Raw genomic sequence first — 72,089 nt, 5'->3', positions numbered from 1 at the left:
TAACCGGCAACAGAGTCGGCATGGATTTCCCAATAGTATATTAACCTTGCTTAAGGCCAAGAAGTGTACTATTTACTTGTACTTGCATGAACCCTTTACAATTATAGCCTCACAGACGAATCAGTTTCTTATGCAAATTCTTTCCACAAACTGTTCACTCCAAGGCGAAATAACAGCTGCTAATAGAGGGTTTGTGGTAATCGCATCACAGTATTTTTTCATACCACAGGAACAATGTTGTACAAGATAAAACTACAGGACGAGCAACACTCAGGGCGATACACCCTGGGAAAGAAAACACCGTAACACTTGGTCCGTAAAATACACAGGAAATACAGATACGTTTTACGTCGGTGAAGTATGTTTTCTTATACCGAATGTCTTGTGAAATAGATAAGGAAAGCAAGGTATCGGTGCTGTCGCTTTGTTTACGTACAACTTCCTTGGTCGTGTCTACGAAAACTTGATTGTGGAAATATTGTTGCTTAAGTTGTAGTTGTCAATGACATGTACCACAGCAGAAATAGTTCGACTGAGACATCAATATGAGACATGTGTCTTTATTTACTTAAAAGCAGCGGAATCTCTGTACTTACAATGTCTTATGAAATTGATAAGGAAAGCAAGGTATCGGTGCTTTCGCTTTGTTTACGTAGTCGGTGACGGCCGGGTATCGAGGGTCTTCTGAATTGGTAACAGGACAGCGAGTGATGCAGTGCATTATTCGTGAGATGTACAACATCCCTTTGGTCAGTATTCGACAACTTCATCAAGTCTCAAAATATATTTTAAAGTTAGAAGAGTGGGTGACGTGGTGGGAGAAACCAGTATAGCCTCACATATCTTCCCATGTTAGAAATTGAGCGATGACCTTCATTGTGACAAGCGGAGGCGTTCAACGCTATGCCACTAATGTAAATTATAGTAATTTCAGAGCTAAACTTAAAATGCTCTATGATACAGTAAAATTGGATGATTTCTTTCCACTTATCAGGTAGTCCTCAGTTTCAAGGTTGTGACGTTTTCCTGTCTTTATCGCTAAATTACCTTGACAATCTCAAGTTGTATATGCGTTCCATATGTTTGCCTTGCTTTGTTGTGAACTTTTACAAAGTGAAGGCAACACTTACACTGAACTCCACAACATTTTATTTATGATTTGGTCGTATTGTGAGCTTATCATTTCCCAAGAGTTTATAGTCACAAGGAATGGTTTTGCCAGAGGGATAGATAACGCTGTCATTAAAATTTCACCTTACATGTAGTTGTCAGAAAGTAAGATATTTTTGATGGCATATGTTGCATGAGAGCGAATCGTCGCCATAAATCCACCTCACAATTTTATATTAATAACGAATATGACTGAATAATTATCAAAGCTTATTAAATCATTAAAACATTATACACTAAACTGCCTCCGTGTGAGAATTCACGCCATACTGTGCGTGAACTATGTCTAAATTATGTGGTGAATTGTTTTTAAGTGTTCTCGGAAGATAAAACCCCTTTTTCTCTTTTCAACGTCATACAATGCAACCCGATTCCTTCATAGTAATGCCTATATCTTTAGGTTTAGAGCCTAATATAAAACATAAGTATAAAACACAGTGTATAACACTCTGTCTCAAATCAATCCTTCCATCCACTTTTGAAAGAACACCTTCTGCCCTCACAATTCAAATGCTGTTATAACAGACGGGTGTGAGGTATTCTTTGCCAAATATTTAATACATATAGTTAGCTCTGTGGTCAAGAGACACGATATTTCATCCTCCTGCATTACAAATTATCGAGCATCCAAGAGAGACGTAATCATTTTTTAATGGATTTGTATGAATATGAAGACTATCCAAGTTGAAATTAAGTATCACTGAGATGGTCATGTTACAGTCGTGTATCGCTTTATGGATTCTGAGAAGCAGGAATGGTTCATGGAAATAGTCATTGAGTATACATGTCCACAAGGGCACTACAGGTCAGACAGGCCATTAGGATGTTGTCAAAGCAGAACGATGTGATAAAAAAAGTGGAAAAGGCACACCGAATTTTAACTTTGGTATGAAAAGGAAATAGTCTTAATGTAATGTGTAGATATTGATCTTTATTTCTGTGGTTCAACTTACTGCACTGAGCAACATCGTCAAAACAGGGCAAATGGATCCCACTGGGAATGAAGGGTAAACTTGTGGTGAATATTATATAACTGAACCTCCAAAACCAGTACTAACGAAATGAGTCTTCACTGCAAAAGACAACGGACAGGGCTTCACACATTCCTCATGATGGAAAAATCAAATCCTGGCCTTCCACTACCCTACTACTCTTGATGGCAGAAGAAATAGTAATTAACGAACATTGGTAAACTTGGCAGAAACGTGTACTTTCTCTTAAAAGAGTCACTGTTCCTTTCTCAGAATTATATATCCCCCATCAACAATGCCGATTGACAATACAAAATGTGTACATTTACACAGGTTCGCATTTTAGAAACATCATAAACTGTTATTGTCCACTTTCAAATATTAATTAAAATGAACAATTGCCCTATGCTGCACAATGTATAACATGGTATGACCTGTTCAATTCAATAATAGCCACTTTCCTAAGCCCTTCCTCATAAAACCCAACTTTATTAAATTGGCACCAATTCACAAGAGAGCTGTGTGGTTTAAAGTAGTTACTGAAACTGAACTTAATTTGCGTTTTTAATGGAGGGAAATTGGGTTATTCCTTTTCGCGTATTAAGAAGTCTTCAGTTCAAAGTGTTTCTGATACCGCCTTGTGTCGATTGCTTGTATAAAGTGTAATGGAATGACCTCGTCGTGGTTTTCCGATTACCTTCGACAATAATCGCCTGCTGTAACAGTGTCCCAAGTGTTTGCCTCGCTTTGATGTGAATTTATGCAGTGTTTTCAAAGTAAGGACAGCATTTTTACTAGTATCAGGAAACACCGAATGGTGTCATGCATTCCAATATTCTGGACGAATTGAGTGTTTATCACTTGGCATGTTCTTTATTTGTTATTTATCGATTTGAGAGACAATGTCAGTACGAGAGCTATGCCTGACTTATGAAACGTAGAAAAAGGTACAAAACATTTCAATTGCCCCAGAAGGTACCATGCAGTTAGCCAACTTACAATGAGTCATCAAGGCCCTAGTATGGTGATCTACTTTCAGTTGCTGGCGATCGCCATATACTTTTTTCTCAATAGAAACATATCCTCGAATATTAAATTCTAAATATCCTCTCTCGTACTAATCCTGTTCAAGTTGTAGGCAAGAGGTATTCCGGCCTAGAAATGAACGGGAAGACCTCTCGGTGCTAGGCGTTTAAGCCCATAACGTAGCCTCTGCAAGCTCGATGGATTAACCGTTGTACGTTTCAAAAATGTTGCTTCATCTAACCCTCTTTGTGCATTCCGTTACAGCACTGGCTCAACTGGAAGACATCAGCCGCTTATTCCACGGAGTGAGTGAGTGAGTTCAAATTTATAGTCACATCGGCAATATTTCAGCCATATTGTGACTTAAAAAGTTATAAATTAACAATTAACACAATTACATTAGAAAACACCTGTCGACGAAGGACAGTAAAACAACTAGATTATCACAGGGAAAAAATTTAAGACTAGTAATTAGATCTAAAATATGTTGCTTTTAAATGACAATACAATATAAAAACCGGCTACAGATTGCCAACAACTGAAGGTAGATCACCATTATTCCACGGAAGGGATAGAAGTTGGCAAATGCTGAAGACTCAACTATTTATGTGATTATACCATACATACACTTTCCTTCTGCTTGGATTAGGCATTCAAAGCAAATCAAAATTTCAAAACAAGAAGCTTTCACAATATCGTTCTCTTTTCCGCCGAAGTGATGTCCAAGCATACCTTTTTGATGAGCAAGTGTAAAAGGCAAACCAAATATAATCCTTGGTTTAAAATGAAAGGCAAGTAGCCTGGATCATAATAATAAATGGAAATTTAGATTCTCTATTATGGTCTCAACGTTTTATCTCGTTAACGTATTCTTCCGTGGAATTTCCTGAATATGTGCCCTCTGAGTGCACCTTCCTTCGTCGTGTCTACGAAAACCTGATTGTGGAAATATTGTCGCTTAAGTTGTAGTTGCCAATGACATGTACCACAGTAGTAGTCGACTGAGCCATCAATATGAGACATATGTCTTTATTTACTTAAAAGCAGCGGAATTTCTGTACTTATACCCTGAAGACATTATCAAAAGCGACGTATCATGTTTAGAAATTAAAAAAAATTCCCCAGTTTTCTTGCCCATCATTTAAGTGCTGGGTTTGTGTATGCACTGGGATCCTGGTCAACGCTAAGGGAAACAACGCATTATCATTTAATTCATATCTCCAGTACAGTCATAAACGTTCTAATGTAAAGGGATTGAGACAGTTCGTCATACCGTCACATTGATATAGCGTGCACATCGCACAGAATACTACGCAGGTGATATTACAGTTAATTTATTTTAAAGAGAAAAGGTTTGGATCCAATAAAGTATCATACGTGGGACTTTGAGCGTCATGTCAATGATGAACTCTTCCGATTCTTCCATCCATAGTACTCTTGTTAACAGTCTGACGCATGGCGATATCTATATCATTAAACCTTCTGCTGCTAAGATGGTGATATTTCTAACATCAACAAACGAGCAGAAAGCATAATCGATGTTGGTTCGTGAAAGCTGTACATGTGCCGACGCAATTGAGTGAAGCTCGTCAGTTGTAGGTCTGAAGACATATCCGATAATTAACGTAACAGCAGAAAGGTTGTCATAACTGCCAACAGAGATGACATTAACTCCCCAATAGTAGAATAACCTTCATACCCAGACATATACCGTGTGCTCAAGTTCATGGGTCAACACTCTACAGTCACCGATTTACTTGACAAAAAGTTATTACAAAAAGGTTTCAGCTGTATACTCAGGGGATGAATATCAGTCGCCTATGCCAAGGTTCAAATTGTGTTAATGTCAGAACTGAAAGATTGTCAAACGGGTTAATAGATCAGGGACACTGCTTTGATCTTTGAGTCTGTGCCATTGTGCCAAATTACATTTTAGACACTTTAGTGCATTCTTCGTTTCCACAAACGATGTATTTGTGACTCTACTTGACACTCTTATAATTCCATTAATATTCAAGAGTTGCCCCATTCAATGCGTATGCTCTTTTCTGCGTCTTTCGTGAAATTCCGTGGGTAGTCTGCATGCCTATAGTGTAAGGACCAAAGCTAGTCATCAACTATTCATGAAACTTGAAATTTCATCCTCCAAGGAATAGCTGCCAAACTTCATATTACCCTCACATTTTATCAACATTTCATTGTGGTAATTACACTTTGAAACATTGTAAGAGGAACCAAGTAAATTGATAATAGAAAAACTGCACTTGATTGGATTTGAAATATTCTGTGGATCTATAAGAAGGCTGTCTTGTTATATATAATGAAAACGGCTTCTCAGTCGTTATGCGATCGTCGCTTAACTCATACGATAGTTTCTTTCGTAAAATGTCTTAAAATTGAATCTTTCCGAACTAATTCCACTCTGACGCACATTAACGGACAATAGATATCATAGTTACCATCTGTTGTTCATAACTGATCTAAATATGTTAGCTGACACTCCACAATGATCAGACTCCTTGATATTATGAAAAACGATACATAACAAAAACGTACCAGACAATGTGCATTTTATGTTTTAAACGCTGAAAACCTTTGGAGTTTTGATGATTGCCTTCAACTTGGTGATAGCGTTCTAAATGGGGACAAATGTGGTCGTTCTGTTTGAGACATATCAACAACTGACTATGCATTTTACTTACACGAGAGTCTTCATTATGCATTGCAGAGTTCAAAGTTTAGCAATGTATGAGCTAATACAGATGTGCCAAACGCGTTAAACTTAAGGATTGTTGTTCATTATGAATATTGTAACCACATAAATCGATTAAGAAGTACACATCCACAAGAATTTACGGTATGTAAAATATGTTTCACTGTAATAGTCGAACCAAATCACTTGTCTTCAGCGTGTTATTCTGAAAACTATATCGATTATATCGATTACTTCAGATGTCTTCAAATAGGCACAAACATGTTGAATCCAGGTTTCAATTTAACAAAAATGTACTGTGATAGCAACTATAATATTTGAATATTTCCTTCTTAACAACAGGAGCCGCGGGGTAGCCAAGTGTTATAGCGTGCGCTCGTCACATCGAAGGCCCGGGTATGATTCCCTACATGGATACAATGTGTGAAGCCCATTTCTGGTGTCCCCCGCCGTGATATTGCTAAACGCGGCGTAAAAATAAACCCACTCACTCTTAACAGCATGTCTTTAAGGTCATATCAGACATCGAACAAATACACCAATGCAATGTCTACCTACTCCGTTAACAGTAAGTCTTTATGATAAATCAATTGCTGCCATTGGGATATAAGTTTCTCATTGGTAATACAAGAGAAACCCTGTCACGTGGTAGTCCACCATCATACACAATGATCTCATACACAATGATCAATGGCAAGAGGGATGATTGTGACAGATAAAAATGCCCACTATATTAGCGTCATTCTACGGAACAAGACGCATCAGAGGCACTACCACAGAAGGGTTTTGTATCTATGTCAGGCTTAACTGAAGGTCTTTGATCTGCTTTTAGCACTGGGAGAGATATAGATTGAATATGGTTGTCAGAAATGTGCCTCCGTAGTTGTAGAGAGAGACTGACACCACAGCGCCACCGACACTACATCACTGAGTTGGTCCATCTGGGGATCAATCATCAGTACATTTGTTCGTATACTTGAAAATATTTGGTTTGTTTATCCACTAACAAGTTGGCTCAAGCAGAACATTAACTCGCAACTGGTCAATTACGAAGAAAAACCTATAATTGCTTTGTTCAAAGCGACACATATGTAACGGACGTGTCATTATACCAGTGGCAGGATCTAAGTGATAGATGGTCAGAGTGTTGTATAATTAAGCTTTGGGGTATACAAGCGTAAACTATATAGTTTGGGTGTGAATTCGAGGTGTATTGGAAGATATGTAAAGGGTGTTTTGACAGTAGTAGGCACATGGGTGTATTACCAATGACATGTATTGAGAATACTAAACGATGTCCCGTGTAATACCATATTTATGAACGAGTGAATGGATTGGTATCTAAAGTATAATTCACGAGTTTCATATATATGGTATTACACGGGACATCGTTTAGTATGTTATATTACTCACCCAACATTAGCAAAATAATATCTCAGAACTGAATGTACAGAACGAATGCATTACGCCCTCATAAGAAGGGTCACGCGTATGTATATGTTTCATAGGTGATTGTCAACATTAGTCTATTTAATTTGACTTTTTAAAAATAAACAAGGGATATGAAACAGGGACCAAATGTCTTCAACAAGCATATTATTTTTTTACAAATGCTATTACACGCAATCTACTTTGGTGCAAATAATGCAAATAGTTCAGGCAATTCGCAATGTTATTACACAGTGTGTAATAATATTGTAGATGCATTAAACAGTGATATCTTCAAAGGGCGAGTAATAAATGTTCTTATACATGGTGCAGTGGGTACCTTATGTATTGCCAATGATACAAATCTTTGTACACAATGTGCAACAGGCACCAGATTGTATTGATCGGGTCATATAAGTTGTTTAAAACGTGCAGTCCGCTTCGAGGTGAACTGACAACATAGTGTATGCTGTTATGCAACACTGAGAATACTGACAGTGGCATGTATATTGTTAAACCTGTCGGCTTCTTGGCGCCTTGACTGTGACATACATAATAATAATATTGGTACATTTATTATAGCTGTAGTCCACTTCTGGGTGTTTTGACAATAGATTTTATAATGACCGCATTACAAATTATGTTATTAATACAAGTTACTCAGACAGTCGGGTATGTTGTCATATCAACAAAAGCTGACCTCTGAAGGTATTGACATAGACTTTACAACAACAAAAAACGCATGTCTACATACATGTGTTACTGGAGTCCGCTGGGTAGAGAGACCGCAGTACTAACGCATCAGCTATACGTTTCCTTCACACTATCATCAATCTGATTATCCCAGGCACAGCTACCCATTAATGGACACATTCAGCTGGTTATAGGATCTCTGTTTGCCAGCAATAGCACATAAACATCCTCCCATTCATAAATATTGGTAACCATCTTTTTTAAACACAAGGTGCATATCTCATTGCGTGTCTCGTTACACACCATACAGATGTTAGCATCGGTAACTTCACTCTATATACTGATAACATGGAACCCAACGTCGGAAAGTCAGAGTTGCATCGCTGTTTCCCGAGCCAATCCCGCAAAGTGTCGACCTTAATCACTTTTTGCCACTTTTAAGAGCAGTTTCATCATGTCTTTGCCACAAACGTTCGACACCATAGTTATTGTACGAGTAATCGGTCATACACGCAGCCATGGAGTGGTACAATATGCGTGTCAATTAACACTGATTAACATATCTGCTCTATAAAAAGAACACCACCAATAACGACATAGCTTCATCACCAGAAACGTAACCTTTTTTTAAATTTTGCCTGTGTAAAGTGCCTTTAGAACTAGGAACCTTGTTTACGTCTTCGTAAATAAGTAAATAACACAGTAAAACATACTCAAGCTCATTAATCGTGCCGTGAGTCAGCCCAGATATATGTACTTGCTATATTGAACAATGTCATTTTTGTTGTCCACAACAGGTTTTCCTTCAGGCTTGACATCACTCACTAATTTCATGAACGTTCGTGATAGTCACGAAATTTGAACCTTTCTATAATGTCTACTGTCGTATGTTTTCTTCAAATCAATACTAAAAGAAGCACTAATGATGACGAGTTTATGTGCTGCTAAAGGCCGTGAAGAGGTAATCAATGCCAGTGCTACATTTACCGTGTTCATTTCGTAAAAATCATTACGGTTTATTTTAAAGTTCGCGCCAGATGGATGTACAGGTCATAAAGCTGTCAGTATGTTTCAATGTGCAGCTGCTTAAAGAGGCTTTACACGCCCAATGGGACGCGGAGCTCTCAGACGCACCTCCCATTACTTTGACATTATGTATTGTTTATATGTATACCCAGCTAAGGACAAAACCTATTTTTGGTGAATGCCGTATTATTTCCGTGACAACAGGGACATTAGATAACACACGATTCAAGACAAAGGGCAGCTGCTTTAATCAGGCGTACTATAAATCAAGACTAGTTCCATTAGTCGTCAGGTATAGTCACTTATAGAAACACAACAACATATATACTGAGTCAAAAAAGAAACTTCACAAAATGTAATTTGAAAGATAATGAATAATTTTTCTCTGATGATACATCTATGTATCCGAAATGGGATCCCTATCTTTCGACTCTAGAAAAACGTTAGCAAAACCCACTCAAACCCATCCATTCGTCGTGCAAATGACGTTAGTGCCAAATCAGGTTTTGCACGTGCAGTCGATCACGTGATCTTCGCATCGAATTTTTCTTCATATGCACGTGTTTGCATTGGCCTCAAGAATTGAAAAAACACTTTTAAACCACAGTTCTAACGGTACTTGAAATGCCACGATTGTCAAATGTGCAACGTGAACGTGCCGTTGTCATGTTGCAAGCGGGAAGATCAGTTATTGACGTCGCAAGAGCAATGGGATGCAGCCGTCGTACTGTGTATGACTTGCGAGGTCGTCTACAACAAACTGGCACCATTTCTGATCGCCCAAAGGTCGGGTCGTCCACGTGTGACGTCACGAGCAGAAGACCGTCAAATCGTCCTACGTCACCTACGTGACAGATTTCTGCCGGCTACACGAACCAGGGCTGAGATGTTTAGAGGTCGACTGTCCTCACAGACCATTCGAAATCGGTTGCGGGCTGCCAATCTCCATTCTCGACGTCCATATCGTGGGCCAATATTGACGCCGTTTCATCAACCTGAACGTCTGCTGTGGGGCCCAACGTCACCTCCGATGGACCCAGAGAGACTGGAATCGAGTCGTCTTTAGCGGTAAATCCAGGTTTACCCTCAGATTCGCGGACGGCAGGCATAGAGTCTGGAGACGACGTCGTGAACGGTATGCCCAATGTTGTGAAAAGGAAGTCGACAGATTCGGGGGCGGAAGTTGCATGGTGTGGGGTGCTTTCTGTGGGAACAACCGTTCCCGACTTCTGGTCATCCGTGGAAACCTCACAGCTGCTGCTTACCGCGACCAGGTGCTCACCCCTGAACTCGTTCCTTTCATGGCGGCTCATGGCCCAGGTCTACAGTTCCAGCATGATAATGCTCGGCCGCATACAGCGATGTTGACACGGAATTTCCTTCAAAACGCTGGAATCAACGTCATGGACTGGCCATCTAGGTCCCCTGACCTTAATCCAAGAGAGCACGTTTGGGATGCACTTGGAAGGGGGTTCGTGGTCTTAGGAACCAACCTCAGAATTTGCAGGAACTTGGCGCTGCCTTGCAAGAGCAATGGCGCAGAATCCCCAACCACGTGTTCACAAGCATCAGGCAGTCGATGAGGAGACGGTGTTTGGCAGTGGTGAATGCGCGGGGCGGCCATACACGATATTGAACTGAGAAATTTCGCATTTTTATTCTTGTGACTTGACATTCTGTATACCCATGTTTTGGAACGGCGGTGTCGCCTAATGGAACTGATTATGGCACTGTCAGTGTATCGAGTACATCACACAGATCTCAGCAATGAAATAATACCAATTTAACCATCTTACCATCTCTTGTTCTTTTATAGTGCCCTGAAGAAAGAATGTGAAGTTTCTTTTTTGACTCAGTATATATGTTTTTGTCATCACTGACTGATCAACGTATATCTCCATCAAAATATAGGAAAAGGTGTACTGTGGAAAGCAATCGGTATTGATAACCATTCCAAAATAATCCTAATGTCAGTCAGGTTTACCGTGCAAGTTCGTAGCTGTACGAACGACCTCGACTGCACATTGTACAAGTCTGTGTACAATGGTTACATGTCAGTTACTTTATATGTCTACATGTTGAACCTGAAATGTATGGTTTTTTTGGTCATCGATCGACATCATCATGATCCCAACCTTCATCGTGACAAACTTGATCCCCGAGGACACCCTTCTTGGACTTCAATAACACTCTCGTCGGTAATTTTGCATCACAACAGACTTATATAAATCTGCTCAATGACTGTAAAACATAAAAGTTGACATGCAGATCTCCCGACCCTATGATGTTATGGTCATACCAGCCTTAATTTTAGGTGCTATATTGGTGACAAAATATTATTTTCTATTATTTTCTAAGCAGGAACAATAATGGCTACTTCTTTGGTGACAAAATGACGTTCAACAAAGCACTATCGCATGTCTCCCAGACATTTTGTTTCCGAAGGCTCTGACTACCCTGCTCCTTACCGCAGGCATAAACTTTTGCAACTTCCCCATTGTTATCTAATTTAGAAGCTAAACAGTCAGACATCGATGCCTAAGAATAGTCCAGACCAGTTTACGACGTACAAGGGAAACCTAGATTTCATATAATCTGCTAAATGAGAAAACATCAGAAAATTCAATACATGTGACGACCTTAGTATTTCCGTGGTTGCAGTATGTTCCTATTTAAGGCCCGAAAGACACAAACATCAGCTCTCCCCCAGACAGGGTGAGGTATTTCGTCGGCCCTCTTTTTGACCCGACCCCTGAGGTCAGCGTTAATGAAGTGCCAATCTAAATCGGGTTCCCATATTATGGGTTTCGGTGTCTTTTAACCAAGAGTAACACCTACGTTCGATTGCAAATGAGCGAGGCAAAAGCTAATTGGTGATTGACTACCTTCGAAATTAGGGAGTGCATTGCAGTATAGATGTGTGGTCGACTAAAGGCCGTTTTCAGTGTTCATCTCAGACGGCGTGGCGGCAATATCTTATTTTCTTCTTGTCGAAGTCTGAGAAAAGAAGTTATTATTAAATAATCATGAAAACGGGAGAGGGTCTTCAACATACTTATGAAATTAATGATTGCGGCGTGTATGTCTCTGAAACTACCAGTCAGGGAGACGTTCTGATGGGGAGAATATAACAGGCCTGCTGGTCCTATTAGACTTAAACTTGTATCATTCGCGTGCATTGTGGGGACGTCAAGATGCGTGGCACCAAAGACGTGTCTCGGTCGTTGGGTTCCTCTGACTGAATAGGTTTCTGGCACCAAATACTTGTCTCTAGCGAGTGAGTTCTGGAGCCAGATAGTTACAAGGCACCTCTTGGGTATTATTGGGCAGAATATCTCTATGCCACCCATCACTTGTCTCGATCATTTAAACATCTCGCTTTGATTGTTTGTTGTTTAATAGTGCACTCAGCAATGTTTGACGGCAGTTTGTAAATAATCAAGTCTGGACCAAACAAGCAAACAATCAACAACGTGAGTATTGAATACGCAATAGGGAAATGACCAAGTCAGCTCTCATTAGTTACAACAGAAACATGTACTGCTCAAGATCAATTCTAACCCCTGATCGTTAGGGACACCGATCGTTGCCATTTATCAGAAACTCTGAATAGGTGAAATTAATACCGTTTAAGAGGGTCAGTATCAAGCTTTTTCAGATTGCAAAATCCGCAGTATATGTGCCATGGACAGGACACTAATCAGAATGTTTGTTCAATACTCACCAGAAATCATCTTTTAGTTCTTTTAATGCTAAGCAGGCTGGATTAGGTATCTTTTATACTATACACTGCCCTTCATTATATCATAGTATTTCTATATTACTACATATAAAACTATATAAAGGTTGTCTCACTACACGAATACTCGTAAGAACACAGGATCAAACGACTTTGCCTTATGAAAAACGCAGTAAACAACATCAATACATTAACTATGTTTAAGTCGAGCGTTTATTCCATGGTTTTCGGTACTGATAGCTTTTGCATTTATTTAGGTTGTAGATGTGCAGATGTTACAGCGTTTTCCATACCCGGAAATACATATCCTGTGTCTCTTCTTGCTTAAATCCTTAACACAAACCTTTGTCTTTATATTGTCTAAGTTAGGCAGCTGAAGATTTTTAGGGTCTTTTTGCCCTATGAGCACTTAACACTGGGTTCAAATCCCAGGTTTAAATTATGTTTCCATGTTTGCCAACATTATACTGTACTCGTTGGTTTTACCAAAGTAGTAAACGTCTAAGATTTATTTGAAGAAAGTCAGTGTGCATCGCTTCAGGTTCTCCTTGTTCAGTAATTAGCACGTCGTGATATAACCGGAATAGTGTTTAAAGCGGCCGTAAATCGACCGCCTTAATTCCAACCTACCCGTGAAGATTTGAGTTAGAACTGCTCTATGTTTTTTGTAACTGTCGAGATCGGTGTTCAGGCAGCACACTTGACTGATGCATGTCATCGTATCCCAAGTGCAAAGATCAATGCTTATGAAATCAATCAGTTCTATTAACTACAGATCGCCGCTATGTAGCTAAAGTATTGCGTTATAGTGCGGCGTTATACAAAAACAAACAAAGAAACAAACGGAGAAGGAACTCAGAATGCTTCTACTTTCATTATGTATTCCATTACGTCCTTCCGGACCCTTCAATGTCTGTAAAACTAACAGTAATCCCTGTGTCGTAACCAGCTCGGATACATTTTAACCAGATCACCTGTTCCTACTTACGCTGCTGAGACTTCGCTGGCGTGATCTAGGAGCTAATCCTGTTGCTTTTGTCATTAAATTTGTAACAAAGTTTTTTCCCAAACAAAAGTAATCAGTTCTCATCTCGACGCGAGTATTCCAAAGAGCAGAACAAATGTTGTTAATGTGTGCTGTGTCCTCCGAGAGGCGAAGATCTATTACTGTCGATTTCCACCGTTAACGCCAGCTTAGGGTAAAATGTTGCTTGATATTACTCGAGACTGCTGGAGGAAAACAATTGGATATGGGCAATTTCAGCAATCCATTTGGCTGCAGTGTAGACGTTCTTCCTTGAGTGAGATTTTTTCGAGGCTGTAAAATACAGATTTGTTTGCAATGGATTGTACTGAATGGTGGAGGGACGTCCCAGGACTGACGGATAAGTGGAGAGGATTTGATGTTTTTACTGGTGAACTGAAGTCCCGGATTTCATCATAAGCTCAGTAGTATTTATCTATGCTGAGCCAACTGCAAAAGAAATAGATGGTGAAAGACATTCAAACTGACCTCTACTGCCCTTACGTGCAGGAAAACAAAACGCTTTTCTTTGTTTGTAAGCAGTGGAATCTCTGTACTACACAGTGGTAGTGATTCAAAATTCAGAACTGTTTTTCTGGTTCATCGATCACTTGATTGTCTGGTTTGTTTAAAGTCAATGTGTGTGGCCGGTGTGCTGCTGTACAGCGTCGGAGTGTAAATGTTTGCATTAACGGCGAATTGTGTGTATCGCTGGTGCTAGTGGTATGACAAGATATGTTTACATTTTCCGCGAACAACTGGTGTTATTACTAATCTTCAGTGGACCATTGAAGGACTTTTCAAGGAAATTTGCCCTTCACATAAAATGAAATATGTTTGCAAGACTAGGCATTCTTGAACACTGATGTTTCATTTTTCTGTGGGTGAGCAAATGAATAATTGATGCCATATGTCATGTGGAAAGATCAGTACATTGTAACCTCGCAAGGGGTGTATATAGAAAATAAATATGCTTCATGAGGTGAGGTGAATTATCGTCATGTTAAACAACTGTCTGCAGTTATGCCTCGGACTAATTAAACAGATTATTTGTTCGAGGTTTTTCATCTGTCCCACTGAAATACCATGCATCAGTTTAACTAGGATACCACATTCAATCGACCATTCCATATTTCATCTCTTCAATGCCGAGCGCCGGTCAGGGCATCGACAGGTACCATCCTTTATCGTCTTTGGGGTGACGCGACCAGGGGCTTGCATCATCAACGTCTCCAGGCAGACGCTCTACTCAATAGACCACAACGACAATCTTCCCGCAGAGACGTGCAGGATGTACAAGTAAAACGACTGTCTGAAAAAAAGCAGCATTCTGCTTTATTCTGAAACGTCCCCGGATTCAATAATATAAGCATCAGGTTTGACTGGCTATTGAAGTAAAGGTTAGAGGTTTTGATTGTTCACTGGAGAAGAAATCGTGCAGGGAAAGGGTGCTTTGCATAAACAGTTGTCTATTAGCAATACTTGTTTCGCGGTGTGGAGAGTATTCAGGGAAAGCGGATGCGTCATTGGTGGTTAGTGTCGAACGCGGTTTAATGCGTCTATTCTTGGTACTGTGCATGTAAGCTCGGTACAGTGGGGTGATGCCCAGTACTATTTTATCACTGCAATGTAAAGTCTTAAATAGATATTGACGTTTCTGGCATGAAAAGGCATTCAACAGATAAATACACGTTTTCGTTTGTCAGACAGCTTTAGTGAGAAATTCGTACAGTATTTAATGTTATCATTAAGTGTTGTTGGCGACAGATGTGGTCGCATTGTGTACAGGAAGGCACCCTCATTCTGTGTTGGTAATGCCCTGATGCACGTACCAGTAAGGCTTTGGGTTAGTGAGAGATTTTACGTCGCCTTTTGCAATAACTGGGCGGGGACACACCATAAAGGTTTTTGTGTGAGGTAGTTTGGTTTTACGTCGCTTTTAGCAATATTCCAGCAATATCACGGCGGTGGACACCAGAAAGGGGCTTCACATTGTACCCATGTGGGGAATCGAACCCGGGTCTGAGGCTACCCAACCTCCCCACCATAAAAGGGCCTACGCTCAATCTACTTGACCACATTGTATCCATGGCAGAATCGAACCCAGACCTTTGAACGCTATAACTACAAGGCTATAGCACCCACCAGTATGTCAATGAGATGTGTTATAGCCGCAGGTGAGGTGAGGTGGAAGGGGGCTTAACGTACGTCGTACTTAAGAATATTTCGCACATATAATGACGTGCATGCGTGTGTATGTGTGGCTACTTGTACTGGCCCAGACTTTAGCTGGTTTTATAGTGCAAGCTCACTGAAATACGATGCCACAGTTAAGCATGAATACCCCACACAGACACAGATCGAACCCGCGACCTTCCGCTCTCCTGGCGGACGCTCTAACCACAACACCACGGTGGCGGTCTATAGACACAGAAGATATTAAATACTCAGCTTTCAGATTAATCTTTCAGTAAATAACTGAAAAGACTGGTAAAAACGCCCAGATAATTCATACGTAGTTTTCTATTGACCTTTTGGACACTTGAAAAAAGTCACCACTCACATTGACTTACAAAAGTATGATCCTGTATATATTTTGTGTACATACATCGATTTTTGTTTCGCAGTTCAGAAACTGATACGTCTTATTGTATATTTTCATATAAAACATCCAGTGTTGAAAATGGGATTCTTTATTAATTTCCTAAAATGTTAAACAGCAACACAAATATCGGAGGATCTGAAACTATTACGCTTGACGTTATTTGATAGGCGTAAAACGAATTGTTATTAATTTCTGTAAATCACATCCAATGACAGTATCTGCAACATACTGGAGGAAGACACACCAGTTATTCAGTAGGTGTCAATGGCGTCATTAATATATACCCGTGAAGATCCGGGTTAGAATTGATCTTCTGTAACACATGCTTGCCGTAAGAGGCGACTAACGGGATCGGGTGGTCAGGCTCGCTGACTTGGTTGACACATGTCATCGCACCCCAATTGCATGGATCGATGCTCATGCTGTTGATCACTGGATTGTCTGGTCCAGACTCGATTATTTACAGACCGCCGCCATATAGCTGGAATATTGCTGAGTGCTGCGTAAAACTAAACTCACCCACTCACCCTTAAGAGCATAACCCTGTCTTATCAGGCTGCTCCAAAGAGTTATGCCCCTTAGTCCTGGCAGAATCATAACTCGCGCTGGTAATACGTCAATGTTTTTGAGGTCGGTTGATATTCTCGTGCATTTCCACAAGGTTGTATATTTGTTTCTTAGACCTTTAGATTCACCAAAGTAAGGGTAGACGCCCTCCCTAACTGTTAAATCTCTGTATCTTAAGTTCTGTTCACCTTCTAACGGCGTTTCGTCAATACCCACGTCAGCATGCACGTTCTTAATTATCGATCGCCCGTGGCATTCAGTCCAACACTCCAACTGAAGCATGTACGTTATAAAGACGACCAGACTCCCGGATGTAAATTGGACTTGTTGAGTCCGCAATGTAAGTTAACGTCTACTAAAGATCAACAGTGTTCATTATATCTGACAACCATATTGACGTTGTACTTACCATGTCAGAGTAAGGATGTTCGAAACGTCAGCAGCCAGCTCTATTGGCATGTCGAGTGTATTTCATATGCAACAAAGAAGAATATATGCAGTCTGTTCGATGTATTTATAAATATGCGTTACGTAAAGCGTGTTCGTCGGATTGGGCGTCTATAATTCCATAATGGCATACTTTCGACACTTCTTTAAACAAAATGCGAAATATTAATGAATTCATGAACAGCTTTGTATGTGTAACATACAGGAACTGAAGACAACACAATCATATGACATAGTTCAGAGCAACAATTTAACGCAAGCCCACCGATTCCTGTGTGACCGTTAGTGGAAGTGACGGACAGACAATGATTTTATTAGTCTCACTTGTGTACATACAGTTGATTGATACATATATAAAATATAATACACAGAGGCTAAAAGTACACAACCAATCACTTAGTGATTTATGAGAGACTAAAAACTAGTAAATACATAAATATATACAGAAATATGAATATATGAACATATGTAAACGCATATAATGCTGCGAATAAACATAAAGGTAAACAGTATAATTAGGAAAATAAAAGATGGCGTGACCTAAACAGATTAAATGGGTGGCACCTAAACCAGTCAGATGAAGAAAACATACAAATGCCATGGTATCACATGTAATTCTTTTATTTGATGGCATTAGCATAGTCTCACAAATATACAGACAAGACAACGATAAGCCTGAAACAGTCCGCCGATCAAATAAAACATATTTTCTGATGGCCCACTGCATTAACTCGCTATTGTGTGAGTGAGTGAGTTGGGATAAAAAAATAAAATAATTTTTTATCTTATGTGAAAATTGTTTAAATTCATTAGCAACGATGATTATAAATGATTTTGACAATATACGTCAATTCTATTGTCTCTTTTTCAGCAATGTGCGAATAGTGGAAAGGTGCTCGCTGAAATTGGCGAAAGTCCTATGTTTAGTTATCCCCATTAATATGCATCGATATGAGAGTTAATAATAAGACGAATGTAGCGACAACTCCTAAATTCCATGAAACAATTAAACGTCTACATGCCATTACATCCACGATTGCAGACCGCCTCCGTGGTGTAGTGGTTAGAGCGTCCGCCCGGAGAGCGGAAAATCGCGGGTTCGATCCCCGACCGCGTCATACCAAAAGACGTTAAAATATGCTACTTGTTGGTCTCTGCCTGGCGCTCGGCATTAATGGGTACAACAAGGACTGGTCGGCTCGGAGTCAGTATAATGTGTTTTAGTGGGGTATTCATGCTTCACTGCGGCATGGTATCTCAGTGGGCTAGAACTATAAAACCAGCTTCAGTCTGGGCTAGTACAAGCAGCCACACATACACACGCATGCACGTCGTCATATGAGCGAAATATTCTCAAGCACGACGTAAAACCCAATTTCACCTCACCTCACCTCACATCCACGATTGCACTGCAATATCGATGAGAAATCAACCTCAGTTCTTAATTAAGTAAAGATCATTTATTGAGATGTCATTCTGAAGGACAACGAGCAGTTAATGGCGAACAATGTTGGCAACAATTGATCAGGGGAATAACCACAGTCCAATATACACTAATAGATTGCATGTCCGGTAGGTGCCCGTGAACTACAGTGTGAACTATAGAACAAAAATCGCTATACATGTATAACCACATTAAATTTCCCGTGAGGCAAGGAGAAGAACACAAAGTAACGACAGTACCCCAAATTAGGTACTTGTAGATCGCTAGTGAACTTCGATTAACAATTAGTGTTAAGAAGTGAGGGTATGTGTATTGACAATAGAGTAAGCTTGACCTCAATCGAATAATTCAGAGTGGTCTCCCCTTACATAGAAGTCCCAGTCCCAGAACAATGAACGTTACTGAATGCCTCAGTGCCTTCTTTCAAAATATCCTTAATTATCTCGTGGTGTGATTCAGCACAGTGCTAATCAGTACGCCTCGACTGCTCAACGATTTTACAAGGCACAAAATTTGATCGATTTCACTTGAGCATTTGTGTCCCACAAGAGATGCGAAACGAGGCCATGGGAGCAAGCTGGAACACTTCCTTTAAATTGTTGTAGAGATTTTCATCAATACCCTTTCTTGTAGATATTTTCCATTTACGTGGAAATACAATTTTCATCGGTCGACTTCCACGTGTCACTTGAAATGTTTCAGTGTGGTTTGCTTCATCAGAAGAGATGTCCGCACTTCCGTATAAAACCCTTACCACAGACAGATGAAATCTCGCCTAAATCTCGTTTTCAGCTGAAGAAACGAGTCTTTTTTAACGCTTCATTGAAAATTGGCATACAACAAGAGGTTTACTGATTACAGTTTTTCATACGGGACATTGGAGGGTTCGACCCTCGCTCTTTTCTCTTCACAATCTGACGAAAGGAACACGAAAATCAATTAGTTTCTGTTAAGGACCAACTTTGAACAAAAAAGTTGTGGGTGCAAAAACACGAACGTTACGATGTTTCAATTGTTGAATACGTCCTTGAGTAGTCCCTCGAATCCGTTGATTCCGAAAGTAGAATCCGAGAGGGCTCTTCCTTGCCACTTCCAACAGAATCCACAGATTCGTGTGATCTTTCCGTCAATAATATATAGAAGATGGTGTGCGCGTGTGTGTGTGTGTGTACCGTAATAAGATCAGGTAGTATACCTCAAACCGGGTATGACATTATCATCAGGTTTGAATGAGACCTCAAACCAGGTAATACAATCTCGATTGGTATGAGACCTTCAGCAGGTATGACCAGCTCGAATGGTATGAGACCTCCACCAGGTATGACAATTGTGAATGGTATGAGACCTGCACTAGATATGACAATTTATATTGGTGTGAGACCTCCACAAGGCTTGACCGGTAAGATACCTCCACCAGATAGGACAAACTTACCAGGTATGCGACTTCCACCTGGTATGATATTCTGACAAGGTATGCCACTAAAACACTTATGGCATCAGGTATGCTATTTCTGGATCTCTTCTCACTTTACGTTAAGCCTACGTTGCACAGCCCTTCCTGGTGGGATTATTATCAGTTCGAGGACAGGAGAACTTGTTTCCTCAAAACCGACCATTATTGGCCATGCGTTTCACTGACACTCCTTGGGTATTTCGGGTCTTCACATTGAAGGCCCGGGATCAAGTGCCAACTTGAGAAACTTCTAGTGTCACAGCCCGAAATATAGCTGGAATTCCCATAATCTCTCATTCAGTCTACGTACAAAGTGAGCAAATGAGTTTGCTTTACCACGGCATTCCACTAAATCCCTGTTGTATTGCCATATGCCAGCCAAAGTGGTGCAGTATTGAATATTCCCAACAGTAACTCTCTAAGGAGTAGTAAGTTTCAGTTTGTTTTTAGAGATAATGTGAAAATGAATAAGTTTGGCCTGAGTAACTGTGTGACATATTTATGAGGGACGAAACCTCGAAGTAATACAGATCAGAGTCCTTTTTAACTAAGGTGAATCCAGCGAACACGACAAGGTTTCGGGCCCGCATAACAGTACCAACAACGCACATCCGACCTCCGATGTTTGGATAAAAGGTCATTTGTTGCAGAGATAGACAAGAAATCGATCATTTGTCGTTAAAACGCCGCTTGTCCTGTTAAAACAGTGTGTTTGACTGCCCTTCTTTAGTGATAAAAGTAGTGACCCAAAAGATAGCATGTCTTGAGCAAAAGACCCAGTGAACCTTTGTCATAATTTACTGCATAAACAGTGAAGGGCCTAGATTTCCGAAGCTCTCTTAGAGCTAAGATAGTCGTAAGTTAATGTTAATGTATGTCAATTACGACCATCTTAACACAAGGAGAGCTTCTAAAATCCATGTTCAGGGAACTACTGAATACATGCTGGGTTATCCTTAATACGAAACAATATGTCAGGATCAGACTATAATGCTGTGGATAGCTCCGATGCCTTACGTCGACTTACCGGACGTATCGCTATCCTCTATCATTAACTTGGTATTGCTATAAATCATGTATGGGGATTTTTAGGTATAAGTTAACGGGGACCGAGGTTTGAACATCTTGAATTAAATACGCTGCAAGTGTCAATTGAGTCCTGTTCTTGTTTTAAACAATTGTTAGCACTCGTCACGTTTCAAATTTGTTGGCATTGTTTTCGTTGGAGAGTGAGTGAGTGAGTTAATATTTAACGTCACATCGGCAATATCTCAGCCATATCGTGACGAAAACAATTCATACAAATGAAAAATAAAATTATTTTGAAGAGTAAAACCTGTCGACGATGGACAGTAAAATTACGAGAGTATGACAGATACGAATATATAACTAAAACATTTTAATTAAAGAAGACAATACAGTATAAATCACGGGCTATAGCTCATCAATAACTGAAGGTAGATCACCATACTAGGGACCATGGGGACTTACAGTGCTTTTGCTACCTGCATAGACCCTAGTTGGATTTACACCATCCCTCCAGCCGCTGCCGATTGTAGGAAACGTTAGCCGAAATTTGAAAATAGATAACTGTCATCTTATCAATGGTAGTATAAATTAGCTACTGCGAATGTTAGTGGCTGTATCCTCAAAGGGGGTTAAAGTATCATAAAATTATTGTCCCCCCTGAGAGGGTACGTAAGTCCCAAAACTTTCAAAGTAAAATTTAAACTTACCAGATTTTTGTTATTTTAAACATATTTTTCAAAATATATCTAATAATTCTATTTCTTTTAAAAAACAAGTATTAAATGATAATTTACAGTATAAAAAGTATTCTTTATTGTTTTGACACTGCAATGTATCTATCCCTTGTGATGGAAATATCAATACAGTCAAGCATGACATGCTTTCGTTGGATAATCTGGACGATAGAATTATGTTATGTATTTTGGACCCACTGATAATTATTCCGGGGAATGGCTTCCAAGCACTGCTTTAAAACAACCCATATTAAATGAACAACTGGACACTAATTTACCCAAACGTATATGTTTTGTGGGTTTTTTCAGCACATCACAGTGCTGTCATCTATGTATATCTGAGGTGAACCCAAAAACAAATAAATATACTCTGAGGGCTTACTAATTCACCCTCACCTCAATTGCACTACGCAATAGATTCAAATCTGCTCCTGCTATCAAAGGGATTATTAAGTACGTTAACGGAAGACGAATTTTAACAGCTTTACTATCCATGCCTGGAAGCATGGGTTCTATGAAGGGCGTCACTCTAACAGATAACCAGAGGCGGCAAAGATTGGGGTAGGCGCCATTGGTGATATACCGTATTTGCAGCTTAAGTAAGAGGTTTTGCCTTTGAACCACACATCGCTAGCCACGTGATGGTATGCCTGCAACTCTTGACCATGATAGGTATAGGGTCAGTAGTGTGTAGGTGCAGGGCGGCATTAATCATGATTCACAAATGAGATTTGGTTATTTGTTATTGACAAGTCAGTGATATTTTGATGTAATTTGGCGTTCTGTCGTTATTTGATTAGTTGTAATAATCTGCACAAGTTTTGTAATGGAAGATGACAATGTCACACTTCGTGGTGCCCCTGTAGTCGTTGAATGTCTCCGACAACATGGCATATTGACACTGGACAGGCCCGCTAAGCAACCTGAAATGTCCCCCATAGGGCATCTGAGGGATGTTCTCGGGAGGGGAGTGTATCCGGTTTCAAGGCAGAATGGAGGCAGTACGAAAGGTGATCTAAAGTAAGATTTTTCGAAGTAACACCTTCACTATCATTTCATTACCTCTATCCCAATACGTGTGTGCGAGCGTGCGCGTGTGTGGATGTGTGTTCGAAAAACGTGGTTATCTTCTTTACACAAAAAAACCCAAACGGTTTCAATCGCAGGTTGTGTTAAGTGTCTGATAAGTACACTGGCGTCTGTAACGACAAACAACCAGCTGTCCTGCAATAGTATGACTTATAGAAGAACCCAATAACTTGCATCAGGTGAATTGGCTCATAAACGTTATCATGACAATCAAGATGGTCTTGCGTTGTAGGTTTCGTATGTCACACATATCTATAAATTCCAGTCACAAGCACCATCTGAGTCTCTCAAATGACCAGTGAAGCACAACTAACCGTCTTTTTTTAACAGTTTACTCTTGCAAAAGCATGATAAATCCGCTTCTCAAGTCAATATTAACAATTCCAGAGACTCTATTTTAAGAAACAGTTAAAGGGTACGACCCGGCTTTTACTCGGCATCAGTGATGAATCTTCTCCTATGGGAGATGTTAACACACTATAGTGAAGTTCCCCAGCTCTTTCGCCCTGGGACGCCATGCTAAATGATATCATACGCCAAATTGAAGATTTTACGGCCTTTTTTCATTATTTTCTGAAAACGAAAATTGATTTTTTTACAACTGGATAGCACTAGTTAATTGAAAAATGTAAACATTGTCATATTATCTGATGTGGTTGCCTGTTTACTCATCACCTGATGATACCATCGACCTGATAACTAAGATTAATCGCCACATTCGATCGATTGTTACCCTTTTCCCCTCCGATTCAAATGCCAGTGCACATACAAATTGCTGTATCATATTAAAGAGGCAAATGTCAAGCCTTTTGCTATAGTTTAGCAGTTTTTAAATAATTGACTACTTGATATACAACGTATATTAACGATCATATATTGATTTCATCCGTCAATTTTACCCTTTCAGTCGTAGGGCTACTTTCTTTCAAAACCAAATTGAAATATGTAAGAACCAAATCGTTAAAAGGGGCTATTCAATGAACTATTCAATATTTCAAACCTAAAAATACACTATTCAATGCAACTAAGAAGGAAGCAAGGGATTATATTCCCTTGAAAAATGATTCACCTTTATGAAATTAACTCGCCTGTTTGATTATCTCTTCCACTGTTTCGGACCAGTTCCCAGGCGGTGTATAATTAAACAAGATTGAGTTAATACTTTGAAGCAAGGGCATACTTATCTACAGAGGAGCGTCCATCAAGCTGAGTTCTGGAAGACTCAGAGAGAAGCTTCGTTAGTTCCTCGCCCCTGGCCATGACGCTTTGTGTTCTCCAAAGAGTTTGAAAACAATCGTCTGGCGATTACCCATAAAAGCCGACACACACAAAGAAAGAAGCGAGCTGGCCTGGAGGGATACTGTGTGTTATTGGGGAATAAAAGAACTGGTCTTTTTGATCACATGGTCAACAATGGTTCTGGAACGTATATCGCATCTAGTAATATAACTAATTAGTGTTTTCACTGTGTCCTTTCACGTAAATTAAATCAAATCATACGCATGTTTGGCGGAATTTAGAAAAAGAAACTTAGCTAACTCTTTGAGTATTGCGATGTATGCATCAGTTGATTAAAGACAAAAACAGGCCAGCTGAGAGATCTTCATAATGATACTTTTTTTTAAAAAGGTATGATTTAGCTGACGCCGATAGTTGGTTAAGAAAAGAACTAATGCAACGTTTTCATAGCATTGCTGCACGCGAGAAGAAGCATCACGCAACGTTGGTCCAGGCCGTCATCTCTGACGTGTGTCAGAAACCTATGGCCCTGGAATCGATTCGCTATTCGCCATACTTTTGGTCAAACTGTGCATCACTTCGGATAATTATCTACATTGGCAGGGTACGCAATCTTAAGACCAGGGTTGGTTGCATAGAACACAAGATCTTTAGAATTCCATGTATATAATTGTTCCCAGTGCCATTCGCCTGTCGAAAGAGGCTCTTTAAGTGTAAAGGTGGTCAGGCTCTATCTCTTCTGGTTTAGTGTTATCATACTCTCCATGCTGTGGATCGTTGCATTGCTCTTCACGTGCCACACTCATCATATCGCTTGAATATAAAGGTTTGGCGATACCAAAAAAATGAAATCCACCATAGGAACATACTATATAATTATTGACTTCTAGTAAGGTTGATTCATTGATTTATCGACATGTCATATTGTCATATTGTCACATGTCCAGGGTCAATAAACCATTGCATCAACCGAACTGAAGTCAATAACTGTTTTATTATGTGACAAAAGTACTGTTCTTCTGTGACATAGGAGAGACTCAATATAAGCTGGAATAGGCTTACAGCTTTCAGAGGCGGTATTAGTAAATGAAAGCATTTTTTAAAAATTCAACTTGTGTATTATCACAATCTTTTAGATATCTTTCAACAGTCAATAACATTTCAACATCTTTAAAATATCACAGTTCAAATATTTCAAGTCTCAATTTCAGCAGTACGGAGTTCACAGCTGGAATATCCCAAATCTATCTTTAGCCATGGGAGGTGCTTGGATTGTTATATCAACCTCTCGCGACGTGGCGAGATTGACATCGCTTAGCGTCACAGCTGTCATGTGACCAAATGGGCCAATCAGAAGGGCGGAAATCTACCCGTCATGTAATAATGTCGTATAACACCTTTCTCATTACGATCAGATCACTTACTGTGATAGGATACTTCGGTGATGAATAAAAACGAAAAAGTCCGAAAGTGACAACTGCAGCGGCACCACTATATTGTTGCTGACATATATAGTTCCATATATCCGATCGGTTCCGAGCGCCATGGCATCTGCATATGAATGGAGTATGAGTGAGTGAGTGAGTGAGTTAAGATTTTAAGTCACATCGGCAATAAAAACAAATTATAATTTCATAATAAATAATGGTAACTTATAAAACCCTATCAACGAAGGACTGTGAAATAACTAGTTTCAAATTTCAATTTAAAACTAGTAATGAACTCTAAAACAGTTTAACTATATACGACAATAAAATATGAAAACAGGCTATAGATTGCCAATAGCTGAAGGTACATCACTATACTAGGGACCTTGGGGACTTACAATACATTTGCTTTCTGCATGAACCCTAGCTGGATTTACACCATCCCTTCAGCTGTAAGCAGGTTTAGACAATTTAGCCATTAATTAAAATAACATATATTCTACGGTTAATAAATAATGGTATGTTTAAATTTACTTTGAATGTTTTGGGACTTACGTACCCCCACGTATGAATGGAGTGCCATCAACCATTTCTGTCGGTTTTCGTTACATTAATTTTGGTTAAACTCATAAGGCCGAATAGTTTTAAAAGTTGAAAGCTGAACCCTGACGGATTTTGGACGGAAGCAGGGGGTCTCACAATTTACTAAGCGTTCCGTGGACGGATCTTTAAACCGAGGTGTACGTGTATCCTAACGAAGGGAGATGTCATCATGGACTGAAAGTGGATCCACAAAAACGCACATCATAACGTAGAGGTACACTATATGTACATTTATCTTCGACATAACACCACATAAGATAGTTTGATGCAATAACATTGCTGACTCCACGCAATCCCTCTTATTCAAATACGCCATGAGATGGATAGCCGGGTGGTTACAGCACTCAGTCACTCAATCAGTCATTGCTCCTTGCTTCGTGTCCAGCCGAAACCACCAATAAACGTTACTACTGTTTTTGAAATGCAACACGATAGGTAATACGTTTTTTAGAACTTTTAAGTTCTGCAATCTGGCTACATAATCATGCGATCATTTGCATCGCGTGCACCCTGCGTTCTTCATATGCACCTTTTAACATCCCATATTTCCCTTTCATATTTTTAAGTTCAACATCATGATAAAATATAAAAATCTGTGCTAAATGCTAAAACGACAGGATATCCTTCGAATTGGAAACAGCTCTGAAAAACTATGAGCTTCTAGCCATGTTAATTGCCTGTAACTTGCCTTCCATCGTGCAATATGCGTTTTAAGCATTTATTGACGATTTCTGCTCTCCGTGCAGCTTTATTTGACCATTCTTTTAGCAATATGTCAATGCTCTTTGAAAACGTAGGCGCTCTAACCACTATGAAGCAAAAAGGATCCTTCGAGCGATATTGTTAACGTAGAGCGCTTTAGGTGAGTGGAAAGAAAAAAGTTTCAAAAAATTAAAATTGTTGATAAAATGCGAAAGTGATCACTTGTGGCGTCGCCTTTCTTGGAATACTTTCGCCCTCTGTTTTGTTTCCTTGATAATAGTTCGCAAAGGTTTGATATGCGGAAGTTACTTATGCTGTTCCCTTGAGTCGTCTCACGCGAGTAATAAAAGCAGCTCCATCACATCAAAGGGACGTCTTGGCCCTTTAAAACGAGGGCGCAAGTAAAACTCGTAATAAAATATTTGTCCTTCCTGAAACTGAAGACATACATGGCTCATTTTTTTAATTCGTAAACAAACTGAGAAGCATATTTGTCAGTTCAGTTTTCCTTGCACTGTTTCCGATTTTTTCGTTCTTGACTGCAAGGTCATCTCCATGCTACCATACATGTTATATTGACTTCAACTGCATGCCACGTTGCGTAATATGGAAGAACCCATTACGACTGGTTGAATTCTTCTGATAATGCGTCCAGAAAACTATTGAATATCCTGATTCTTGTCTATAGTCAAACGCAATACAATAATGTGATGTGTTGATGGCATTTCCAGCTAAAACAAGGATAACTGGATGAGAGACATCACACCCGTGTGCTTGATGAAATCCGACAATATCTCTGAATCACCTTTGTTTAATTCTGAGGATATTACTCGGTTGTACGAGTAAACGCTGCATGTAGTAAATTCTTACCTTAGCATCATTTCTTGGAGCATCGAGGCTGTAAGAAGCCAAAGATGGAGCAGATGACATCATACTGCCCTCATACCTGTAAACATATTTTTCGTGTGTCGCACACGAGAGCGTTGCCATGGTTCTACTCCATCCATTAATCAACGACGATTTTCGGCAGAATCATATTCCGTAACGTAAAGTTATTACACGCATCACTTCACCAACATTTCTTTTATGGTTAAAGTATGAAGAATAATGATAATTATTATGGATATACAACTTCTTTTATTCTGTGGAGGCGACGTTTCGACATAGATTCTAATGTCGTTGTCAAGCAAGTGATGGTTCTAACATGCCCATCAAAGAAGTCATGGTTAAAGTATGGTTGAACAGAATGTACTGATATTTGAAACCAGCAAGCAACCTCCTCCCAACAATTTACCCAACTTGGGCCTTCGGTGCTCGAAGCTCCCTTCAATTTCCGGATACTGTTGCAAAAACATTCTCTATTTTCTTAATTTAAAAGTAGATCTCAAGACAAAAAAAGTCTTTATGAGAAGAATCACACCGTGATTTCCCCATTAATGACGAAATGAGATTTCTGTTCAATAACGAAGGCGCTCCCATCAAGTACAAGTTTGTGAGGGCCACGTTCGTTCATTTACTGTCCCAACAGGATTAAATTTGCCGTCGGCTGTGTCGCAGCTCCCACCATGGTCTGTAGTTGAAGCAAAGTATATTGCTTGCAAAAGGGAGATGTAGCGGATAAAAGAGACGGAATGATAAAAAGTACTCTCATTTCAATTCAAGAGACAAGGTAATGGTTATTGAAGGCAAGTGGAAGCAATGATGACAAAAACAAAATTTGCGTCAGAAAACAAATTGTACATAAAACTCCGTCTGCAGAAATTGTGTTTGAACCATACGAATGGTCGAATATTTCAATGGGCTGTGCCTTGATTTATTAAATCAACGAAGCAACCGGATTCATCAAAAGGAGTGAGTTAAGATTTAAAGTCACATCGGCAATATTTCAGCCATATCGTGACTAGAACAAGTTATAGATTTATAATGATAAAAAATAAATCAACGAAGGACAGTAAAACAACTAGAGTATCACAGATATATATTTGAAACTAGTGATTAAATCTAAAACAGTTTAACTATAGAGGACGATACAATATAAAAACAGGCTGTAGATCGCCAACAACTGAAGGTAGATCACCAGTTGCAGACTAGGGACCATGGGTCATCAAAAGGACATTACCATCATTTCAATACAAGCAACAATATACTGGTTACTGAAGACAACGTGGAAGTAGTGATGTATTTAACTTCACTAAAACAATTGGAATGTACAAATACAATAATACATTCTTTGAACAATAGAAACGCACAGGGAATAGTGAGAATGGCGTTGATTTTGTATGAATGAAACATCAAGTTTGCGTATACATAACCGAGGTAAACTTATGCGGATATGTGCAATACTATACTATACTATACTATACTATACTATACTATACTATACTATAACCAGTAATACATTGTATTTCACCTATTAGCATAACATTTATAAAGACAAGGATCAAACGGATAGTTTATCACTAAACAATTGATAATACACGGCCGAATGGTCAGACTCGAAAAGCAAGTCGAAAAGAGCATTGATAATATTACTTCCCCAGTGTTCGTTTTGAGGTGTGATGATTTATTGGTCTAAGCTGTAATGTGTTTGGAGAACAATGCATGTGTGCTCTTTGCTAACCTGTTCATTGTTACTTCATTGTTATCCCCCGCAACGCGTTTTGCGGGGGATATTAAAATGGACTCCGTCCGTGTAGTTTTGGTATTCTGAATTAAATATTTTTGGCGTTTCCAGGGCAACAAGTTTGACTTAGACTGAAATTGGTGGTAGTGCTCTTTTCCGGAGCAGAACTCTAAAACCGTTCAATGTTTCTTCACCAAACTTGGCACATAGATTGGTCTTGTGGTGTACTGGTGCCTTTAGGTAGTTTGGGGTTTCTGAATAAAATATCTTTGCATTTCCATGCCAAGCAGAACTTTTAAAACCTTTCAATAATCTCCTTCCACCTTTCTATATACACACCAAAACTTTTGACATAATCATAACTCGTAGACATATTCATGAAGAGTATTTTGCCATTGCGGGGGATATTGATGACTTTGTCTTCTTGTTGCTTTTCTATCCAGCTGATGAACTGTGCAGGAAGATACAGAAGCTTACTATACCTCTCTCAACACTTCAACTTTTGAGGTATATGTCAATATGTAGTGTGAAAAAGACCAGAAGAGGCTGTCGAGGTGGAAACAAAATAAAAAATCATGTAAACATTTCCCCTACCTTAAAGACTTCAAAAACAAATATTGGAGTGCTAAACGCCAGATCCGTGAAACCTAACTCACCTTCAAGTGATAAGGCCAATTCAATAAGGGATTTGCTGTTTGACCAAAAACTTGATATCCTGATTTTAACAGGACCAAGTGACGGTAGATAGCATAACACCACATGGATTCAAACTCGCCTAAACTGCTAGGGCGGTAAAGCGTGGTGGTGGTGGTGTTGCTATTCTTACAAGGACACTTTGAAATTCTCTAAACTAGTTCCTCCACAAACCTTCCTATCTTTTGGGACCGCCTCCGTGGTGTAGTGGTTAGAGCGTCCGCCCGGAGAGCGGAAGGTCGCGGGTTCGATCAATATGGTACTTGTTGGTCCCTGCCTGGCGCTCGGCATTAATGGGTTCAACAAGGACTGGTCGGCTCGGAGTCAGTATAATGTGTCTGAGTGGCGTATTCATGCTTCACTGCGGCATGGCATCTCAGTGGGCTAGCACTATAAAACCAGCTTACGTCTGGGCTAGTACAAGCAGCCGCACATACACATACACACGCATGCACGTCGTCATATGAGCGAAATATTCTCAAGCACGACGTAAAACCCAATTTGACCTCACCTCACCTCCTATCTTTTGAAAGTCTGATCATTGGACTTGAGAATGACAGTCAGACACTGATGGTATGTGCAATATATAGGCCTCCCGATAGAACGTGTCACGATGGAAAAGACTTTCTTACTGAGTTTGCCTGTTTTCTGGAATTCCTTAACAGTGTCCCTGGTAAACTTCTGATATTAGGTGACTTCAACATACATGTTGATAATGTTCATCTCTCAGATACAGAAGAGTTTTTGTGTATTCTTTCCTCACATGGACTCGTTCAGCATGTCTCTGTTCGAGAACATACTCTAGATCTCATCATCACTAGAGACGAGGAACTCAACTTAAAGATCACCGGCGTTGATCAGTTAGTTCAATCCGATCATTTTGCTATCCTCGCTAGAGCAAGCTTTTCTATACCCAGAAGACCAAGACAGGAACTATCATTCCGGAAATGGGATTGTATCAGTCTTCCGGTTTTGAAGTCAGCTCTTTCCACAGTACTTGAAGGATAATCTGAGCTTAGTGTTGAAGCATGTGCCTGTCGTTATGATAGTGAAGTCCGTAAAGTCATTAATGACCTTGCTCCGATATCCAAACGTATTGTAACAGTTCACTCAAAAGAACCTTGGTACAATGACAAAATCCGGGCAGCAAAACAGTATCGACGACAGTTGGAGAGGCGGATGAGATCGTCTGATCTGGTAGTCTTCAAAGAGATGCATTCTGCCCAGCGCAATGCTGTCAATGCCCTTGTATACGAGGCAAAGAACACCTTCTACAATGATGCAATTGCACAGTCTAATGGCCAAAAGGATCTTTATCGACTGTGTGACAGACTTTTGTTCAAGAAGCATTCAAACCCTCTACCAAACTATGACTCTAAACTCGAAATGGTAAATACATTCTACAAGTATTTCACGGAAAATATTGAAACTCTTCGTTCCAGTCTGGAAAGTAGAACTGTGAGACCTGTTACCACCATCCCCACCAGTGGCGTTCCTGATAATCATACATCACTGTCCTCATTTTCCCAGATTCACGAGAACGAAACCAGGAAACTTATCTCTCTATGTCCAAACAAATCTTGCTACCTGGACCCGTTACGACATGGCTCCTCAAAGGACTGTCTGGATGAGGTTGTTCCTGTGATGACTCACATTGTAAATCAATCCTTTCTTGAATTTTCTGTTCCTGCAGATTTTAAGAAAGCTTTTGTGTCACCTTTGCTTAAAAAAAACAACTGGATGCAGAGGTTTTAAAAAACTATAGACCTGTATCCAATCTGTCGTTTGCATACAAGTTACTTGAACGAGTTGTTGCTTCACAATTAAACCAGCATCTGAAGAGTACCGGTCAATTGGAAGTGATCCAGTATGCTTACTGAAAAGGGCATAGTACTGAGACTGCTCTTGTTCATGTTCAGACCGATCTTCTCCAGGCTGTTGACAAAGATGGTGCAGCAGTACTCATACTCCTTGATCTTTCCTCTGCCTTTGATACTATCGATCAGGGAATACTACTTCGTACTCTAGAGGATAGATTTGGGGTTCCTGGAGAAGCGCTACTCTGGCTAAATTAGTATCTGTCAAACAGATACCAGGCTGTGCATGTGGATGGTTGTAGCTCTTAAATGACAGAGCTCAAGTATGGTGTTCCTCGAGGTTCGGCCCTGGGACCTATACTTTTCACGATGTACACCTCTCCACTTGGAGATATTGCTAGAGCACACACCTTTGCTTTCATCTATATGCAGATGATACACAGCTGTATCTATCATTCAAGCCGAAGGATAACACCTCAACCAATACTGCTTTCTCCAGAATTGCAGAGTGCACAGAGACATCAAGACTTGGATGACCATAAATTTCTTAAAGCTGAATGAGGAAAAGGCTGAGAGGCTTGAGATTACATCAAAAGCCATGAGACCAAAGTTAACTCTTCACATTCTTAAGTTGTCATCTTGTGTCATCGAACGTAGCCAGGAGGCTAGAAATCTGGGTGTCATGTTTGATTCCACACTCATTGCTGAATGCAATGTGGGCCGGGTCTGCAAAAAGGTTTACATGAATATCCCAAACATCAGTCAGATACGACAGTTTATCAACAACAAAACAACAGCTTTGCTCGTTCAAGCCCGTGTAATCTCCCATCTGGATTATTGCAACTCCCTTCTTCTCGGGCTGCCAAAACGTCTTTAAACTTCAGAAAGTCCAGAATTCTGCCGCTTGACTAATCAAAAGAACCAGAAGATCAGTACATATCACCCCAGTCCTGAAAGATTTCCACTGGCTCAAAGTTGAGGACAGAATCAAGTTTAAAGTGATGACTCTGACATTCCGTGCTATCCACCGCGATGCTTCTCCGTACATTTCTGAACTCATCCAAGAATACAAACCTGAGAGAACTCTACGTTCCTGTAACCAGTGTCTTTTGAAGCTTCCGTCAGCTCGTACATCATTTGGCGAGAGAAGTTTCGAAATCTCAGCACCCCAGATATGGAACTCCCTCCCACTTGAAATAAGAAGTGCCCCTGAGTTTGAATCATTCAAGTCACTACTGAAAACACATTTGTTTAAAGTCTGCTACTGTTACACAGTGTATTCCCAGGACAGTTCATTGCTCACAAGCGCTTTTGAGCAGTTGATAATACTGGAAACAAGCGCTATACAAGTGTATATTTATTACTATTTAGTTTTGCACTTTAAGGCTACATACACACAGGTGGTGCCTCCAATAAAAGAGTTATACGATTAGGGTTCCGCTTATACTTCTGACAAACGTTTCTGAGAGCTGGGCGTGACAGAAAGGGCTGAATCCTGTACTATAAAACCATTCATCTCTGACTGTCTGCCATGGTTGTCTGAGCCATACACTGTTGCTGTCACAGAGGCTCGCCGAGTACCCTAGGTTGGCTTATAAAAGCCAGTGAATGAGAAGGCTCCATACCGTGTGAATATCTGGAGGGACACACAGACACACACAGACACACACACAGACACACACACATATATATATATATATATATACATATATATATATATTATAAATATATATATTGTTACTCATCTGTCTGTGCTGAACACACTATGTAGTCATCGATTCGTAAATCTCCGACCTAAGTGACACAAGATAGACATGAACAGATTCAGTCGGTCTAATGTTATACGATGGCCCATTATCAGGATTACATTCAATGTGGTGTAACATAGCACCTGCCTTCTCTGTGCAATTTGAAACATAATTGTTTGAAACGTGTCGGAACGAATTTTTTGACAAGGAGTTTATAAAAACTTCCTGACAGAATGAGTAAGGTGAAATTGAGCTTAACGTTGTGTCTAGGGCATATAGAGCCGTGGTATCAAAGTTTGCTTAAGGTAAAACTTATCTGACGTAAACTGGAGAAATATCTTAGAAAAGTACCTGATTGAAATTACACTATGCACGAAATTCATAATAACACATGCCATGTAGTGAAAATAGAGCATACATGTACATGTATATACATTTTGAATAATCGGGAGTAATGCAAGGAATTCATAATGAAACATGCCATGGAGTGAAAATAAAGCATACATGTACATACATTTTGAATAATCGGGAATAATGCAAGAAATTCATAGTGAAACATGTCATGGAGCCAAAGTAAAGCAGATATACATTTTGAATAACCAGGAATAATGCAAGAAATCCATAATAACACATGCCATGGAGTGAAAGTAAAGCAGATATACATTTTGAATAACCAGGAATAATGAAAGAAATCCATAATAACACATGCCATGGAGTGAAAGTAAAGCATATACACATTTTGAATAATCATGAATAATGCAAGAAATCCATAATAACACATACCATGGAGTGAAAGTAAAGCATATACACATTTTGAATAATCAGGAATAATGCAAAAAAGCCATAATAACACATACCATGGAGTGAAAGTAAAGCATCTATACATTTTCAATAATCGGGAATAATGCAAGAAATCTATGATAGCACATGCCATGGAGTGAAAATAGAGCATAAATACGTTCTGAATAATCGGGTTAACAACATCAAAGGACTTAGTTGTAATGCTGTTGATAATTGTACATAATCGCCATCAGGTTTTAATGCTCTACAGGTCCAATGGCCATCCAATTAAAACAGTAACTCAAGGGTGACACCCTCGCTATCGAGCACAGTTGGAAAGAACGGTTAAAAACTACAAGCTTTAGCAATTTTAATTCCTTGTGACTAGCACTCCATTGTGCACTGAGCGTTCAAAGTCTGTTTCAACAATTTAACAGGTCAGTATTTGCAATTTCTTCTTACACACAGCGCGGCTTTCCATATATTTGACCTTCCTTTTGACAATACGCCACTGCTCTTTCTAAACGCTAGATTGTAACGTGAAGCGCTTTTTGGTAAGTGGATAGATGAATGTATTCAAAAAGTCAAATGGATGATAAATGCGAAATCAATCACTTGTGGCGTCGCGTTTCTTTGTAAACATTCTCCCTTTGTTTTGTTTGCCCGATAGAAGTTTCGCAAAGGTATGACAAGAGGATATTACTTAGGTTGTAGCCTGGAGTCTTCGCAATTACTGGGAACGCCATCACATCACAGGAACGTCTTAAAAAAAGACTTTTTTATTAACTGTTTCCGTCTTTAAAGCCAACGATGTTGACTGCATGGTTGTTACTCATGCTACACATGGTACACTGACGACCAAATGTACGATGGCTTTCTATTGTAACGGGAACTGTGATTAATAACCAAACCATTTCTACATAAATCAACTGCTGAAATACTACAGATAATGTTTACAGACAACCCTGAATATACTGGTTTCATTACATCTTAGTAAAACACATTTCAATAATACTGAATATATTTATATTTCAAAGAATTCACATCATGTATTATTGACCAAGAGTAAACTTTCGTTGAATGAGTGATTTAGGTTAAATTCAACAATATTATAGTGCTATCGAGGCGTGTTGTTGTTCGTAATTCAGTCGGTCATTACGCTTTACAATGCTATTATTATGTTTCAGCAATATGATAGGTAGGGCAAAATGATTCGGACAGTGGAGGGAAGTGTGTGGGAGTGTTGTATATATGTCTGCTTTTTACATACATCTATATCTCTAATGTCGTAATGAGATAGTGAATAAACGTTATACCGTGTGATTATTTTTATCATATATGTGTTTGGTTATAACCATTATGGTTATGTGTTTTTAATTATCATAGGTATGTCATGGGCAATGCTTACTATGGTACCCAGTTTTCATCAGAACATATTATTTGTATTTTAAAAGTCGGCGAACTCCTGTCGAATTTTCTCGATTTCTCTCCGGTTGTTGACAATATGTTCAGTGTTCATTTCGACGTTTTTAATCAGACTGTCAATCACGTCCCGAATTTTTGCTAGTTCATCACTAATTTTATCCATCTTATGTGTCAGTACTGAAGTTGGTGTCGTGACAGCTTCCTCTATGAAACTTTTGATATCATCATGTTCACCACACCCGCCTACCTCCATACCAGTGCTGTCATCGTTATCCGCTTCGTCTGTGATGGTTTCGTTCGTTTTTTGAAGGTATGCATCCATATTGCCTGTTGGTGTTATTTCTTTATTATCTGTTCTACCCTTTCTCGTCCCTTTTCGTTGCCCTGGCATTGTGATTTTGAAAGATTTAGGCGGATTTCGAGAGCTGATAGATTAGCTACCTGTCGCCATGCGAGTTCAACCGGAAGTCAATGTATCATGTAATGGTTGTAACAGAATGATTTGTGACAAAAGCCAGAAACAATGCTGGTTTTATAGAAAATTTCTCTGACCCTGTGAGCACTTGTGACGAGTTGTCATGTACTTGGGGATTAAGAAGAAGTCACTTGTGTGAAATCACTGGGGAAGCCACTTGAGGGAGGCCATGCATTTGTACTTGCAGTAATGTTTTGACAACCCCAAAACGCACATGCAAAGATTTGTGACAGAAGCCAGAAACAATGCTATGAAAACATCCACAGAAACAATGCTTCCTACCCCCCCAAAATAATTTTTTTAAACAAATACGAAAACATAGACTGCACTTAATTACAGTAAGTAATAACCTTTGAAATGTATTGCCTGATTTGCAAAATCTTCAGTTAGGCATTATGTGTAAAAGAAAGCTATAAATTTTAGTCATTTCGTGTAATGTCTGGAATTTTCAGTAATTATAGGTATTGCCTTGTGATCACAGGCATTTCACGGAATGATCGATTACACAGACTGACTGTAGCATATATAGTCAGTGTAATGTATACAATCCTTAAATGTATTTTATAAGTACATGTATATATATTAACTACATTTTACTATGACATGAGTTTAATGTTGTTGAATAAATATAGATATGAATTGTTGTGACTCTAATGTCCCCTCACATACGTATGTGTGTATATAGTTTAATGTACATGTTTCAGGGCGTTCTTTCTAATTTCGTCAAATAAATCCTCAAGACTCAAACACGACCTGTGTTTCGTTTATGAACACCCGGTTACACGAAGCTATTAGTATTCTTTGCGATATCACTGCAGTTGACGTCAATGGACGAAACGACTACGGGTCGTCTACATACTAGTATCAGCCCTTTGGTGGTGTCGCTCGAGGTGATGCAAATCGTAAATGTTAATCCTTTTGGTGAAATTCCGTGTGCATGTCCATGATTTATTTATAGTCAAAAGGGTTGAAGCCAAGAATACTTCCTGGTATGCAAACCAACGATCGCAGAAAGAAAGGAACAACAACACTTCTGTAGAACACCTACACACTTTAATTTATGAGAATTTCCTGTTATTATTTCCCATCATTTCAAAGTGACTGCGACTTTTGACCCTTGAACTGGGAGCATTACAGTAATTTTTATTCAGGACCTTGAGCCAGATACCTCTTGGGAAGAAGGATTTTTTTCATAAAAGCATGTCCTTTAGCAAGTTATCGCACATCAGGACGCTGCCTATAGTGAGTCTCAGCTTTAACAAGATTTCCTGGATTGACTGAGACTGATGGAAGCCGACGATGGGGCAGATGACGTCACAGTTTCTCATGCCCGTAAACTAATTTTCCCAGCACCATACACATGATAGAGTCGCCTGCTGTTACTCCGTCCATTAACCTACAATAATTTTCGGCTAAATCTTGCGGTACAACAAAATTGCTACAATGTCACTTTTCTAACGTTCTTTATGCATAAAGTATGGTTAAACGGAGTGTACTGGTATCTGAGGCAGCCTACAACGTGACCCAACGCCGATGGAAGTTCACATCAATTTCCGGCTACTGTTTGAATGTTTACAAAAATATTCTTTATTTTCTTAATTTAAAAGTAGATCTCGAAACAAAAACGGCCTTTGGAGAAAAACACTTTTTTTTCATTAGGAAGAGCCAAACACGAAATGAGATTTTTATTCTATCACAAAAAGCTCTCGCATCAAGTACAATTTTGTGAGGGCGATTTTCGTTCAATTACTATACCAATTAGATTAAATTCGCCCTTAGCCGTGTCGCACCTCCAGCTACGGTTTGTATTGGAAACAGTATATATTGCAGGAAAGGAAATGAAGTCGACGAAAAAAGACGGATTCATCAAAAAGTACCTCATTTCAATAAAAGCGACAAGGTAATGGTTATTGAAGACAAAGTAGTAGCAATGATGATCTTAATTTTGACCAATAAAACCGCGTTTGAAACAAAGAATTTCACATAAAACTCCGTCTGCAGAAGGTTATATTACTGAAGTTGGGCCGGAACCTTACCAGTGGTCGAATATATGAATGGACTGGGCCTTGAATTATTTTAATACAGTAAGATTTCCCTCTACATCGTCAACGTGTAAACATGTATGCTTTGAAGGAAACTGAATGAATTGCTACCAAGGCCACTTTTCTTCTCCCAGGCCCGCAAACCCTACATGTAGCTAAAGTGATCTGTTACATATTGGGTTTCACCCATTAGCATATGTCACAAATGCATAGAAACTGTGTACATTGAAAACCTATATATTGGAACTTCATGTACAGATGTCGACACAGTAATTAGTGATTTTAAATAAAAACATTTTGCATGTGCTATGTTTGGAATTTCGGCATGGGCTTTTGCAACACGTTTGAGCATGTCGATTTGGGAAGCTTAATTGTTAGACGTTTGATCGTTGAATAGATGAAAAGGCAAGTGAACCGCTAATCATGGCAGGACTCACGACTGCACGTCATGAAGCTAGCACTATAGTGATGGCCCGAAGGGTAATGTCTAAACATCAGGTGGCTGCGCACTTCCATCGCCATCGACACACTATCCCAGCACTTTTGAGGCGTGCCACAAGCCATGACCGTTTGACAGGCTCTATGCGTCAGCGATGCGATGTGTTCTGGCTGCTCACGGGGCCAGAGCCGTTATTGAGTTTGTACCATTGTTGTTTCACCTCTGCCCCGCAATTGGATTTGTAACGACAAATTCATAGACATTGAATCTGCCGTTTTGTCGACTTCTTGTGGCCTGTTCAAGATTTCATATAATCTTTACATTGTTGTTATGTTTATATATTTAGAAAGGAATACACAGCTTCTTTTTGTGGCTTGTTTATGTAAAGACAACGGTATTGCATCAGTTGTAATATGTTATAATAGTCTGCACAATCTGCCCGTGTAATAATAGTATAATAAAAATACAATTTGGGGTTCGCACCTTAAGCGGAGACGGTGTCGTGATTTTGTACTTGAGAGTTATATCTCCCAGAGCCGTGTGCGCCTGAGGTAGAACTGAATCCCGATATTGTGATATCATTTATTTGTGGCTGTCTGCCACGGTTGTCTGAGCCATACACATTTGCTGTCACAGAGACTAGCCAGTGACCCACACTGAAGTATGGCCTTGAGGGTGAGCCGATTGTGTCTGGCAAGCTGTTCACATATAATTTGAATTTACCGATTTATCTTTAATTCTTTTAAGGATCTTGAATTAAATTAGAAATATATATCTTGAATAAAATTGAAAATATCTTGATCAAAGCTGAAATGACTGAAATTAATATCTCGAATAGAGATTATTATATATATCTGACTTACCAATGATGGTATCAGATGAATTACAGATTTGATGAGGCATATTATTGATATCTTGACAAGAATTGGTGATACCTTTAGTTTGATTTATGATCAGAATACGCCTATATATTTAAACAATTCATCTTTTAAATAATATCAGTGATTAAATGCCTATATTTCTGGCTTCTGGTCTGTTTCCGACACCATATGCGCGGTTACAACTTGTGAGATTTCAGGGGGAGCCAAGCACACATATGAAGCATTTTATGCCATTTCGAAGCTGGAGAAATTGACGAATATGTACCCGGAAGTACTTGAAGATATATGTGAATGATATCCCGTCCTTCTGGTGACCTGGGCAATGAATATTTTCTTGTTACTTACATCACAGATATCATTTACTGATATAAAAGTATCTTCAAAATTATGAATGATATCTAATAATTTTATCTTAGATCACAGTAAATCGAAGATATACTATCCCAAAAAAGAAACTCATAGGCGTTTTGTATTTTTAAAAATCTATAAATTACCAATTGTGTTCAAAATCTGTAACAAATGTGTTGATAACATGATTTAACACAATTACACAAGTGAAAAGTCGACTTTACCTGAAAATGTTGATTTTGATGAGATTTCTTACAAGAATTAAAAAGGCATCGCCACAACGCAACAGAAATCACCTTCTAGTTGAAATTGTTCAGCAAAGAGCATGCACTGTCTGGCTATAAAAATCCAGATTACTTTCGGAAATCGGCATCCGTATTGAAAGAGCCTCAATGTCAAATAACTACGCCAAGTCTTGACGCTGCGACACGGAACATCGCCATTGAAAGAATGCACGCTGGAGATGACCAAGTTTCTGTTGCCAGGCGTCTGAATGTTTGTCTGAGCACGATATCACTGCTTGCAGCTTGTTACAACCAAACAGGTATAACAATTGACCGTCCCCGTACAAGCAGACCTCGAATCACCACTGAGCCCAAGATCGGTTGATCCGGGTACTACGTTTGCGTGATCGTTCTGCCACGTGTGAGAGCACAGCAGCCAGGGTGCCTGGACTTGGGAGGGTGTCCGGCCAAGCTGTACGGAACAGGTTGAGAGAGACTGGACTGAGAGCCAGGAGACCCGACGTCGGGACCATGCTACGTGGTCACCATTGCGCTTAACGTCTCCGTTATCTAAAAGTATCCACTTGGTTGTATTGACATTACCTTCTTCTAAACTGATGTAAACATTAATTTCTTAAAGTCTTTTTGTGGACGAGTTATACATGTTTGAAAATACAACATTTTCGCAACAGATTTCTGGGTTATACGTTTCTTTTTTGGAATAGTATATATCAAATTATGCATGTAATGCGTTTGACGATACAAAGTTGTATGTATAGACTATTTCCTCATATCTTGAATAGAATTTCAGACATTTTGAAATAGTTTCCGCTGTGATTATGAAATTATATGATTGTAATCGTTTTATTGATGTCTTAAAAGCATTTGGAGATGTTACGAAATATGGTGTCAGTACCATTTCAGGATGTCACTAATTTCACTTTTAATATCAGAAATTGAATAACATACCTTTTTTACTTGTACAATATCTTCAAAACATTATTGATATTATAATTATAACACATACATCTTTAAAACGCTTGAACATATCAGTTATTTCTTAATTAATGTGAAACCGGAACATACAGGTAATAGAGACAATAATGTGCTCAGTTAAACCTGAACCATAATTGTTTCGACGCTCATACTAACGACAATGCATACAGATGACGTCATTGCAGTTACTTTGGGTTTACAGGACACGTTACACGCTTCTTTCCCCGTCATGAAGGGGAGATAGGTCATATGAATATTTCACACAATGGGGACTACAACATCACAGGTCACAGATCATGTTCTAACCCTGATTCTACATTAACAGGGGCGGTGGGATAGCCTAGTGGTTAAAGCGTTGGCTCGTCACGCCGAAGACCCGGGTTCGAATCCCCACATGGGTACAATGTGTGAAGCCCATTTCTGGTGTCCCCGCCGTGATATTGCTGGAATATTGCTAAAAGCGGCGTAAAACCAAACTCAGTCAGTCAGTCTACATAAACATTAGATGTTATAATGTCAAATTACCCATGAAGGTCAGAATTGATGTTCAGTAACCCATGCTTGGCGTAAGAGGCGACTAACGGGATCGGGTGGTCAGGGTCGCTGACTTGGTTGACACATGTCATCGCACCCCATTTGGGTGGATCGATACTCATGCTGATGATCACTGGATTGTCTGGTCCAGACTCGATTATTTACAGACCGCCGCCATACAGTTGAAAGATTGCTGAGTGCGGCATAAAACTAAATTTACTCACTCACTATGGTGTCAAATACTCCGCAGGTCCAATGGTGTCCGGAGGTCTCAACACTCGCTCACTCACAGCGTTTAGTTTCACATCTAGATGAATCCATAAGGGTACGAAAACAATCTGATCGGGTTATTGAGTTTTATTGTGAGTGAGTGTGGTTTTGCGCCGCTTTTAGCTCTATTCAAGCAACATCACCGCGGGGACACCAGAACTGGGTTTCACACATTGTACCTATGTGGGAATTGAAACCGTGTCTTCGAGCGAACGCTTTAATCACTAGACTATTCCACCGCTCCAGTTTTATTGTTAGACGATTTAGTTTAAGAATGGATAAATAAGTCCGTCTCTATGCACTTGCATGTGATTATTTACACTATACACCTTGCGTCACCGCTTCAACATACAATGGAATATGTACAAATAGACGCTCAATACAAAAACGGCAGGATATCTTTCGCCGTCCAACACAACTGGAAACACCAGAAATATTAATTGCATCCAACTAGCTCTGCATCCTGACCTAAGCGCCTAAAGCAAGTATGGAAAATCTCTTCTTATTCTCAGTGCAGATTTCCATATTTTTTGCCATTCTTTTAAATATACGTCTGTGCTCTTTTCAAAAGTTGGCACAGTAACCTAAGGGTAACAAAAGGGATTCTGCGAACGGCATTATAACGTTGAGCGCTTTAGGTAAGTGGTTATAAGTATGTTTCCAGAAAGTCAAATGGTTGATAAAATCGGAAATCAATCACTTGTGTCGTCGTCTCTCTTTGAATACATTCGCCCTTTGTTTTGTTTCCTTGATAAAAGTTCGCAAAGGTTTGATAAGCGAAAGTCACTTATGCCGTTGCCCGGAGTCTTCTCAAGCGAGCAGTAACAAGCACATCAGAGGATCGTCTTTGCCCTTTAACAGGAGAAGACACCAATCACTGCAATAAAGCCTTTGTTGTTCCCCAGACGGAAGACATTTATTGCTCATGTCTGCTTCACCAACCGGCAAGTCGTGTGTCAGTTCTTTACAGTAGTTCCTTGCACTGCTTCTGACATAGTAAGTGAGTTTAGGTTTACTCAGCATTTTAGCAGTATTCCAGCAATAGCACGGCGTCGGACTCCAGAAATTGGCTTCACACATTGTAACTCTTGTGGGGATTCGAACCCGGGTCTTCTGTATGACGAGCGAACGCTTTAACGACTAGGCTTCCCCACCGCCCCGTACCCTTTCTGTCTCGAAAGGCAAGCGATGTTGACTGCAAAGTTGTTTCACATGGTTTCCTAGGGCGAAGTTAATTCAACGTCAGAAACATGGCTTGTAAACGGATAATAAGATCCCGTCATAACTGAACAGTTCCATATATACATCAACTGCTTAGACTGACTGACTGAGTTTGGTTTTACGCCGCTTTTAGCAATATTCCAGCAACATCACGGCGGGGGACACCAGAAATTGGCTTCACACATTGTACCCATGTGGGGATTCGAACCTGGGTCTTGGGCGTGAGGAGCCAACGCTTTAACCACTAGGCTACCCCACCGCCCCTCAACTGCTTAGATGCTAGGGATAACGGGCATAGACAAATAATGAATGTTGTGATTTGATTATAATTCTGAAGGTGATGGCAAAACGCAATGTAATAAGGCTGGGGAATCCTATCTCATTCCTCGAACCATTGGACGGGTGACCTGGGTTAAATCCGACAACACTTTAGTACTATCACAGGTTTTACATGGCTTCAAGTATGTTTCAGAATGATCAGTGTGGTTGAAATCCGAACTTGGATTCATCAAGTGCTTGCCTATTCAACTGCTGTCATTGTAAACAACCTTCAATCAGTATATCTGTTCTGACTGTAAATGTCAAGACTCTGATGAGTTAATATTTTAGATTTGTGACTCTGTTGCATTGTACTAGAAATCTGTATTGTCATTCATGGTAGTTTGTTCAATACATTATTGAATATTTTAGACTCGTCTATGTTCTATTTTGCTGGTTCAAAAGGGACTCTTAAACCTTTTGTCACGGCAAATTATTAACCGTAACACTGTATATAGTAATTCATGGGGTTTCACAAGAGTTCTATATTAAATGGGGCTAATGAAAGTCACAGCTCTCAGATTGTCTCAGATTGTCCATAAACTAATTGTGTCTCCTTGGTATAACACCGTCCATAAACCGACGACAAACCTCGACAAAATCGTGTTGCTCAACAACATTAGTACCATGTCACTTTTCCAACGTTTTTGTTATGGATAAGGTATGGCTGAACGGATCTGAAACCGACAAGCAACCTGCTGCCATGTTTTGCCCGACCTGACCCAACGGCAATTGCATCTCCCTTCCGCACACTGACTGGTTGCAAAAAATACTATGTATTTAGTGAATTTAAAAGTAGATCTTGAAAAAAAAAATTTGTTTGGAGAAAACCTTACTTTGTTTTCAATTGAAACCGTCAAAGACAAAATGAGATTTTATCCTATCACAAAAAGCTGTTGCATCAAGAACATGTTTGTGAGGGCGAGCTCCGTTCAGTTAATGTCCTAGCTGTATTAAATTCGCCCTCGGCTTAAGGTCGCATCTCCAGGTACGGAAAGCATGGTGAAACAAATAGGGATCATCAAAAACAAAGTACAATGTTTTATATACAAATACCCATGTAATGGTTACTGAAGACAAAGAAGAAGCAATAATGTTTTCACATCACATTTGACAAAAGCGGTTGCCCATACAATAAGAATTCTGTAGTTGGAAGAGTAAAACGTGGGAGCTGTGAAGAAACATACCAATGGCCGTCAATTTGAACTAGGGAGGACCTAAATCATTTTCTCCTTCTATCCCTTTCCCCATAATTTTTGGCCTTCAACTTAAACAATTTATCCAGTCTTGTAATCATGGAGTTTTCCCAAATTGTTGAACTGTAAATTTGACACTCACGATAACGTGTCATTATTACATAATGTGATAACCGAGGTCTCTTTCAGAACGAAATCTTGTTAGTTCAGGGACCAACACAGATGAAAAAAGCCAAGCGGTGCAGTCATTGCATTAACATCCTTCTCAGTCGTGTCCTCAACGTCCCTCTAACCTCGACAAACCATCACACGCGAGTGTCATCTCTATGAAAAGCCGTCTGTGATCGCCATTTCATCCATCTAATGAGCCATATAAAGTCAAGGAAGCGTCTACTCTCTGAGCACTAGTCAGTAAGCAAGACACCAGAATGGGTTTGTTCGGTTAGGTGGTCGTGCATCGCTTCACATTCTAGTTAATAGTGAGTGAGTTAGAGACTTTAGTATTACGCCGCACTCAGCAATATTCCAGCTGTATTGCGGCGGTCTTGACCAGACAACAAAGTGATCAACAGCATGATAATCGATCTACTCAACTTGGATATGATGACATGGCAACCAAGTCAGAGAACCTGACCACCCGATCCCGTTAGTCGTCTTTTACGACAAGCTTTGGTTACTGTAGACCAATTCTAAACCGGATCTTCACGGGTTTCTTGTTAAGAGAGACTGTCCTTTTCACTAAGAGTACTTAATTTCTGGTCAGCCACCATGGCGACAAACTTGGCGTCTTCAGAAATCGCAATCACCAGATGTCAAAGGTACAGAAAAGGGGCAAGAGAATGATATCACAATGGACTTGTCTGGCGTGCCAAATGCATATACTCAGTGACCTTCCAAATCAAAGTTAATTGTCTAACAAACCCCACGTTTGGAAATGCAGCCTAGTATTTAGTTATGCGTTACTCTAAGGCCACAGTGGTTATTTTACCATGATGAGATCGCTTCTGGAAAATTTAAATCGATTTATTTTTAAATGAAACAAATTTCTCAGAGGATTTGTGTCGACTTCGCTATCGATCTGTGGAATAATCTACATGCAGGGAACTAATTGAATCCCTAAGTTCAGAAATAGTATTGAACAGTTCCACGGAAGATCAAAGCAGATATCTGACACGGATGTTTATACACTCTAACCGTTGAGGGAAAGCCCAGCAGTGGCGTGACGAGGTGACGCTTCAGTCACCAGGTTGAAGTTACAGCATCCTGATTAGGCCATATAAGGCATGGAACACATCACGTAGCAAACCAATCACAGTTTCTAGTTCTTATTTCATACATAACATACACCCGTGAAGGTCCGTGTTAGAATATTGATCTTCAGTAACCCATGCTTGTCGGGATCGGGTGGTCAAGCTCGCTGACTTGGTTGACACATGGCATCGGTCCCAATTGCGCAGATCGATGCTCATGCTGTTGATCACTTTGTTGTCTGGTCCAAACTTGATTATTTACAGACCGCCGCCATATAGCTCGAATATTGCTGAATGTCCCGTAAAATAAACTCACTCACTCATACATACCATACAACTGTCAAATGGTTATGTTTTGTCACGAAAAGTATGAAAGTGAGTGAGTGACTTGTTTGCATAAAACATGTTTCTAGTAATGTCACGGCGTGTCAGATTAAAACTGGAGGTTGAAGTAATATGCATTTACTAGTTTCGTGATAAATAGGAGCATGTGTTGACCAAGAAAAGAAATCGGGACGAACCGGGATTCGAACCAGGTTTCTGATGTTCCCAAGAGCTGCAACTATGCACATGGAATTACGAGGACATAAGTGAACATGAACCGCTTTCGCGTTATTATTTGAGCCGTTTTGGTAAGATCTGTCCCCTTAATTGCGTTGTCTTTGTCACGAGATCCACGCGTGATTGTCCATAATAAAAGTGAATGTCAAAGTAAGAGAAGACACTTATTCACATGAGAAAGTGACGACATCGAAATCCTTCAAACCTTTGTGTCAGTACAAATAGGCCGCAAGCCTTTTCTTCATAGAAAACATGCATTTTACAATTGCGGTAGCAGGTAATATCGTATTTCTATAATTTTTGGAAACGTGATTTGGGAACATTGATAAGACGACGAGAGTGATGTGAATGTATATTTTGAATGCATGAGTCCTGAATCATAGTCACTGCTACACATTAACAAAACAAGTAATTTTCATCTACAGTGTCCTGTGTTCAAATTCACTTTCATCGCAGAAAACAATCCACAAAACTGATCTCAATACCGTCTACTTGTCGCGCAAGATCTCGAGCGTATGGAGAGACCATATGGAGAGACAAACAGGCGTATCAAGTCGTAGTAACACCTTGTTATCATGTGGCTGAGGAATTACTGTATATGCTGACTGTTTTATTGGTAGAGTTCTTCTTTGTGTTATGTAGCACGAGTAAAATTGTACGTAATCTGTGGATTCATATATTTAAAAAATGTGGAATTGTATTTGTTTACTTGTTCTATATATAACATATGTATAATTGTACTGAGCTGTCTGAAGTCTTCGCACTCACCACTTGCACGTACAGACACCCTCTCGTTCAGTAAAGCGACTCATGAAACACTGAAGATAATGATAATGTGGTTTCAATTTCCGGCTATATTAGGTGTGGACGGGACTGTCTCCCCCACCGGGAGTTATGCAGACAAGCAGCCAGTTCACCAATTCCGCCACAACTCCCTTTAGGTTCCGACTGTACGATATCTCCAGTAAAGCTTCTTCGTTTGCTTACCCTGATGGACCATGTTAACACATGTTCATATCCCCCTGTGCATCGAACCCTGTTCATAGTTGCATCTCTTAGGAAACAATTCATCGATTGATTGATTCTTAACAAGTCTTTAAGAGCTGATGCACAAGTGTACTTTAAATTATGATGCTAGTTCTAGGCATATAATTACACATTTGTTACTGTAAGTGTTGTTATATACTGGTATATTTGCCCTTTGAAAGAATGCACTGAGAGACATTTATCTTCGGACATCAATATTTCGAGAAATAGAGTGAGTAAGCTTTTATACTGCAAGCAATATCCAAGCAATATCAAGTCCTGGAAACCAGAAACTAACCTCACGCATTGTACCGGATTCTTTACATTATGCTTAAACCACTAGGCACCGCCTCTGCCCTCGGAAAGGGGCGATAACCGAACTTTCAGAATGAAATCGAGGAGTAAAGATAACATGCAAAAATCGATATACAATAATACATATATTATGAGATAAACACTTCCAGGAATTGAGATATCACGTGTAAAGGATGTTCAGAGATGCACAGATAACTCTGTCCGGGGATACAGATACTAAAACTAAGACATGCGGTAAAACATATAATATGCTGAAATAAAGATATCCAGAAATTAAGATATCATGTGAAAATGATGTTCAGAGATGCAAATATCATGAGATACCTATATCCAACGAAACAGTAAGTGAGTTTGGTTTTACGCTGCTTGTAGCAGTATTCCAGCAATATCACGGCGGAGGATGGCTTCACATATTGTGCCCGTGTGGGGCATCAAACACAGAGTCTTCGGAGTGACGAGCGAACGCTTTAACCACTAGGCTAAATAATACAAAATATATATGAGTTATATATCAGATAACTGTACTGTTTTGGCTACGAAACCACATGGTTATCACTTTCTAGCTGAAAAAGTGAACTTGCCCTTTAAGTACTGGGGACACCTTGGCAATTACACCAATTGTGAAATAGTTTTGGAGAATCCATTGTCCCGATATAACTAACATTAGCCAGACATACATCGACATTGTCGATAGACGATACATCAACATAATCCCTAGGATTCTAAACCACCTTCGGAACCACATGCCCTATCTATTTTCTTTCTGTTGTGAGACTGTTGTTTACTTCTGTGTCAAGATAACCTGCTATTGAAACTTTGAAATACATGTTAAACAAGAAATGAAGAATTATTGTTCGACAGATGCATGCATTTAGAACTAAGACCCACTGGTCCGCTCACGTTAATAATTGCGCTGAAAATGCAGCCTTTTGGACTCCCTATACAGTTCTTATCCATACTTGTCATTAAAACCCTTACAGATTCCTTGAAAATGACGTTTTCACTGTAGACAGATAGTGTTCCGCGGCGAAGATTGGGTGCATTCTGGATGTGAGCAGCTTCAACAAACATTATGTCCATTTTGTTTCATTCCTTCGCCCCAGAAACAACTGGAGGAAGGAATTTGGATTGTTAATTAAACCTCTTATGTTATCCACATGAATTAAGCTCACAATAAAACACAAATAAACCATGTTGAAAATGATAATTGGCTGTTGCAAACAATACGCCGCCGAAGGCTATTTTACGAAAACAAAACATTAAAACCTCTCAATAATCGCTTGGCCTATTTGATGATGGCATTAGAGGAGAATATGTAATTCAGTGACCTCTGCAAACTGTTTCGCAGATGGCATTACGGGCTTTATTTTTCGACGGTGTACCATGCAATCATGCAATCCGTTTATAGTGCTTATTTCAAAAGTTAGGTAGATGCAACACAAAACGGCATCAACTGATTATTTGATATACACAAAGAGTGTGAAATGCAGACGAACTAATCCTCCATAAAAGACCCATCTTTTATGTTCACTTAGGCTTTGCGTGCGAGTGATAAATGTTCTGTGCTTCTGATTTAGGCTTACCACTGCTGGCAGTTGAAATATGTCTGTCTCAGTCATACTCTGCACACAAAGTTTAGTCATTAAACATGCACGGCAGCACAACTCCAGATAGATAAGAAAAAGGAAATTCCAGAATCAATTGTCGAGCAATCCCTCATAGTATTTCACTTCCCCGTCAAAATAATGCTTGCCCATATGTGACTACAGCACCCCAATTCATCTGAGAACCTTGCATAGTGCCGATTGCTAAGTGTTTTCCCTTAAGAAAACGCATACCGTCAGAGCTGCCAAGGGTGAAGAATAGCCCTCTAGGTAAGGTGGAACCCCTTTGAATAAACTAATCTTCGGAGTGCAGCAACATGATGAACTGATTAATAAAGTGGGGGTAAACTGTCCCCGAAATAGGGTAACAGGCTCGGTCTTAGGCTGGAGATCAATGGTGCCCTAACAAAGCCACCGCTCTGCAATACCCTCCAATTCAGTCCGTCGACAGCCACGCTCTTCAAAATGAATGTGCATTGCCATCAGGAGGTCAGAGAAGCTTATCAATACTGGACAGCTATGGATATGGAATTAATTATTCGTAGTATAATTGCACAAAACAAAAACAGGAAAAAAGGATGGATTAAATGAATAATTGACAACATGAACATTTTTAAACAATTAAGCTTCGATTGTAAAACGAGATGTCACTTTTAATGTTGTCAATAAACGGACACATTGTGGCTTAGCTCTTCATTCTCTTTTATCGACAAGCGTGTTTTCTTCGTTCGAAAATACAGTTCACCACCCATGATATCTGATTGAATGCATATGGTCGGACTTGCACTTTGTGTCGGTGATTTGGGATACACACAGCACATCTAGAGACACGGGAAAGCGAATAGTTACGAACCTTACTGTACATGTGATGATTGTATTTAAAGCATATGAAGAGGAATCGCTTAAGCATTGATTACAGTTTCAAGTAAATGTGCAAATGCGACCAATTCCAGTATAGGAATGCAATTCGGGCATTTACAAAATCAGCACGTTAATGCTCTTTCAAACTGTTAGCACAATAACCTCGGCGTAACTGGAGACGGTCTTCGAATATAACGTGTAGCGCTTCAGGTAAGTGGTTAGAAACATGTTTCCAGAAGTAAAATGAAATGTGAATTAATCCCACGTGTTTTTGTCTTTCTTTGAATACGTTCGCCACTTGTTTCGTTCCTTGATAAAAGTTCTCAAAGGACGTTACTTGTGCTGTTGCCTGGAGTCGTCTCACGCGAGCAATAACTAGCAACTCAATCACATCTGTCGAACGTCTTTGCCCTTTAACACGAGTGAAAAGCCAGTCGCTTTTGTTCTTCCGCAGACATGAGACATTTTTGCTCGTGTTTTTAAACCAACAGGTAAAGAATATGTTGTGTGTTAATTCTCAATTTCACAGTAGTTTCTTGTGCTTTTTCCCTCTTAGCGTTGTGGAATGCAACCATGTTGTTTCACGTGCCACCCATGGTATACTGACGGCAAAGTTTATTCAACCTCAGAGACAGTACTTGTCATTAAGTAATGGAATCTCATTATAACCGAAGCTTTGATTAATAACCACCAAACAGTTCATTAAACAAATCCAATGCTTCGATGCAGCGGATAATGGGTATAGACAAATGGAATGTTAATATTTTATTACAATTGAATCCGCTAATATATTAGATAAATCGCGTTCATGCGAGTGAGTACGTCAGAAGGTTTTACCTCGCTTTGAGTATATCTCATAAATAATCCTGTGGTTGAAATCCGATCTGGGCATCACTAAATCTAGCCAATGGGAAAGGACATGTGAGTACAGCAAGACAAACGCTCGGGGTAATGTCTATCTCAGATGTTTGTCCATTTGGTAAAATGTCATGGGCATCTTAACAGAGCTGACAAACCAAGAATTATTTTCATAACTGCTATGCGAACAAACCATTATGTAAGGTTGCAAACACAACACGATCAACTATGAGAACTTCCTGTAATTTCGATCATTCTAAGACAATGGCGCCTGTGGACTCCTAATTCATACCAGATCTTTGGAATTCCTAGTTCATACCTTGCAAGGTATCGCACGATTGTTGTACAAACATCAGAATGCTGCCTATAGTAAATCCTGGATTTTCACAAGAGTAGATATATTTATTAGGGATAATGAAAATCACTGTTCTCAGATTGCACATACACTAAGTTTCCAGGCACGACACACATAGAAGAGTCTCCCTGGTAAACCACCGTCTACTATCCTACGACACATCTCGACAAGAAACTTACTGCAAACGTCACTTTTCTTACGTCTTTGTATGGACTCAACAGCGATCGAAGCTCCTTTCATTTTCCGGACCATTCCTGGTGTCCCCCGCCGTGATATTGCTGGAATATTGCTAAAAGCGGCGTAAAACTAAACTCACTCACTCATTTTCCGGACACTGTCTTGTTGCAAAAACATGAATTTTCTGAGCTTGAAAGTAGACCTTAAAACAGAAATGATCCGTTTTCAGAACATTTGAAACCGTCAATGACAAAATGTGATTTTTATTCTCTCACATAAAGATCTTGCATCAAGAACTGGGTTTGTGAGATGTAGAATCGCTCATTTAATGTCCTAACTGGGTTAAATTCGCCCTTGGCTGCTTCTTTAGCTGCGGAAAGCATTCCAGAAAACTTGCCATAAAGATAATTCACCTCACCAAAACATGAGGATCATCAAAAACAAAGTACCCTCTTTTTCAATACAAGCATCCACGTAATGGTTACTGAAGACAAAGAAGAAGCAATAATAATTTTAACGTCACATTTGACAAAAGCAGTTGCCCGTGCAATAGGTTATAAAGTAGAAGCGGTTGAGAAACTTACCAGAAGCCGTCACTAAGGAGGCCTTAAATTATTTGGGAAAAATAGTCTCCTTCTTTTCCCTTCGCCCTAATTTTCTGTCTTAAGCTTAAGTGACATGCCCTGAGTCCAAATTTATATGATTGGTAACGAAGCTTACTGAATGAATTACTAACTGTTATATACACCCATGCCAGCAGTCCATGCGTTAATTACCCTCTAATCATTGTTATATTTTATGTGTAAAACTATCCAACAATGTAACACTCACATTCAGGACAACGGGTGATTATATTACATAACCTGATAACCACGATCTCAGAAATATAACTTCATAAGAGTAATTAAGTGATATCACACAATCAAATGTTCTATTTCATAACTGATCTTAAGTTTACAGCCTACACATCGAAAAATCAAACATGTCATTCAGTGCATGATGTCATTGCACTCACATCCTTTACAGTCGTGACCTTTATTTCTGTGACTGCCATTTCATCTTTTCTAATAAGCCATATGAAGTGAAGGAAGCGTCTACTCTCTGAGCACTAGTCAGTAAGCTAGACACCAGAATGGGTTTGTTCGGTTACATGGGGGTGCATCGCTTCACATTTTAGTTCAGAGAGAAAGTCCTTTTTTACTAAGCTCACTCAATTTCGGCTTGCCACCACTGTGACAAAAGCAGGAGGCAAAACGGACTGTTAAACTCACTTACATGGCCTTTGAAAAGGGGCACGAAAAAGATATCACAGTGGACCTTCCATATCAATACAGTCTGGTATTAAGGTTGGTGTCAATCTAAAGCCACAGAGGCTATTTTGTCATGGCGAGACCGTTTTAAAAACGATTTATTTTAAAATGAAACAACTTTCTCAGAGGATACTTGTCGAATTCGAAATCGATCTGTGGAATAATCTAAATGCAGGGAACTAAATGAATCATTAAGTTTAGAAATATAATTGAACAGTTCCATGAAAGATCAAAGCAGATATTGTTGTTCACTGGATTCGATTATTTACAGACAACCGCCGGAATATTGCTGAGTGCGGCGTAAAACTCACTCAAAGCAGATATCATTCGAAACGGCTTTACACACGCTGACCTTTTCAGAAATCACTGCTGTGACGTGACCAGGTGACGTTGTAGCCACCAGCCCATCCCATCCTGAGGTCCGGCTGAAATTACAACATTCTGATTAGGCCCCATAAGGCATGGAACACACTCATTAGCAATCCACACATACGTCTTATTCCATACCTACCATACAATGGAAATACATGTGAAAGCTTATTTTGAATCCATGCGTCCTAAATCATCATCCTTGGTACACACTAAGAAAACAAACAATACTCATTTACAATGTCCTTTGTTCATATTCACTTTGATCGCAGAAAACGTTTCATAACATAGATTTCAATACAACCTACTTGTATTGATAGATCTCTAACATGCCCTCGTGTACGGAAACTAACGGGCAATGTTTCAACCATATGCAGAGATGCCTTCGGAATTGTGTAGGTACGAAAAGTACACGAGCCGTTGAAACTAATATTCAAACTTTTGTGAGAATCCGTCGAGGTCGAACCATCCTTCTGAATGTTAGCATCGACGGTTTTGTATCCAGGTAATTTGCTATTGAAACTTTGAAAGAAAAAATGAAAAAGACAAGCTCGATAAGTGCATGTATTTAGAACGTAGAGACGTTGGCCCTCTCACTTTAATGAATGCGATGCAACTACAGTCTTTTGGACTCTGTTAACAGTTCTTATCCATAGTTGTCATGACAGCCCCTACTGATTCCTTGCAAATTACGTCTCACTGTAAACAGATAGTGTTCCGAGGCGAAGATGAGTTCAGGATGCGAGCAGCATTAATAAACATTGTCCTTTTTCTGCATTATTTCGCCCCCCAAACAACTGACTCATTGAAAGACGTAGGATTGTTAATTAAACCCCTTACGTTTACCGCATGAATTAGGCTCACAAAAATCACAAATAAAACATGTTGAAAATGATAATTGGTTGTTGAAAATAATACGACGCCGAAGGCTATTCAAAGAAAACAAAACATTGAAAACTCTTAATAATCGCTCGGCCTATTTTATGACAGCACTGGAGGAGATTCTGACATTCAATGAACCCAGCAAGCCTTTTCAGAAATGACATTAAGGGGAATTATCATTCGACGGTGCATAATGTTTTCTGTTTGTGGTGCTGATTGCAAAAGTTAGGTCAGTAGCCAGATAGGAGCAACATAGAACGGCATTCAGAGAGCAAGATTATTTGATAAACAGACGGAGTATGAAATAAAATGAAGAACTGACCTGACGAAAACGACTTTCATTTACTTCAGGCTTTGCAGGCGAGTGAGTAAGGGTCATGTACTGCTGATTTAGACTCTAGTAATGGCACAGCACCCGATTTCATTAGAAAAGATTACTTGGTATCAATTGCTAAATGTGTTCCTAAACAATGAAAATATTCACTCAGAGACGGCGCTGTCAAGGCTGAAACATAGCCCAGTAGGTAAGGTGGAATCCCGTTGATTAAACTAATCTTCAGAGTGCCGCAGCGTGTAGAACTGTTTTCCAAAGTAGCGGCGAACTGTCCCCGAAATAGGGCTCAGTCTGAGGCCAGATCAATGGTGCCCTGGCAAAGCCACCGCTCTGCAATACCCTCCAATTCAGCCCGTCGGCAGACGGATTCTTCAGAAGAAATGCTCTTTGTCATTATCAGGTCAGGGAAGCTTATCAATACTGGACAGCTATAGATATGGATTAATTGTGTGTAATTAGATTGCTTGTAAATAGTTTAGCTTTCATTCGTCCTTCGAAAAGGCACCAGTCACGATATCTGAATGAACGCATATCGTTGGACTTTCACGCTGTGTCGGTGATTTGGAGGACACCCTGCACATCTAGAGACACGGAAAATATTGCGTTCGGGAGATAATGATCATATATGTATAGCTCGTACAGTAGTGGATGGTGATAGTGGATGGTGATGCCAACGTTTGTTTATGTATAACTTCTTGTTGTGATGACACGTTCATGAACAGTTCAAGGTCATTGTTAGTAAGTTTAACTTCGTTATGTGATACTCCTGTTTCCTATACAAGTTGTGAGTTCGTTCACGGCAATTGATTAGAGTTCTCAAAGTTGAGAAAGTTGAATGATTAGTTCCAAACTTAGTAAATCGGAAAACCTTCTCCCTGAGAAAACATGCTACTTCATGGGTAACTTCTCCTTTATTGCATGCAGAGGTTTTGAAACCGCTGTCCAGTTTATCTACAGTGAACCGTCATTGTATGCAATATACCAGAAGATTTTGTAAAGTTTGAAAATTGCATGTCATTCTGGGACTAGACAGATTGATATACAGTTCTATGTAGATTCGGCTGCTGCCTGATATCCTTGACAACATGGCACAGCGAAAGGAAACATTCCAATCATTTTAATATTCGTATTTAGAAAATTGTAATCTAAAATTAACGTATTATTGAAAATTTAGTTATAAGTGGAAGGTTTTGTGAAGGATCTCAAAATATACCAGCTACTCTACAGAGCATTTGCTAAAGTTAACTGAGCGTGAGGAGAACTATCAATGCGGCTGAGATAGTAGTACCTGCAAAGAACATGGTCCAACCCATCCAACGCCATACTCGTGTGCGTCTTGCACTTTCCTCTGACCACTGTATTCGCTGAAATTGGTGCTTGTCAAGCGTCGAGCTGATCCTAAGCCAGAGGTTGGTTAGATGAATAATCATTCACGGTCATGTCTTATTCCTTGAATAGGCATGTAATGTCAATAAGAGTGTTAGCTCATTCTTAGCTTCAACACATAGAACGCCCCAGTCATGAATGGCATCCACTTGTCTACAGGTGCCGATGGAACAACACACCGTTAGTGAGATTTCTTCAACGTTTAGAATTTATCAACTAGTTGCCTAAGCAGATTAACCTTTATCATACCTTTACTAGACCCCATTGTCAGAAACACTTCAAGTTTGCAGAAGAGTCTCATAATGGTGTAACTAGGAAAAATCCGAAATTCTCCGATATCTCGAACGGGTCCAGAGATACAGGTATGTTCCCATATGGGAACACTTGCAGGATCATCGAGAAAATGAAACGAAACTATTTTTGTAACACATCTTTTATCCTTCCAATGTTCCCATATGGGAACATTTAACTTCAATTCCTAATTTTGGCCTAAATTCCTGCTATCATGATGAAATTTCTTTTGCCATTTTGTACCTACATCATTTGTTTATAAGGGCATGTAAAACAAGTTTTGGGCATTTTTGGACCCTCGTCAATTCTTCTAAAAAATCAAAAGTATGATTTTGAAATGTTAGAACATTGGCAATTATCTTAAGATCAATATGGACAAAATACATTAATTTATCTTCACGCATATAAAAGTTACAAAGCATTTTATGACATGTTTCCATATGGGAACACTTGCATGAAAAAGGTTAACACAATCAACTGGATCCACTTCGAACCAACGTGAACTTTCATGAGAGATGATAAATGTAACAAGGAGTCTTTTTCGAACCTAAATGTAATGTCTTACATGTCAAGAAATATAAGGTGACTCGATCTTATGGTGACTTTTTTAACTGTTACCTAATGTTGGTATATGTGAGGATCTACACTGAACTCAAAAGTCACGGAAAGACACGCTTGCCTTCAAAATAAGCTTCAAATAGAGGTTTCACGCACAAAGGCATGGTTACAATTATGATCCATGGTACTCTGAATTATTTGCACGGAATTATTACCCTACGTTACTCATTTTATTCAAGGTTGTGGGAGTGTCCGATGCCACTGAAAAGGATACGCTACATTGTTTCCTGTGTTGTCTGGCCTTGAAAAATCTATTTCAGGAGAAGTCCGAGGTAAATATCAGTTTCTGACTCTGATATGTTCAGTGTCAAAAGGGACCCACGAAAGCTATGATACAGGATCTCAAGGATCGTATTTGGAAGAGATGTTACTCGAACACCAACTTTGGCACCAGTACCAAACAGTGCCTTGAATGGAACCTGCTTGATGAATGGAAACCACAAATTGCCTGAAAGTTTTACTCAGTGACTGTAACATATATAGAGAATACTACACGAGGTCTCATTACATACGGATTATACGAAACGAGTGTCCTTCCTATGATATCTGACCGAGCGAAAGCGAGGTCAGAAACCATAGGAAGGTCACGAGTTTGGTATAATTCGTATGTAATTAGACCGAGTGTGGTATTTTATTTATTACCCACGTCTTACATGCATTAAAGTGACAAAATAGCGTAGTTTTGATATTGTTGTGGTTTCAAACCGAAACCGGTTTCATAAAGAGGTTGCGGAAGAATTTTGTTCTGACGTCACACTGTATTGAAGTCACTACGCCATTCTCGTCTGTCCCCTTGGTAACCGACATCACGATGCATGTCAGTTGTCATCGCCTCTCGTACAGCCTCCTTCAGTAAACTACTCCGTAGCACCCCGTTTCTTGGTTTGCAACTGCTTCACACTGCTAACATCACTGGTGGAAACATTGCGTTTATGTTTTTCGACGGATATAATGTCTCAGTTTGACTCACAATTAAACAGCGACACGGCAACGTTCGCAATGTTTACATTCCCACAATGCATCTAAGTTGTAGAATGAATGAATTCACGTGTTTGTTATGATTGAACAAGTAGTTCCGTCACAACGTGACCTAACTGAGAAGTCATCGGTTATCCAATCAAATCGTTAGAATCTCAGGTCAAGTCGTTACGACATAGGTCAACGCGATACGACACTCGTGTCACGTACGAGATGAGTATGCAACTACCCATACGTTGACCACGTGGGTAATAAAGACTAGGACATGGTATGACGCATGTACCAGGAAAATATGATGCTTGTGACGGGACATGTTATGGTGGAGGCGCACAGCCATTGCAAAGACAATGTGCGTGTGTGTGTGTGTGTGTGTGTGTGCGTGGTGCATATATATATATATATATATATATATTATTATTTAAACACGAGCAACAGTGTAATAACCTCCAATAATTTATTTTTAGCTATTAAGCAACACACAGCCTGAATGTAATGTAATAGCTTTGTCTCGAAAGCGCATCTTTAGCAGTATTTCCTCAGTGTTCTGTTTTTGGAACATGCAGTGCGGTAATTGTGTGGTCTACGGAGTGATGTGTTTGGAGTTTAGGGTTAAAAGTACCCAGTTGGTACCTCCAATAAGCTACTTAAATATGATGAGGGTTCGGCTTGTACTTGTGGAGGTCATCCATGAGAGCCGAGCGCACACGAGTTAGGTCTGAATCCCGATACTATAACTATAATATCTGAAGAGACGAATACATCGACAGGGCAACTCGGAGTCAGTATTATTCATCTGTCCGTCCTAAACACACAATATACACACTGTTACGTTAACGTCTGTTCCGTGTGACACAAGACACACGTAAAAAGAGTCAATTTGTTTGCAGTAGCACAATAACGCTACTGGATATCACGATAAAAAATAATGTGGTGTAACTTCTCTGACAAAGCTGTGAACATGTGATAATATGAAGTTTCACACACAAAACAAATTACACTGACGCTCAGTTCCCTCAGGGTCCAACCATGAAGATCCAGGTTAGAACCAATCTTCAGCAGCCCATGCTTGTCACTCTGCCATAAGCAGAGTCGATTGTACATTTGTAACTATATCATGAGCAAATATTTGTATTACAGCTGTATGATGTTTGTAAACAAATTGCATCTCACATCATTTTTGTCACTGATGCATCAAATTTGGAAATTTCCTCGACATGTCTACCATAAAATGTCTTGAAAGCTTAACTGAGGCCTTGAATGGTGTAACCGTGATCAAACAACTTCTGAGCAAGAGTGGCATGACGCTCTTTGAAATCCTGATAAAAAGAGCACGCTCGAATGTACCTCAAAAGTTGTGAAATGTACACACCTAAGGCTGGAGCTGTTAGAATATTGCTAGACATGAAAGGGAATTGAAAAGATAAAAACATCCCTTTTGTCATATAGCTTTGGGGAGATTTTGTTTGTCACCCTGAATCTTTATGCATGAATCTAAATATGAAACAGTTGAGGCGGTCTCACTTGTCTCCTTAATTTGCAAGTTGTGGTGGATAAATCAGCGGAAGGCAATTGGCTATTTGATGGTTATTGAACGATATTAAATCATCGATGTACGGGAAGCTTAAGTTAAACTTCTTGGCCAAATTACCTTGTTTTGATTTTGCCAATCCAAGCAGACATTCTGATTCATATGCATAAAGAAACAGATGGGGACTTCTTGGGGAAATGTTTTACCCAAAATTTCACAAAAATGATAAAGTCCAGCATTTCACATATCGTTTTCTTGATAAACTGCAAATGACGTTGCTTTCATTTTTGACAAATTGTCCTGAACCTATGAAGATAGATATGTAGGTATATATTTTTTCACCATGTTTCTTTACAAAAGCGAATCAACGAATGAAGTTTTTCCTTTAGTTTGTTATGTGGGATAGTGGTATACAATGTTGAAAAAACAAATGTTTTGACAGAACTTACCTCGGTCCGTTTCTGATGTTCGAAAAATGTAAGCAAATCCTTTGAGTTTTGGAGAATCCATGTGGTATTAATTCCGCTTGTTTCAAAAACAAAATTCTGTGAATATGGAGAAAGTCCTTCCTTGATACTATTAAGGATTATGGTTAATCTCTGAGACATGGATTTGTTGGTACATTTGCGGGAACCAGTAATAAATCTCTCCTCGTACGGATTCACTCTGGATCCAATGGACAAAGATCAGAGAAAAACAATTCAATGAAATGATATTAATGCAAGACACCCGTTTTAACACACGCTATTAAGTAGAGATAGACCATCAATACATTTGCATAATGAGCATTACAAACATTCCTGTCAACAATTCATGATCCGACGCTCTTGTTAATTCTACATCACCCCTTGATGTTCTTATATCAAATACTCCGCATCTTAGATAGCTTCTAGCAACGTCTAACTTGATCTGCAATAAAAACTATGCTTTTGAAGCAAGTGCAGTGCAGCTTTCTATAATATTTGATCATTATTTTGACAATGCGTCAATGCTCTTTGAACACGATGCCAAGGATAACAAAAGGGGTTCGAGCAAGATTATAAAAAGGAGTGTTTCAGGTAAATGGTTGGAAAAATATTTCTAGAAAGTAAAATTGTTGATAAAATGTGAAATTACACCCAAGTGGCGTCGTCTTGCTTTGAATTCTTTCGCCCTTTGTTGTGTTTCCTTGATAAAAGTTTTGATAAGCGGAAGATACTTATGCTGTTGCCTGGAGTCGTCTCACGCGAGCAATAACAAGCAAGTCTATCACATCAGTGGAACATCTTTGCCCTTTAACACGAGTGTGAAACCAATCGCTGCAATAAAGCCTTTGTTCTTCCCGAGACGTTAAACCAATCGGTAGAGTATATGTTGTGTGTCAATTCGGTTTTACTGAGGTTTCTTGCACTGTTTCTGTGTTTGAAGACAAGCGCTGATGATTGCAAGGTTGTTTCACGTGCCACACATGTTATATTGAGGACGAAGTGTATCCAACGTCAATAACAGTGAAGCAATCGGATAATGGAATCCCATTACAATGGAAACTCAGCAATAAATAACCACCAAACAGTTCAGTATATAAATCAACTCCTTAGATGCTATAGATAATGGGCATAGACGAAACTAGAACTGAATATCTTGGTTTAATTAAATTCAGAACTGTGAGAAAACAAATGCATCGACAATCATTCCCATGTTAATTTCCAGACACTGTTTGGTTACAACAACATTCTGTATTTTCATATTTTGAAAGTACATGCAAATCTTGAAATGAATACGGCATGCCGTTTTTTCATTTGAGACTGTCAATGACGAAATGCGATTTTTATTCAATCACGAAAGCTTTCGCATCAAGTACAAGCTTGTGAGGGTGATTTTCGTTCAATTACTGTCCCAATTGGATTAAATCCGCCCTTGACTGTGTCGCATCTCCATCTACAGAAAGTATTGGAGGTAGAGTGTTGCTATAAAGGAAATGAAATCTACTAAAAAAATCGGAATCATCAAAAGCAAAGTACTATCTTTTCAATAAAGGCGACCATATAATTGTTACTGAAGACAAAGAAGAATCAATAGTGCTAATTCAAACTGACATCTCCATTCACGCCAACAGCCCAAGCGATACTAGTAACAGTTGTAATCGCCTTTACCGTAAAGATATATAGAGACAAATACCAAAAGGAGAGTTTATCAGTGGGAATTTGTAAATACATTATTCTCTACAACATTCTCTGTCCAGAATGGTACATGACAAGTAAACTAATAAATCCTGTTTAAAGTTGCACAATATATCCAATATCAGTAACAGAACTAATGGGTCGCTGCCGCAATTCGAACTATAATTTTTTCACGACAACTTGTGATTGATTACAAAACGTATTAACCACGGTCCCAGAACGCAATTCTGCTTCATGGTATGCAATTAACCTCCTGATAGTAATTAGGTGAGATTAGGTAATTATATGTGCTATTTCATAACTGCCGTGTAATCACACGTTTCCTTAGCAATGTACGCAGGTGATGAAGGTCAAGCAGTTCATCCAGCGCATGATGTCATTGCACTCACAACCTTCACAGTCGTGACCGTTATTTCCATCTAAACTCAACCTCGGCAAAGCATGATAAGTGAGTCGTGCCACTTGTCGTCTCTATTAAAGACCGTCTGTGACCGCCATTTCATCTATCTAATGAGCCATATAAAGTCAAGGAAGCGTCTACTCTCTGAGCACTAGTCAGTTAAGCAAGACACCAGAATGGGTTTGTTCGGTTAGATGGTTGTGCATCGCTTCACATTTTCGTAAAGAGAGACTGTCCTTTTAACTGAGAGCACTCCACTTCTGGACAGCCACCACGGCGACAAAATTGGGGTCTTCAGAAATCGCCATCGCCAGAGGTCAAAGGGACAGAAAACTCACTTACATGGGCATTCAAAAGGGGCACGAGAATGAGATCACAGATGCCTTGTCTGGCGTGCCAAATGCAATATTCAGTGACCTTCCATATCAACGTTAATTGTCTAACAAATCCCATGTTAGGGAATACAATTTCGTATTTAATTACGCGTTAATCGAAGGCTACAGAGGCTGTATAGCACGATGAAATCGCTTCTGAAAATTTAAATCGATTTAGTTTTAAATGAAACAAATATCTCAGAGGATTTCTATCGACTTCGCCATCGATCTGCGGTATAATCTACATGCAGTGAACTAATTATATCACAAAGTTCAGAAGTATTACTGAACAGTCAAAGTCAAAGCAGATAACGGGAAAGGGCCTTTCACTCTTACATGAACCTGCGTTATGGCGTGATGACGTAATGCTTTAACAATCAGTCTACTCCACTATCCATAGATCCGAGTCAAGTCACCACAAACGCATATCCCGATTAGACCCCATAAGGCATCTAACATCACGTACCAATAAAACCATAGGACACCTACATCTTATACCACGTTTAACCAAAGAAGAAAAAGAAATTTTCAATGGGGATAAATATTTGATAAAATGTGTTTCTGTTACAAAACTTATGCCTGGGGCTGATGGTGAGTGAGTGACTCAGGTTTAACAGTTACATATAACGAATAGCTTGGTGATGTCAACACCTCTAGTCTCTTGGCCGTTTCTTTCAGCCTGTCAATAAACAGCGTTGTTGCCCTCGTTCAGTACAGTTTTTTCTGAAGTCGCAGAGTGACCTCAGATGTACACCAAACTGTTTTGACCGTATGCAATATTTGGAGCAGTTTCGTACAAATCGTTCCTATCAATTACATTGTCTTTGATCATGTGACAGAGATTCCCGCAAGTGAAGGTCGAAGTAAGAGGAGACCCGTGTATTCAAAATCAATCTAACTTTTGTGTCGGTTACGAATAGGGAACACACCTTTATAAATTGTGTGCAATATAGAACACATGCATTTGACAAATGTGGGTACACGTTTGACAGTTTTATTTTAGGAGTTTTTTAAAACCTTTAGAAACGTTTACTGGAAACATTGATTTAGACGATGAAAATGTTAAGTTTGAATGCATGAGTCATAAATCATCATCAAAACAATTACATGTATATTCATTTACAATGCCCTTGCTCATGTTCACTTTGATCAGAGAAAACGGTTCATATAACGGACTTTAATTTAAACTACTTAGGTTGTCCGATCTCGGCGTGCCCTGGTGTGGAGAAAGAGACATGCCATATTCAGAGATGGGCGTGCTTCAATATGAAGAGACAAACAGGCTTATTGGGTGATAGTAACATCATGTGGCTGAGGAATTACAAACTGTAGATGTTAAGCGTTGTATTGTCAGAGTTCTTGTTTGTGTTCGATTCCCCACATGGGTACAATGTGTGAAGCCCATTTCTGGTGTCCTCTGCAATATTGCTAAAAGCGGCGTAAAACTAAACTCACTCATATGGGTGGGATGGGACTGAATTCATCACCGGGGAATTACACAGACTAACAACCAGTTCAACACTTACAACACAGATAACATCAGGTTCTTCTCCAAATTGTTCCTAGCTACATCATCTCTAATAGATTTTTATTTTATTTTGCTAATAATTAGTCAACGCACATGTTCCCATAGAGCCAAAAAATATATTCTGTTCACATATAGATTATCTCTTCTTATTAGAACACGTCACCGAATGCTTAAACTGTAACCCCATGAATGATCGGACTGAAGATCTATTATTTCCAGACATCAATATATGGAGTTAATGAGTTTAGTTTTATTGTTTGTTGTTTTGTTTTTTTTCGGAGGGGGGGGGGTGGTGGTTTTAGTTTCTTATAGTTTTTGACCACATTTCAGCATTATCATAAACAGACATCCATATATACCAACCTCTTAAAATGTGTAAAAGCACATGAACACCAAAATCGTCCGGTACCATGTACGTCGCACATCCCGCACACGCTCCACAATCACACACTCACTCATACTGGGACTGTCGGATATGTATCCACAGGACGAGTACGTTACGATGAAGCTGGTACCACCATCAAAAAGACGCCTCATGAGCACTGCTTACTTAAGAACTTTGATGTACTTGAGTGTGGAGATGTAAAGAAGCTGATCAGACGCAGGTCCGATTTACTTTGTTTCAAACAAGAAAACATTTTGATGTCAGGAGACATACCGCCAGGCCATGGAGGTCGTCACAAGATGCTGAAAGAGATAGCGAATAAATATACCAACATCAGTTGGAATGTTCTCCATAGCAGTGAGTATGGTGATCTACCTTCAGTTGTTGGCGATCTATAGCCTGTTTTTATATTGTATTGTCCAAATAGTGCTATTAGTTTTAACTTTCCACACTAGTTTTAGTTGTGATATTCTAGTTGTTTTACTGTCCTTCGTCGACAGGTTTTTATAACGTATATATATTCCATTTCAATGTCAAATGTTCTCATTTCACTTTTTATTTTATAAATAGTTTTCGTCACGATATGGCTGAAATATTGCCGATGTGACGTTAAATAATAACTCACTCACTCCATAGCAGTGAAGTCAGGACGTTTGAACTCACGGTATTTACGCAATGAATTTGATCTGTGTGCAACCAAACTTTACTCTATCAGGGGCATGTGTACTGACAGCGACATATCTCTCAGAGCAGCAGTTCAAAGTGAGTCAACTTGTGATGGTCAAGGTTTCGTGAGATGTAACTGTGCTGGTATTAAGATGTGTCAAATGTTTCAAAGCTCAAGTTCTCTGGAACTCCAGGTGCCATGTCAGCTAGGACTGTAAAACAAAAACTGTTGTTACATTGTAATGGTAATGTGCTGACTGTACCTGACCAGTCCGTTTGGTTAGTTATGTATGTTGATCGATCTGACCATGTATCTTCATTAATAAAGTGAACAAGCAAACACATCTGTGTGTATAATTCATTCTTGATCAGATCTTGATTTCAGTAAATATGTATAATGAAGACGTGAAGATGCTATAAGATAAAAAAAAAATCAGAAATTTATCCTGAGATAAAGATATTTGGTAGTAAAGTTATCCCGAGAATAAGATCTCTATGAATACAGACATCATGGGATACAAAATTAAAGGAATGCTGATACCATATAGACGTTAACTGTCATGTGGCAGTACACGTCATGAGATTACATACAGGACAAACGTTTTGTTGTGAGAAGCACGAGTCTAACGCGTGTCTTTCCGATTTACAGCTTCCATATTTTTGTGTCAAGATAAATCCCACAATTGGAAATTAGAAACCAAAAACATGTATACTTTGACAAGTCATTTATTTGGACCGTAGACATATCGGTCGCTCCCTTTTATGAATGCCTTTTAACCTCCCTATACGTGCCATTCAAGCCCAGACGCGTGAAGATCAGGGTTAGAATTGGTCTTCAACAACCCATGCTTGTCATTAAAGGCGACTAACAGGATCGGGTGGTCAATCTCGTTGACTTAATTAACACCTCATCGTACCCCAATTGCGTAGTTCGATGATCATGATGTTGATCACTGGATTGTCTGGTCCAGGCTCGATTAAATTATTTTACCACTGCCATATTGCTGGAACGTATATAGTTGAGTGCAGTGTTCAATAACACAAACACATACTAAAGCCCAACTGATTCATTGCAAGTGGCCTCTCACTGTATACGCATTCAGGATGTGAGTGAGTAGGCGAGTGAGTGAGTTAACATTTAACGTGACCTCTGCACTGTTTCAGCCATATAGTGACAAGAAAGGTTTTGCATACACAATAAATACAAGTTTTTAAAAATCCAGTCATCAGAGAACTGTAAAATAACTAGAGTATCACAGACGGGGTTTAAAACTAGAATGTAAATCTAAACTATTTTATTTACGAAAACAGGCTTTAAGTCGCCAACAACTGAAGGTAGATCACCATAATAGGGACCATTCAGGATGAGCAGCATCAAAGACATTATGCTATTATCATTCACTGGTGTATCTTGCAATCCGTTTGTGATGCTGATTTCAAAAGTTAGACTGGAAGCTAGATAGGAGCAACTGAATACTGCATCAAGAGATGACGATTACTTGAAATACAGACGGAGTGTGAAATGCAATCGAGTCTAAAAGCTGATCCTTCAGAACTATGCCTTTCAAATTAACTTCAGGCTTCGGGAGCGAGTAAATCATGTTCTGTACTGCTGATTTAGACTCTGATCACGGCTAGAACTATACCATTGCTTGTAGCACTAATCTACCTATCTCCCTCACACTTTTTACATTCTGTTTAGTCATTACAAAGGTCTGGATGCACAATCTAGATAGATAAGTATGGAATAGATCACCTCTAGCACCCTCCATTATCAACATCTATTGCGCTTAAGGGAAATGCACAGAATCCGTTGACGAACATTCACTAATGGTATTTCAGTTCCCCGTCAAAACAGCGCTTGCCCACATGTCGCTATAACACCCCATTTCATCTCAGAACGTTACATGGTACCAATTGCTTTTTTGACTAAATGCGTTCCGTAAATGCATATATTCACTGAAACGGCGCTGTCAAGGCTGAAGAATAGCCCAGTAGGTAAGGTGGAATGCCGTTGATTAAACTAATCTTCAGAGTGCCGCAGCGTGTAGAACTGTTTACCAAAGTAGGGGCGAACCGACATAGGGTAACAGGCTCAGTCTGAGGCCAGATCAATGGTGCCCTGACAAAGCCACCACTCTGCAATGCCCTTTAATTCAGCCCGTCGGCAGATGCATTCTTCAGAAGGGATTCGCTTTGTCATTTTCAGGTCAGGGAAGCTTATCAATACTGGACAGCTATAGATATGGATTAATTGTGTGTAATTAGATTGCTTGTAAATAGTTTAGCTTTCATTCGCCCTTCGAAAAGGCACCAGTCACGATATCTGAATGAACGCATATCGTTGGACTTTCACGCTGTGTTGGTGATTTGGAGGACACCCTACACATCTAGAGACACGGAAAATATTGCATTCGGGAGATTATGATCATATATGTATAGCTCGTACAATGGTAAGGTTAATAACAATATACAGTGGATAGACCAACCTGTTATTTAGCTATACCAGGAACACACTGATAGTGGATGGTGATGCCAAGGTTTGCTTATGTATAACTTCTTGTTGTGATGACACGTTCAACAGTTCAAGGTCATTGTTTGTTAGTTTAACTTCGTTATGTGATACTCCTGTTTCATGTTACAAATTGTGAGTTCGTTCACGGCAATGGATTAAAGTTCTCAAAGTTGTATTTTTGAAGGACGTTTGAACTCCTGGAGACAGATTAAAGGGCCACTGATCCAGAGCAATTTCCGTGGACTGGTTGTTGCTTTTGTTATTGTTTTTCTCCAGTGAATACCCGGATGATATCCCAGAATTCATGACTGGTTCATTACCTCTGCTGCGCCACCCTCATGTGCAATTGATAGTATAGGTAAACAAAGATGAAATCTTTTTCACTCGATAATCTTATGTTGATTTTGTTGTAAAATTATGTAGGCTTTGATGAATAAGTTGGTTTCTTATGGAAAAATATTCACTTTGATAAAAATGCTGATTTGATGTAAAAGTTTGATTTCATAGTAATGTTGACTTTATAAAAATGTTAACGTAAATGGATGTAGAATTTGATTTAGGAAATAGTTTGACCTTGAATTTGGTGAGAAGCCTGATATAATAGTATTGTTTTGAAAGTAAGGCTAACTAAGTACATAGGGAGTCTTGGGGAGAGTAGTGAGCTTGGATTCACTACTAGTCAATCTGAATGTTGTATTAACTGGCATTATTTTGATAACAAATGAAAACATTTTAAGTATAACCATCTGCCAGTGGTAATAAATGTTAGGACTGAAATAACGAAGTCAATGTACGTTTTTATATTTTGTCTTATAATCCTAATTGGTTTATTGTCATATTTGTATGCATTTTGAAACTTAATAAAATGCACACGATCTGCATATATTTAGTGATTTGATAACATGACTGTAATATCTAGACATCTTATAGATTGCCAACGTGTATCATATTTCACACAGACGCCCTAAGTGCGACCTAGTGTAGGTTGTCTATCTCATTACACTTCATGGCAAAACAAAATGATTATGTTGAGTGCCATAACAAATAAATAAAAACAAAATGCAAATATTAAAATTAAAACAGACCAAAGTTATAGCAACAATATCAGACTATTACCTTCTTCGGGGAATGTATCGATCAATATCCACATAAAGGAATGATATGCCATTAATCTGCAGCTGACAAAGTATCCAGTTCCATATCATGTGTCTTTTAACAGTCTAATATGCGAAAAAGTGGTCTATCGTTTCAGGTTTTTCACATTGGTGTATAGTCCCATTGGTCATCCAAGATAGCCCACCTGGTGAGTTTGTTGTTCAAGAGTTTTTCAAATAGTTTATATAGAACTGTCAATAAAGTAATTGGCCTGTAGTTTTTTGCTAAATGTTTTGGCTTGCTGTTTCCTTTGTGAATTGGTATGATGACGCCTATCTTGCAGTTTTGTGGGACATACGCAGATTGTATCATGGCGTCGAATAGGCGCGTGAGATGAAAAATAAGCTGATGTCCACCATGTATAATGTTTTCATTTTGTATGCAGTCCTTTCCAGCAGCTTTGTTCTGTTTAAGTGTTTGTACCATACATCGGGTTTCGTCACAGGTTACGGGTGAGGAAAATTCTTGGATGTGATCACGATTTGGTGAGGAGGATAACTCATTTAGTTTGCGTTCTGGTTAAAGTCTGGACTTGTCTGAGGAGTATGAACTGAATGATAGAAATTGGCAAAAGAGATACACACTTTCCTCTGACCACTGTATTCGCTGAAATTGGTGCTTGTCAAGCGTCGAGCTGATCCTAAGCCAGAGGTTGGTTATATGAATAATCATTCAAGGTTATGTTTTATTCCTTGAATAGGCATGTAATGTCAATAAGAGTGTTAGCTCATTCTTAGCTTCAACACATAGAACGCTCCAGTCATGAATTGCAGCCACTGTCTACAGGTGCCGATGGAACAACACACCTTGAGTGAGCTTTATTCAACGTTTAGATTTTCTCAACTAGTTACCTAAGCAGATTAACCTTTATCATACCTTTACTAGACCCCATTGTCAGAAACACTTCAAATTTACAGAAGAGTCTCATAATGGTGTAACTAGGAGAACTCCGAAATTTCATACTGATATCTCGAACGGGTCCAGAGATATAGGTATGTTCCCATCATCGAGAAAATGAAACAACGCTATATTTTTTAAACACAACTTTTATCCTTCCAATGTTCCCATATGGGAACATTTAACTTCAATTCCAAATTTTGACCAAAATTCCTGCTATCGTGATGAAATTTCTTTTGCCATTTTGTACGTACATCATTTGTTTATAAGGACATGTAAAAAGTTATAAAAGAATGTAATTATACATGTCATTTTTTTATAGAGTGTTTTCGGTTGGAAACACGTTTTGGGGAATTTTTGGACCCTTGTCAATTCTTTTTAAAAACAAAGTATGATTTTTGAAATATTAGAACATTGGCAATTATCTTAAGATCGATATGGACAACATACATTAATTTATCTTCACGCATAAAAAAAGTTACAAACCATTTTATGGCATGTTCCCATATGGGAACATTGGCATGAAAAAGGTTAACACAATCAACTGGATCGACTTCGAACCAACGTGAAGTTTCACGAGAGATGATAAATGTAACAAGGAGTCAGTAGTGTTACAAACATGTGTGCAGAAACCTATGTTAAAGCCACTTCATATTTTCAGACTGTTCTCAATTTTTTTCGAACCTAAATGTAATTATTCTGTCAAGAAATATAAGGTGACTCGAACTTATGGTGACTAATTTTTAATGTTACCTAATGTTGGTATATGTGAGGATCTACACTGAACTCAAAAGTCACAGAAAGCCACCATTGGCTTCAAAATAAGCTTCAAATAGAGGTTTCACGCACAAACACGTGGTTACAATTATGATCCATGGTACTCTGAATTATTTGCACGGAATTATTATCCCACGTTACTCATTTTATTCACGGTTGTGGGAGTGTCCGGTGCTACTGAAAAGGATATGCTCCATTGTTTCCTGTGTTGTCTGGCCTTGAAAAATCTATTTCAGAAGTCCAAGGCAAATATCAGTTTCTGACTCTGATATGTTCAGTGTCAAAAGGGACCCACGAAAGCTATGATACAGGATCTCAAGAATCGTATTTGAATGAGATGTTGCTCGAACACCAACTTTGGCACCAGTACCAAACAGCGCCTTGAATGGAACCTGCTTGATGCCAGAATGGAAACCACAAATTGCCTGACATTTTACACAGTGACTGTAACATATAGGCCAGGACATGATATGACCCATGGACCAGGAAAACATATGATGCATGTGACGGGACATGTTATGGTGGTATATATATATATCACTCACACACTCACACACACACAGACCTAACTCTTGTGCGCTCGGCTCTCATGGATGACCTCCACAAGTACAAGCCGAACCTTCATGATATTTAAGTAGCTTATTGGAGGTAGCCAACTGGGTACTTTTAACCCTAAACTCCAAACATATCACTCCGTAGCCCACACAATTATAGCACACTGAGGAAATACTGCTAAAGATGCGCTTTCGAGACAAAGCTATTACATTACATTCAGGTTGTGTGTAGTTGAATAGCTAAAGATTAAATATTAGACGTTATTACACTGTTGTGCGTGTTTAATTAAAAGATATATAATTAAATGATATACACACACACACACACACATTGTCTTTGCAATGGCTGTGCGCCTCCATATATATATATATATATATCTTTTAATTAAACACGCTCAAATGTGTAATAACCTCCAATATTTTATCTTTAGCTAATAAACAACACACAACCTGAATGTAATGTAATAGCTTCGTCTCGAAAGCGCATCTTTAGCAGTATGTCCTCAGTGTGCGATAATTGTATGATAAATCAGCGGAAGGCAATTGTCTATTTGGTGGTTATTGAACGATATTAAATCATCGATGTACGGGAAGCTTAAGTTAAACTTCTTGGCCAAATTACCTTGTTTTGATTTTGCCAATCCAAGCAGACATTCTGATTCATATGAATAAAGAAACAGATGGGGACTTCTTGTGGAAATGTTTTACCCAAAATTACACAAAAATGATAAAGTCCAGCATTTCAACATATTGTTTTCTCGGTAAACTGCAAATGACGTGTGCTTTCATTTTTGACAAATTGTCCTGAACCTATGAA

The 72,089-nt window shown here is 39.2% G+C and overlaps 1 long non-coding RNA gene across 1 annotated transcript; it reads left to right on the top strand.

Moving 5' to 3' along the window:
* Positions 1-19,139: 19,139 nt before the first annotated feature.
* Positions 19,140-32,500, top strand: LOC124257148. The gene is made up of 4 exons (XR_006893191.1): positions 19,140-19,150; positions 19,206-19,209; positions 21,820-21,825; positions 32,393-32,500. It is a non-coding gene; the product is annotated as an uncharacterized LOC124257148 (long non-coding RNA).
* The last annotated feature ends 39,589 nt before the right edge of the window (positions 32,501-72,089 follow it).

This window comes from Haliotis rubra, unplaced genomic scaffold (assembly GCF_003918875.1).
Source record: "Haliotis rubra isolate DU_JTF1 unplaced genomic scaffold, ASM391887v1 Scf65, whole genome shotgun sequence".
Taxonomy (NCBI): domain Eukaryota; kingdom Metazoa; phylum Mollusca; class Gastropoda; order Lepetellida; family Haliotidae; genus Haliotis; species Haliotis rubra.
The sequence above is the reverse complement of the archived record's forward strand: the minus strand, read 5'-3'. Positions and strand labels throughout refer to the sequence as shown.